The following is a 72089-nucleotide window of genomic DNA, read 5'->3' as shown; positions in this document are numbered from 1 at the left end:
TAGGTATTGGTGGACACAATTCCAGACCTAAACCTTTGCACATTTATGTGACTTTGATTAAGCACTTTCTGCTCTTTGGACCTTAGTTTTCTCATTCTGTGATCACTGAGACAACTTCTGTCTTTGGCTATCAATGTTTCTTTCTACTTTGGGAATCACTAAGGCTTTTTAAGTGGAATGATCCTGAACACAATGATTGGCAGTCTGGGGCAGATATAGTAATTTCAAGCACTTACTGCTTGTTAATTTTCAATGTTTCCATGTTGATCAGTTAGCTTCAGCTAATATAATATATATATATATATACATATCTCCATGGATATCTATAATATGATTTCATATATGAACTCCCTTAAATCCCTGACTCACGTGCCCTAATGCTTATTTGCTGCCTACATGCATCTATCAATGTATATCTCAATGCATATATATACATATACGTGTGTGTGTGTGTATGATTTAACTCATATGTGAAATTTAAGAAACAAAACAAGCAAGCAAAGGGGAAAAATAAGAGAAAAAGGCAGACAAATAAAGAAACAGAATCTTTCTTTTAATACTTATTTATTTTTGAAAGAGAGAGAGAGAGAGACAGAGAGAGCGTGAGTGGGGGAGGGGCAGAAAGAGAAGACACAGAATCTGAAGCAGGCTCCAGGCTCTGAGCCATCAGCAGAGAGCCTGATGTGGGGCTCGAACCCACAAACCCACAAATCTGATCATGACCTGAACCGAAGTTGGATGCTTAACTGATTGAACCACCTAGGCATCCCAAGAAACAGAGTCTTAATTATGAGAACAAACTGACAGTTACCAAAGGGGAGTAGGATGATGCATGGGTTAAATAGATAATAGGCATTAAGGAGGGCACTTGTCATGATGAGCAGAGGACGATGCATGGAAGTGCTTAAGTACTGTGCTGTGCACCTGAAACTTACATAACACTGTATGTTTACTTATTGGAATTAAAATAAAAACTTAAAAAATTGTCAAGAAAATAGTTTAGGGTTTTTGTAGCAATGCATTTTGTGCTTTTAATTGAGAACCATTTACAGAAAATTATATTCAACAATGAAGAAGTAGTCAAAATAAACTGCAGCACAGCTATTTTTAGTAGCTGAGTAGCTCAGTCGGTTGAGGTTCAGACTTCGGCTCAGGTTATGAGATCGCGGTCCGTGAGTTCAAGCCCTGCATTGGACTCTGTACTGACAGTTCACAGCCTGGAGTCTGCTTTGGATTCTGTGTCTCCCTCTCTCTCTGCCCCTCCCCCACTCATGCTCTGTCGCTGTCTCTCAAAAATAAATGTTAAAAATTTTTTAAACTTTATAAAAAAGGAAATAATTTATGAAACAAAAATAAAAGAATTTCTGAATTTAAAATTTTAAATGCTCATGGCAGGGAGCTTAGCAACTTAGAAAGAGAGTGAAAAAATCAGACAGATGCCAAGCAATGGTCGAAATGCACAGCAACAACAATATCTTTTCAATAAACATTGTTTCTCTTTATATATACATGTGAGGGTCATATACATGACCTGACCCTCACAGATATCCTATGAGTGAAACAAGACAGAAATTATTATGCTTATTTTACTGATAAGGAAACTGAGACTCGGATGCTCAGTGTGTTGTTTGAGCTTATATAGGGAGCTAGGAACATTTGTTTTGGTTTTGGTTTGGTTCCCTAACCAAAATCTTTGGCCTCTTGGCAGAAAAGACTGAAGTTATTTTTATTAAATAAAGAAATAATCAGCAATGTGAGACAAGGTGAGAAATTGTTCTTAGTATATGTTGGGTAAACATTGCCTATTTAAAATACAGAAGCAGGGTGTAGACTTAAGATGGCAGAGATGTAGTGAGACCTTAGGTTTGCCTCGTCGCTCAAACACAGCTGAGTGAACACCAAATCATTTTTGACACCCAAGAAATTGATCTGAGGAATGAGAGAGCAACTAGAGGTGAAAAAGAAGCCACATCATGGAAGGTAGTTGCTGCGGAGAGTAGATTTGGGGGAGAGAAGAACTACCCGAGGTTCAATGGGAAAGTAGCCCTGATTACAGAGAAAGAAGCCAGAGAGAGAGAGAGAAAGACTGAAAGTGCATGTGGGTATAGTGGGGAACAAGTTTAGGAATTCCCTGAGCTTGCACAGATGGGTTAACAAGGTTTAGGATGAAAGCATCCAAGATTAGGTAACTGAGGCAAAGTTCCCCCAGTATAGAACAAAGGCATCAAGGAACAGGAAGCCACAGGATGAAAACATCCAGATTAGGTAATCAAGGCTAGGTAATCATGGTGGAAGTGCCCCCTAATTTAGTACAATAGCAAAAAGCTGCTTTCACAGGAGGGAAGGATCAGAATAGGTAAATGGTAAAGAGTGTTATAGACTGAAGCAGGGCTAAATTGCCCAGAGTGGAGCTAATTATGAAAAAAAAAGGTACCTTGTTTATCTTGTGGTAGCATGCTCTGTCTTATCTGCTAGGCAAGGCAAGATAAACAGATGTGGGGCCTCTTGCCTAGCACCTGCCTTAAACAATCATCTGCCTAATGCTGGAATTTTGTTCTATATTAACTCAAGCCCCTAATACTGCATATCTTCGAAACCCATGTTCTCCCACACACATGAGTTAATGTTCACAGTTTCATGGTTTCTTTGTGTACATCCAATATACTTATAAGCCTTCTGATACTAATAAAAATGGAGTAAGGACCCTTATTTGGGACTCTTGTCTCCTGGTTATAAGCCTCTCTCAAATTTTAATGCTGTGTCTGCCTTCTTTCCAGACAAGAGAGAAGTTCAGACCCAGAATCTATGACAGGGTATTGCACAAAAAAAGTCTTCTCTGAAACCATTGACTGGGAAAGGGAGGGGGGACAAATAATACAAGCTTTTATAAACAGCAAAGTGCAGACTATGAAGTTTTGGAGGTCCATGCCATTGTCAAGGTTGCACGTGGCAGGCTTAGCAGTACTCCAGTGGGAAAGGAAAGTAGAGACACAGGAGTGGAGTGTGCAGCATGATTTGAGGATCCCCTGGGTTATCTGGGTAGAAGCATTTCCTGTGCTTGGAGTATATTTGGGAGAGGTGGCACACCCTCTCCAAGGGCTAAAGGCCTGGTGGGCACCACTGAGCTGCCCCATTAACTAACATAGAAACAAGGATGCTGACAAAGGGAAGGGAGCCTTGGCGCTGGTTTTCTGCTGTGCTTTACCATAAACTCTGAACTGCTGCATGGTCTTGCAACCAATTTCTAGGACAAGCTAACACTGGCCACATGACAGCAAGACACTCCCCCAGAAGACCAGAAGATCAGCATGGGTCTGCACTGTGCAATTCTCTAAAATTTGGAGTTCTGAAACCCAGCCATGAGCCAGAGATAAAACACAGGAGCGCTATTCCACCTGGCAGGAGTACACTCAATGCAGGTGGGGTGAATGCGGGAAACTGCACAAGAGAGATGATTGTTTGCTCTTCTATGAAGACTTCCTGAAGAGGGATACATGTAAGCTCCATGCTCCAGGGAAGAGAGAGCAGACACGGCCTTTTTCACGCAGCCCATTAGCACTGACCAATTTCAATAAACAAAACAGCGCCATCAAGTGGAGAAAAGAGCTAGTGACACCAAGCCCTAACTTTCTTTCTTTTCTTTTCTTTTCTTTTCTTTTCTTTTCTTTTCTTTTCTTTTCTTTTCTTTTCTTTTCTTTTCTTTTCTTTTCTTTTCTTTTTTCTTTTCTTTTCTTTTCTTTTTTCTTTTTTTGCAATCATAAGTTTTTTTTTTCTAATAGTTTCAGGGTGGTTTCAATATAACACCCAGTACTCATCCCCACAAGTGCCCTCCTACATGCCCATCATCCCCTCCCCCTTACCCCACCCCATATGCTCTCAGTTTGTTCTCTTCATTAACTTCTGAGCCCTATACGTGCATCTCCACGAGTGCAAAACTATCTGAAATCAGCCTTTCAGTTCTAGAGTAAATGTGACCTAGCTTCCATTGTTGTCCCCCACCTTAGGATACACGAAAGGCAACTTAAAATTTTTTTCTTTTTCTTTTTTTTTTCAAATAGTTCATTTTCAAGTTGGTTTCCTTATAACACCCAGTCCTCATCTCCACAAGTGCCAGTCTCCGTGCCCATCGCTCCCTCCCCACCCCCACATCCATCAGTCGTCAGTTTGTTCTCATCATTCAAGAGTCTCTCATGGTTTGTCTCTCTCCCTTTCCCCCATTACTTCCCCCCTTCTTCTCCCCCACGATCCTCCATTAAGTTCCTCCTAATCCTCCTATACGTGTAAACATATGGTATTTGTCCTTCTCTGCCTGACTTATTTTGCTCATCATAACACCCTCAAGTGCCATCCATGTTGCTACACATGGCCAGATTTCTTTTTTTCTCATTGCCATGTAGTATTCCATCGTATAGATAAACCACATCTTCTGGATCCATTCGTCCGTTGATGGACACTTAGGCTCTTTCCATGTTTTGGCTTTTGTGGAGAGTGCTGCTATGAACATTGGGGTCCATGTGCTCCTATGCATCAGCAGTCTTATATCCCTTGGGTAAATTCCTAGCAGTGCTATTGCAGGGTCCTAGGGGAGTTCTATTGTTAATTTTTTGAGGAACCTCCACACTGTTTTCCAGAGCGACTGCACCAGTTTAGATTCCCACCAACAGTGTAGGAGGGTGCCCATTTCTCCACATCCTCGCCAGCATCTAGCGTTCTCTGATTTGCTCATTTTTTAGTAAGATCTTAAAATAATAGTCTGAAGGGGCGCCTGGGTGTTTTAGTCAGTTAAGCATCCGACTTTCCCTTAGGTCATGATCTCACGGTTCCTGGGTTCGAGCCCCGCGTCAGGCTCTGTGCTGACTGCCAGCTCAGAGCCTGGAGCCTGTTTCAGTCTGTGACTCCCTCTCTCTCTGACCCTACCTGCTCACGCTGTCTCTCTCTCTCTCTCCTAGAAATAAATAAAACATTAAAAAAATAATAGTCTGAAAAGATTGAGAAAGGGTTAGTGTAAATATAAAGGAAGTGACATTTGTAGAAGAACAATAGGCAGGGTTGGGTGACTGATGAGGCAACAAGACTCAAGCTACTGAGAAACAATTAAAAAGAGATCATGAACTGCCATATTATCTCTTTATCAAGCTACATATTAACTTGGCCAAAACACAAGTTACAAAATTGTCTTGAATCCCAAATAAATAATTCTGAATGATAGCATAATAACAGCACAAAAACAAATGGCACATTCGAACCCAGGATCTCATGTTGGCAATGTTATGTTAAGGCATCATAGAAATAAATACATGCAGCGGGAAGATATGAAGACCTGCCTCTGCCATTAATATTTTCATATCAAACAAATGACTTGCCTCTCTGTTTTGCCACCTGAGAAATAAAATACCGTCTCATCAAAAGAAAAAAAATCATCTGGTATTGTAGGTCTCAAAGATGAAAGAAAGAAGGAAAGGCACTAATGTATGTGAATGTATACAAAAGAACCTCCTTCACCATGAAAAAAAATTTTGTAAAATACACGTCCTTTTCATTACTTTTTAATTTTTTTACCATTAGCTGAATATTTTGAGGCCTCAATCGATGTGAGATTAGGCAATAGGAGTGCCCTTCCCAACGACCAAGTAAACCTCTTTACATCTCTCTTTTAGTGGGCTGGGGATGTGTCTCAGAATGCTGATAAAAGGTGGAGAGACACGGAAATTTTGACCTTAGAAGCTGAACTTTGGAAAATAATGGATTGAATAACTGAGCAACAGTTCAAAGGTTTTGCAAATAGCACCAAGTGAGTGGCTAGGGAGAAAAGTCCCATTAGAGCTGCAAGAGCAGAACTGTCCCCAGCTCTTTGCATCAATCAGCTGCAGCACAGCTCTCTCCCTCTCTCCTTGTGGAATCTCATAAATTCATTACCCAGAAGCTTTGATTTGCCAGGCCAAACCAGACCACACAGCAATCTGCTGATCCCTAGCCCTGGCCCTGAATGGTTGGCTTGTATTACCTTTCCAGAAATCCCACATTCAACCACTATGGCTTTGGAAAGAAAAAGTGACTTTGGAAGAATTCTGAGTGGTATGGATAGTTGAAACCCAGAAGCAGCCAGAGAATCCAGAGCAGAATTGCAAATACTTAGGAGATAGGGGGTACTCTCTGTCCTTGCAGTGCTGACTCTCTGATGGACAAAGGACTTAGGGCTCTGCTAGGTTAGTGATGGTGCATTAAGCCTCCTTAAAGTTGAAAAAATGAGATTGGAGGGAAAGATCTTAACGGAGGTGTATGACTAGATAGGGATCCTGGAATAGGTCTCTGGAGGGCTGCATGAAGGCACTTGGCTCAGGGCTGTTGTGCTGTAAAGGTGCTGAGCTTGTTGTGCTTATCCAAAGTCTCCATTTCCAGATATGAAATTGGGATTTTATTTTTGCCCCAAACACCTCTAATAATTTATTTTATTCTGAAGATGTGTAGATGATGTGCTTCTGTTAGCAGAGTGAAGATCCTGCACCATCAGTTGAAAGAGCTGTGTGCCCGTGAGCATTTGTTAGTGGTTGTCAGAGCTTAGCTGAAGTGATGTTGAGATACAGAAGAATGAAAAGATGATTGGAAATGTCTCCAGAGATCTTGGCCACCCTTTAGATCTGGAGCAGACCTTTACTATTTTTAAGTAAAGGTTTGGAGTTATGAATCATGGGGGAAAGTAAAGGATATTCCAACATTATCTGTGGGTAAAATTTGGCTTGAAGGATAGCTATGGGGTGTCCTCTGGCTTTCTAGGGAATTTATGGTGTTTACAGGAGATACTGTATCTGCCTGTGGTAAACTTAATGTACATGACATACAGTGCAATGTTGCTGAACTGACCAGTGGGGAAACTAGGTGCTGGAAAGATGCTCATGCTCTAACTCTGACTGGGGCATATACAATGTAATGCTGCAAATTTCCATATTCAGTAGAGCTTTTAAAATGTTTTAAAACTGTCCAAGTGATAGTTGGAGTAAGGGAAAATTATGGTCCTTCCACTGCACATAAAGACATTTTGAAGAGCACAGGAGATAATATGGGGACTATCACACAAACTCAGAAATCTGAGGTACAGGATCCTTCCATACTCTTCAAAGTAAATTCAGAATGCATGTAGTGTTCTTCACCATTGGGGGAAATCTGGTGAATATGGCAGATGTGGTGTCCCCACACTTTCCAGGGAGTAATACAGTGTACAGGTGTAAAATCAAGTTCTTGGTCTTTCCAAGGGGGAAACTGAGCATTTTTGGAAGAAGTCTGTGGTGCTATCATACTATTGGAGAAAATTAGATATGCCAACATAGATTGACAGAACACCCACTCTACCTAGGAGGATTTTACTGCATCGGTGTCCATAAGAATGGTTTAGAGTGTTTGCACATTCCTTTGAGAAGATTCAGGATGTGGGGGAAATAAGGAATAAATTTGAGAAAATAAAAGACACATTAGAAGATTATTTTCTCCAGAAGTGAGATAGGAAAACTGAAGGACTCCATTAAAATTTGCCTTTTACTTTTTTTTTTTATTTCTGTTTTTGCTAGGACCTGGACCCCCCCGCCCCCCACTTTACACGTGCCTGATAGTACAAATAATGTATGTCTTTCTTGTAAGGGGAAAGGAGTTGATTTATTTCGTGTATTCCAGCACAATAGATAAAATCTACGGAAGGACAGGATGAACCCATCATGTGTGCATTCCAGACCATTAGTGCTAGATATCTTGATGCCAAGAACCCCTGAGCCCAAGGAATAAGTGACTTATGGAGGACACCTGGACTCTTGTCCTTATTTAAACTGGTTCGTGGATGCCTGAGAGGGCACATGCAAAGTACCTCAATAAAAACACCAGATCCCATGCAAATATGACTCTCTTTTTCCTTTCCTTTCTCCCAGACTCTATGTCTGTATCTATACTCTCTGTATATCTTCAGTAAACTCTGCTCTCACTTCCTCATGACTTGTGTTTGATTTCTATCCTGTATAAAGCCAAGAAATCTCTTGGCTGGTCCTGCAGGACCACCTCTGGGAATTTTGGCCTGTCCAGCCTGCATCAAAAGGATGGACACACACACACACACACACACACACACACACACACACACACACACAGAAGTGGAAAGAAGGAAGGAAGGAAGGAAGGAAGGAAGAGAGGGAGGAAAGAAGGGAGGAAGAAAAGAAGGAAGGGAAGCCAAACCTTAGGAGTTTCAAGAAATAAGACTCTGTTGTAAATTTTAAAGTAGGGGGTCGCCTGTTTTCCTGGCTTTTTAATTTCTTCTTTTCATTTTTTTTTCATTTTCTCCCTCTCCCTTTGCTTTCCTTTTTCGGGAGAAAATAGAAATCATGGTAAGTACTGACCACACAGTTTTTGCTAAAGTCCACACATATTCTTATGCTTCCATATTTGGTGTTTTGCATCACTGTAAATATAGCTATATGCAGATTTTCAAAGAGCCCCTTTTCCCAAACTGTCTATTTTCCCCTCCTTTCCAAATCTCTGCATCCCAAACTCTACTACCTGGAGGACTCCACAGTGTTAGCAGGCCTAGACAAGCTGCTAGTGTGAGAAAAATTAATCTGGAAACAGAGGGGCCTTAAAGAGGAGGGGACAGGAGATGAGGATGAAAGAAGGGGAGCCACAGGATATATTAATTGCCTGCTGGTTGTAAAACAATCTGTCATATTGACATTAGAGGTCAAGAAATGATGAATGCTGCCCTGCTGGCCACGAACACTACACGCATTCAAATGTTCCATCTGATCTGGCTCCCAAATTGCCTGCACTTTTGATAGGGGCAAAGGGAGTCCTGGTTGGCATTTGAAAAATAGGTTTGCCCTTCAACCTTTACGAGCCACCTCTGCTTTCCCTCTGAGTTTCAGACACTACCCTGCCTGCCCCTGCAACATCCTGATGACAACTCTTCCTAGAGGCTGAAGCTCAAGTCCTTGCAAAGCTCAGCCAAGGAGCACTGCCTGCCTCAAGAGTGAGCAAGCCATCTTGGCTGCAGCAGTCTGCTGCTTTGCTCAGCACTGGAGAGACAACCCCTAGAATGGGAATAGCCTATAGAAACAACCAGGCAGTGGCTGGGTGGCAAACCCCACATTGTAGATAAAATATTGTGTTTGGAACATTCAGTCCCTTGTTAGCATATGATATTCCTCTTCAGCAATTCACTCATGTTCCAAGATTTCATCAAGCACAAGGAAATCAACAAATCAACAGGCCTGCTTGCCTTCAATCTGGCAGTATCAGACACTTTGATAATTCTACTCCACAGTCCACTTGCCTTGGAGTGCCCCAGTACATAGAACAAATGCTACTCCAGCCCAGGGATGGGACACAATTAAGGGGAAAAGGGATATAAACCCATTTTAAGGACATATTCTTGAACTTGCCTTCTTTACAAGGCCTGAGGGGATTATTTGAGTAATGGGCCAACCTCCTTTTGCTTCCCTCCCCCAGGTCTGATTCTTGAGTAGATAGATAGTGGATATTTGGAAATATGTATCCTGTGAACCAATTTGCTTAGTACACTAATGTTGATAACAGTCACCGTGGACTGACACCAAGTAAGGCACTTTTGAATAAAAAGGCAGGGAATGGGTTGTGACAAGGCAGATTAGACACATCTTCAAACTCTTCAGGTTGGGACAGGTGTTGAGGATAAGGTTTGTTAAGAATCACACACAAACATCTCCCTACTTCTTCACTTCCTCTTTTTTCTGGAAACTATTTGGAGTTCCAGAATTTTTAGAGCCATAACATGTTTAATATGTTTTTTTTTCTAAGCTACTTTTAATCCAACTGTGTTCAAATTGGAGGTAAGCAGTAGTAAAAGTCCAAGTCAGTTATGTAAATCAAGCGGGAAAGATTCAATCATTGCTTACCTATACATAAAATACAGAGAAGAGTTTATATCAAGGAGGGTGTTATCTCAGGGGGACCTAAGATGGTGGCATAGTAAGAGGACCTTAGGCTGCTTCATCCCTTCATCCACTGAATACAGCTAGATAATGATCAAATCACTCTGAATACCCAAGAATTGATGTGAGGAGTGAGAGAACAAACTTCACAACTAGAGGGAGAGAGAGGCCACACTGAGGAATGTAGGAAGTACGGAGATATGGTTTGGGGGAGGAATGGATCACTAGTACTGTGGAGGGGAGGAAGCCATGGTCATCGGGAACGGCATAGAGAGAGAGGAGTGCACATGAATATGAATGAAGAAAACACTTCCCCAAAGCCATTGGCTTGGAAAAAGAGAGGGGCTTATTTTCATGAGTTTTTGCAACCAGTAGGGCTCAATGACTGGATTTTTAATGGTCCCCAGGCTTGGCTAGAATAGAGACCTAAAGATGCTGCCTTACACTTGGAAAGGATGCAGGCAAATGATCCTGGAGCAGATTGCACAATCTGAGGATTGCCCCAGGTACATAAAGGAAGACTGTTTGGAGCTCATGTTTAAGAAGTGGTATTATCACTCTGGGGACAGAAAGACAGTCAGAAGCCATTTCACTCCCCATAGTCAAAGAAACACCTGATGAAGGAGGCTGACCCAGACATTGGCTCTTTAATGTGCTTTGCTCCAAATCCCACTCTGCTACGCTCTGAAGCAACTGTCCTTTTGAATCAAAAACCTGCATCAATTCCACCACGGTGAGACTGTTTTCCAGAGAATTAGCATAGGTTCCAGTCACACCAGGTCCCTGATGTTTGGAATTTTAAAAGTCAGCATGTCTGGCTGGGATAGAGCCAGAGGTGCACTGCACTGTTCTAGGCAGAAAACTGACCCAGAGACAGTGCAAAAACAGTGAACTGGCAAATGCCTATGACATATGAGGGGAAATTATTTGTTCCTCTGAAAGTACTTCCTTGACAGCAAAAAGAATGGACTCCCCTCTATAGGGACTTCTATAGAAAGGTCCATGCCATTTTCCTCCCCTGCCCTTCAGGATCAAATATCAGTAAACAGTGCAGGGCCAACACTGATGGCTAACCCTGCTTATACCAAGACAAAATGCAAAGATGGAGGAATTCATCCCCCCAAAAGAACAAAGTAATGGCCAGAGATCTAATCAAAACAGATATAAGTAATATGACTGATCCAGAAGCTAAAGCAACAATCATAAGGGTAGTAGCCGGGCTTGAGAATACGATGGAAGACTTCAAGGAATTCCTCACCACAGAGATTAAAGAACTAAAAACCAATCAGACTGAAATTAAAAATTCAATAACTGAGATTTGAAACTGATAGGATGTAATGACCACAAGGATGGATGAAACAGAGGAACAAATAAATCACATAGAATATAGAATTATGGAAAATAATGAAGCTGAACAAACAAAAGAAAGGAAAAAATTGCGTCACTAAAGTAGACTAAGGGGACTCAGTGACTTCATGAAACATAATAACAGTTGTATCATAGGAGTTTCAGAGGAAGAGTGAGAAAAGGGGAAGAAGGCTTAGTAAGGAAATTGTAGCTGAAAATTTCCCTAGTCTGGGGAATGAAATAGACATCCAGATCCAGGAAGCAAAGACAATTCCCATCAACGTGAATTGCCAGGAGCCGCACCCGCCTCTCTGGATGGCAATCAGAGCAAGGAAGTGGCAATGTTTGCAGCTCCTGCCATGAGAAATGAAAACTGGTATATCCTTCTGCTACTATTGGCTCATGTGGGATATAAGCCTGCTGGTATTGACCAGGCCTCACAATATTCCATATCAGACCCATATTCTGTATACAGATACCTCATAAGGGAAAGCATATTCCTGCCTTTACAAAAGAGATTTTAGACGAAAGCTCTGTGGGGAAGATTGTTAAAAGGCTCTTCCTATGGGCCCTGCAGGTCCAAGACTTAGGGGGTTAAGAACACAAGAATTACAATTGAGCCTGACCCTGAGACCAAGGGCCTATTTTGGGGTGAAGGGCAGAACATACTTACTGCATGTATCTTTGCTAATTGGTGAAGCATAGCAGTCCCTTCCTCAAGGCCTACATTCCATAAACACCCTCTCTTACACTGGCAGCTGGGATGAAGATAGATAAGAGTAGCTAAAACATAACCCAGGGGCAAAAGACTGACCCATTCAGAGCCTCCATGATAGTTTCCACAAAGAAACCAATTCAGAAATATTCATCCTCTTGAGAGCCAGACAAAATACTTCTAGCTTATCTATATACAATTTGACCTATATGTTACCCTGTTTTTCACTAAGAACATTCTGTTATTTCCTTGGTCGGAATAATTCTGCAATTGATATCACAAAAGGCCTCCCATTGTAAGAAATTCCTTTCTATGACTTCATCTTGTTGCTGAACCTTTAATAAAGACACAAAAACCGACAGGACAGAGATGCCTTCCTGGTGATCAGAAAGAATCTCAGTGCTGTCTCACTGTCTCTCTCGTCAACGCCGTCCATCCTTCAGGGACCCCTGGACCTGCCGGAGCCGGCTCGGCCTCCAGCAAGTGGCGCCCGAAGAGGGACGCCTGTGTTTTTTGTAAGCACATTCCATATTACATCTATAGAGTCTCCTTTCCTTAGACTCTTTATGGCCCATAACTTCTCAAAAACAGTTCTTTGATTATCCACCAACTAACCCTACTTATCTTATGCAGGGGGGTCCGCGGCACCCTGCGGTGGAATCCTAACCATCCCGATTAATGCAATGAAAACAACATAGTTTAAAGAGATTACCTTCAGGTCCCTGTTCGGGCACCACTTGCTGGAGGCAAGACACATTTTTTCTTGTGAATAGAACTTTCAAAAACTACTCAGCAACTTTCAAACATGCATTGCCAGTATTATTAACTAAAGTAACCATATTGTACACTACATTTCCATTATTTTTTTACTTTGTAATTGGAAGTTTTTACCCTTTGGTCCTCTTCACATATTTCTCCCACTGCTACTCCCCACTTCTAGCACCACTAGTCTGTTCTTTGTGTCAATAAGCTTGGCTTTTTAGTTTGTTTATTAGTTTCTGTGTTTTTTTTTCAGATTCCACATATAAATGAGATTATATGATATTTTTTTCTCTATCTGACTTATTTCACATAGCCCAAAACTTTTTAGATCCATCTATGTTGTCACAAATTGCAAGATTTTATTCATTTTTATGGCTGAATAATACTACATTGCATACATATGCCACATTCTCTTTTTCCATTTATCTATTGATGGACAATTAAGGTTGTTTCCATATCATGGGTATTGTAAACTATGCTGTAATGTATTGAAATAAATATATTTTTTGAAGTTAGCATTTTATTTTCTTCAGATAAATACCATAAAGGGGAACTGCTAGAATGTATAGTAGTTTATTTTCAATGTTTTGAGAAACATTCATACTTTTTTTCCATAGAGGTGTATCAATTTATATCCCCAACAGTGAGCAAGTGTTCCCTATTCTCCACATTTTCACGAACACTTGCTATTTTTGGTCTTTATGACAGCGGCTATTACAGCAGGTGTGAGATAATATTTCAGTGTGGTTTTGATCAACATTTTCCTGATAATTAGGAATTTAGATATTTTTTCATGTACCTGTTGTTCACATGCATGTCATATTTGGAAAACAAAGTTTATTACAGATAACTGGACTGAAGGCAAATGTGGCTAAGCTACAACTGTAGGAAGCACATAATATTCATAGGAGACACCCCTAAAGCACTAAATTGTGGTGAACAGGGGACATTGCACTGTAGGGTACCACACGTCCTTTTCTCCATAAGGCCATTACTTTCCAAAATAGTAGATGTAGTTGACTTTCCAACACAAAGAAAGAGACGGAAATAGATGAAGTGAAGAGACAGGGGTATATTTTCAAAATAAAGGAATAGGACAAAATCACAGCAAGACAGCTAAATGAAATGGAGATAAATGATATGCATGATGCAGAATTTAAATTAATGGTCATGAAGATACTCACTGCACTGGAGAAAAGAGTGGAGAACGTCAATGAGAACCTCAACAAAGGAAAAAAAAAACATTAAAAAAAGAACCAATCAGAAATGAAGAAATCAATATCTAAAATTAAAAATATGCCAAAGGAAATAAATAGCAGACTAGAGGCAGTATAAGAATGAATAAACAATCTAAAGGACAGAGTAATGGAAAAACAATTAAGCTAACAAACTAATAAAAATTGAGAATAGAGGTGCTGCTCCTGGAGGCTAGACTTCAGAGTGGTGGCGCGCTCCCGGGGGGCTGGGGCCCCTGGAAGAGCCGCACAGACACCGGGCGTCCGCGCCCCTGGCTGGCTGGGACTCGAGAGGGAAGGCAAGGAACTAAAAACTGGGAAATTAGCCTGTGAGTTCGTGTTTCGGGTGACGAGCCATAGAGGGACCCGGTTTTCCCCACTCCAGCGGACTCCGGCTCAGAACACCCTGCGGGCAAGCCCCCGCCCCTGCGCGCCAGCCCGACCCAGAGAAGGAAGCAGCGATTCTGACTCCGCTCCCAGAGCTCGGCAGGGAGCCTGGAATTGCCTGAGGGCGTTGCCTGGGAAGCTGTGTCTAAGGCAACTTCAGTGGGGCGCGCGGACGGGGATTTGGAGATTGGAACTGCCCTGGGTTGAAGAGTGCAACCAACTTCGGCTGTGCCCCTGGTACGGGGAGTTTACACCCCCAAAAGAGTGAGGAGCAGCGCTTGCTTCGAGAAGGGACTGGAGCACCGTCACTCTCCTCCCCACAACCGCCGAGGCAGAGCTCCCGCCTGAGGCATTGGATCACGCCACGCCCATCCCTGCCTGAGAGGTGCTCTCCTCCCTTTTTTTTCTTTTCTTCCCTTTTTTTTTACTCTTTCTTTTTTTCGTCTCTTTTCTCTCTTTTTTCCCCAGAACACTGACCTGATTAACTCTGGTCGCCAGCTTGCTTAAACGTTCACGAGTCCATTGTGTAAATGTAAATTCTACACCTACTGACATTTTCAGCTATTTCTCTCAGGAGTAATTAGACTATATAGTTTCTCTGGATAATTCCAGCACCCTTCTCTCACCTATCCAACCATATTCTACCCTTTACCTCTTTGAAAAAAGCTTCTTATCCCTTCTGCCTGTTCATTCTATTTCCAATTGTGTCTCATCCCGGCCTGCTTTCTCTCCTTCTCCTAAACTAATTTTCCCCTTCCCCTCTCCCATGGTCCTCTGTTAAGTTTCTCCTGTTTCGCATATGTGTGAAAACATATGGTATCTGTCCTTCTCTGCCTGACTTATTCTCTCAGCATAACAGCTTCAAGTTACATCCATGTTGCTACACATGGCCAGATTTCAATCTTGCCCTCTTTTTTTTTTTTTTTTAACAGAACCAGGGCAAGACAAAATTGGATGCACTGCCTTGATTAATTCTGGTCACTGGCTTGCTTAAACAGTCACATTTAATCCATTCTCTAGATGTAAATTCTACACCTCCACTGCTACCTTTTTATCTCTTTCTCTCTGGAGTAATCAGAGTATACAGTTTCTCTGAGTAGCATTATCACCATTTCTTTCACCTCCTCCCCAAACATATTCCCCCCTTTCTCTCTCTGAATTAAGCATCTTAGTATTTCTCCCTGCTCATTCCATTTCCCATTTTGCTTCCTCCCCGCCCTGTCATTTTTCTCTTTGTATATGCTCTTCCACCAGCACAGCATACACCCAGCTCTATTTGTAGATGGGAATTCTGGTTCTATGCTTTAGACTGTCCTTTATCTACTGGGTTTTTTCTTTTTCCTTTCTTTTTTTTTCTTTTTTATGTATTCTTATTTTTATTATTCGTCTTCGCTCCTTCCTCTTTTTTTTTTTTTGTATGCGTCCCTTCTTTTTTTTTCTTTTTCTTTTTCCCTTACGGTTTGCATGTTCGTTGGATTTGTCTGTGTGTTCCTGTACCTTTGTTTCCTGTGTGTTTGTCTGTCTATTATTTTCCCCAGGGCTACCTCAAGAAACAAGCCAAAGTACACATGGTGGAGAGTCCCAAATACCACTACGAGTAGGGAAATAAAATAACCAAGGTCTCAACAAGAGAGACCAGAGACACCATTCAAAGAACACTTTCTGAAAGGACAGACCATGGGCAGTCAAAGAGCCTTCTGTGGTACAGCAGCACTCACAGGTACAGAGTGCATAACAAGCTTTTAAAACTCACAAGAGATAGAAAGCTAGCCAAAATGATGAAACAAAAGAGTTCATCTCTAAAGAAATTACAGGGAGAATTGACAGCTAAAGAATTGCTCAAAACAGATATAAGCAAAATAACTGAACAATAATCTAGAACAGTAGTCATAAAATCAATCCCTGGGCTTGAAAAAGGTACGGAAGACATCAGAGAAACTATTGCTACAAAGATTATGGAGCTTAAAAATAGTTGTGATTAATTTAATGTTGCGGACAAAATGACACAAAGACAAGACACACACAAAAGACAGACACAGACACAACTCCGGCCGGAGGAACAATTCTACGCAAGCCCCTCTTGCGGTTTATTTTATACAAACTGAAATTTACAAGATGCATTCCTTTACCAAATTAGGGCAAGTAGCCAAACACATTTCAAGGACGGGGGGAGCAAAGGGAGGAAGCGACCACAACATGTTTACTAAGAGTCCTGCTCACAATTCCAGCCTCCTCCTTATTTCTAAGGAGGGCATGTTCCCTCGTGTGCTAGCTGATCATTAACCTTGGATATTGTGTGCAGGCCCCTTGGCAGAACATCCTGTTTGAGGCATGATCTGCCCAGGCAGAGAGTCTCGTTTGCAAGCACATCTCCGCGTCCCTAACCACGCTTTCTTGTGATCACTGTCGGGCTCCCACATTTAAAAATGCTATAAATGAGACGCACAATAAAATGGAGGCATCCAATACACGGACTGAAGAGGTAGAAAGGGGAATAAGTAATTTAAAAGACACAATTATAGAAAAAGAGGAAGTTGAGAAAGAGAGAGATAAACTGATCAAGGAACACAAAAGGAGAGTTAGAGAGGTTAATGATACAATCAAATGGAACAATATCCATATCATAGAAATTCTAGAGGAGGAAGAAGAGAAAAAGGCGCAGCAGGAGTCCTTGAACAAATTATAGCAGAGAACTTCCCCAATCTGGGGAAGGAAACAGACATTAAAATTCAAGGAACAGAGAACTACCATCAGACATAACTTGAATCAATCTTCTGCACGACATATCTTAGTGAAACTGACAAAATATAAGGACAAAGAGATAATTCTGAAAGCAGCTAGGGAGAAAAGGGCCCTATCATAAAAAGGGAAACCTATCAGAGTAGTGACAGACCTATCTACTGACACTTGGCAGGTCAGAAAGTAATGGCAGGAAATCTTCAATGTGATGAACAGAAAAAACAGGCATCAAAAATCCTCTATCCAGCAAACCTGTTATTCAGAATAGAAGGAGAGATAAAAGTCTTTCCAAATAAGTAAAAATTGAAAGACTTCGTCACCATTAAACCAGCCCTACAAGAAATCTTGAGGGGGACTCTATGAGGGAAATATCACAAAGGACACAAGATACCAGAGATGCTACCAGAACCATGAATCCAAAAAAGGACACAATGAATCTAAACCCATATTTTTCAATAATAACACTGGATTTAAAGGGGCTGAAAGCACCAATGAAAAGACATAGGGTAACAAAATGGATAAAAAAGTAAAATCCATCTATTTGCTGTACAGGAAACATTTTAGAATGGAGGTCACCTTCAGATTGAAAGTAAGAGGATGGAGGGCACTTGTGGTGATGAGCACTGGGTGTAATATGGAAACAAATTTACAATAAACTTTTTTGAAAAAAGAAAGTAAGGGGATGGAGAAATATCTATCATGCAACTGGAAGTCCAAAGAAAGCTGAGTAGCTATACTTATATGAGACAAGCTGGACTTTTACGTAAATTTAACGTAAAGACAGTAACAAGGGATAAAGAAGAGTATTATATAATAATTAAAGTGTTTATCCATCAGGAAGAGCTACAAATGATAAATGTCTATGTACCAAATATGGACGCACCTAACTATATAAAACAATTAATCACAAACAGAAACAATCTTATGTATAAGAATGTGCTAATAGCAGGGGACTTTAATACTCCACTTACAGCAATGGAGAGATCAACCATACAGAAAATCACTAAAGAAATAATGGACTTGAATGACACAATGTACTAGATGGATCTAACAGATATTTTTAGAACTCAACATCCTGGGGCCAGGGAATTCATTTAATATTCCACTTACAGCAATAGATAGATCAACTAGACCGAAAATCACTAAAGAAGCAATGGACGTGAAAGACACATTGGGACTGATGGATCTGACAGATATTTTAGGAACTCTATATCCTGAGGCCATGGAATTCATTTTCTTCTCAAGCACGCATGGCACATTCTCCAACATAGATCACATACTGGGACATAAAGCAGCCCTCAATAAATATAAAAGAATTGAGATCACACCATGCACACTTTCAGATCACAATGCTATTAGACTCGAAATCAACCACAGGAAGAAGCCTGGAAAACTCCCAAAATTATGGAGGTTAAAGAACACCCTACTAAGGAATGAATGGGCCAATCAGGCAATTACAGAAGAAATTTTAAAAAAATATATAAGGAAACAAATGGAAATGAAAATATAACAATGCAAACTCTATGGATTGCAATTAAGGTAGTCCTAAGGAAATTACATGCGCTCCAGGACTATTTCAAGAAATTAGAAAAATCGCAAGTATAGAATATAACAGCGCACCCAAAGGAACTATAGGGAGAGCAACAAGAGCACCCCAAACCCAGTAGGAAGATGAGAAGTAATAAATATCAGGGTAGAAATAAACAATATAGAAACCAAAGAAACAGTTGAACAGATCAATGAAACCAAGAGATGGTTTTTGAGAAAATAAATTGACAAAACTCTAGCCAGGCTTCTCAAAAAGAAATGAGAGAACACTCAAATAGAAAATATCATGAATGGGGGCGCCTGGGTGGCTTAGTCGGTTAAGCGTCCTACTTTCGCTTAGGTCATGATCTCGCGGTAAGTGGGTTCAGGCCCCGCGTCGGGCTCTGTGCTGACTGCCAGCTCAGAGCCTGGAGCCTGTTTCAGTTTGTGACTCCCTCTCTCTCTGACCCTCCCCTGCTCACGCTGTCTGTCTCTCTCTCTCCTAGAAATAAATAAAACATTAAAAAAAAATAAAATATCATGAATGAAAATAGACTTAATAAAGACTCTAGAGAAAGTCGGGATAGAAGGAATCCACTTAAACATCATCAAAGCCATCTATGAGAAGCCTTCAGCTAACAGCATCCTCAACGGGGAAAAACTGACAGCTTTCCCCCTGAGATCAGGAACACGACAGGGATGTCCACTCTCACCACTGTTTTTTTAACAGAGTGCTGGAAGTTCTAGCATCAGCCATCAGACAACAAAAGGAAATAAAAGACATCAGAATTGGCAAAGAGGAAGTCAAACTTTCACTTTTCACAGACGGCATGATACTCTACATAGAAAACCCGACAGACTCCAACAGAAGCCTACTAGAACTGATCCAAGAATTCAGCCAAGTTGCAGGGTACAAAATCAAAGTACAGAAATCGATTGCATTTTTATACACCAATAATGAAGCAACAGAAAGAGAAATCAAGAAACGGATCCCATTCACAATTGCACAAAAAACCATAAAGTACCTAGGAATAAACCTAACCAAAAATATAAGAGATCTGTATGATGAAAACTATAGAAAACTTATGAAGGAAATTGAAGACACAAAGAAATGGAAAAACATTCCATGCTCATAGATTGGAAGAATAAATATAGTTAAGATGTCATTACTACCCAAAGCAATCTACACATTCAATGCAATCCCAATCAAAATTGCACCAGCATACTTCTCAAAACTAGAACAAACTATCCTAAAATGTGTATGGAACCACAAAAGACCCCGAATAGCCAAAGCTACTACAATTTTCAAGTGAACTTTATATGTGCTTTACACTATAAGTTGTGTGGAATTTTATCCTGACTTTATAGCCTCTCTAAGTCTACTTATATGCATGCACTGTGTTGTGCTTACTCAATAATACATGTTTATTTTTCTTTCCATATTGATGAATAGCCAAAGTAATATTGAAGAATAAAACCAAAATGGGAGGTATCACCATCCCAGACTTTAGCCTCTACTACAAAGCTGTCATCATCAAGACATTATGGTATTGTCACAAAAATAGACACATAGACCAATGGAACAGAATTGAGAACTCAGAAGTGGACCCAAAAGTATACAGCCAACTGATTTTTGACAAAGCAGGAAAGAATATCCAATGGAAAAAAGACAGTCTCTTTAACAGATGGTGCTGGGAGAACTGGACAGCAACATGCAGAAGAATGAAACTAGATCAATTTCTCACACCATACACAAAAATAAACTCAAAGTGGATAAAAGACCTGATGTGAGACAGGAAACCATCAAAACCCTAGAGGAGAAAGCAGGAAACAACCTCCTTGATCTCTACCGCAGCAATTTCTTACTTGACACATCCCCAAAGGCAAGGGAATCAAGAGCAAAAATGAATTATTGGGACCTCATCAAGATCAAAGCTTCTGCACGGCAAAGGAAACAATCCATAAAACTAATAGGCAACTGACGGAATGGGAAAAGAGAGTTGCAAATGACATATCAGATAAAGGGCTAGTATCCAAAATCTATAAGGATCTCACCAAACTCTACACCTGAAAAACAAACAACCCAGTGAAGAAATGGCCAGAAGACATGACCGGACACTTCTCCAAAGAGGAGATCCAGATGGCCAACAGACCCATGAAACGATGCTCAGCATCCCTCCTCATCAGGGAAATACAAATCAAAATCACACTGAGATACCACCTCCTGCTAGTGAGGGTGGCTAAAATGAGCAAATCAGAGGACTCTAGATGCTGGCAAGGATGTGGAGAAACGGGCACCCTCCTACACTTTTGGTGGGAATGTAAACTGGTGCAGCCTCTCCGGAAAGCAGTGTGGAGGTTCCTCAGAACTTTAACACTAGAACTCCCCTATGACTCAGCAATAGCACTGTTAGGAATTGACCCAAGGGATACACGAGTGCTAATATATAGGCGCACATGTACCCCAATGTTCATAGAAGCACTCTCAACAATAGACAAAACATGGGAAGAGCCGAAGTGTCCATCAACAGACGAATGGATCACAAAGATATGGTTTATCTATACAATGGAATACTACATGGCAATGAGAAAGAATGAAATCTGGCCATGTGTAGCAACATGGATGGACCTTGAGGGTGTTATGCTGAGGGAAATAAGTCAGGCAGAGAAGGACAGATACTGTATGTTTGCATGTATAGGAGGATTAGGAAGAATTTAACAGAGGACCATGGGGGAGAAGAAGGGAAAAAATAGTGGGGGAGAGGGAGGGAGGCAAACCATGAGAGACTCTTGAATGCTGAGAACAACCTGAGGGCTGAGGGGTGTGGCGGAGAGGGGAAGGTGGTGATGGGTATGGAGGAGGCTACTTGTGGGGATGTGCACTGGGTGTTATATGGAAACCAATTTTAAATAAACTATTTAAAAAAAGAAAAGAGAATATTTAAAAGGATTTTTAAATATATATTATATAACGGTATAAATACTATGTATGTAACACATTATATTATGTATATATTATTTATATTATACATCCCATATATGATGCATTATATACATCATATACATTATATTAGACCTTAATGTATTATAATGTATATAGAACCGTAGGTATACCTCATCCCATAAATACAACTAGATAATTATCAAATAACCATAAATACCACAGAAAACTGGCACAACAAACTCCACAACTAATTATAGTGAAGAGGCCACTTCAATGAATGTAAGATGAGTGGAAAGGCGTCTTGGAAGGGAAATGGATCATGGATAGTGTAGTGGGGAAGAAGCCGCAGTTTCAGAGAAGTATGGGAAGCAAAGAGGCATCCAGGGGAGAGTGTGGCGAAAACAAATTCTGATAGCAATGGCTTGGAAAGTGAGGGGCCAAAATTTTAAGTTCTTGCAACCACTGGGGTTTAAAGCCTGGAGTTTTGTATATTTTTATTTTATTAAATTGTAATGTTTATTTATTTTTGATGGAGAGAGAGGGTGAGCAGGGGAGATGCAGAGAGAGAGAGGTGGAGACACAGAATCTGAAGCAGGCTTCAGGCTCTGTGCAGACAGAGCTATGCTGACAGCCCAGAGCCTAATGCAAGGCTTGAATCCATGAACTGTGAGATCATGACTTGAGCCGAAGTCAGAGACTTAACTGACTGAGCTACCCAGGCGCCCCTAAAGCCTGGAGTTTTAAAGGTCATTTGGCTTGGCTCTGGGGAAGCTTGAAGGACATTGTTTCTTCTCTTGGAGAAAAGGCAGGAAAAACAGACCATGAACATTCAGCATGGAAACAGTGGTCTGAAGTGCACCTGGGGCACACAGTGGGGAAGATATTTGCTCATCTTGGACAGGTTTCAGAAAGGCAACATCCATAGAGAGACCTCTCTGGGAACAGAGGAACTGGCAAGCACCATTTCCTTCCCCTGCCCCTTATTATAAACATAGAGCCATCTCCAGGAACCAGCACAGCACTGACACTACCTAACTTCCTTACACCAAGCTTCACATGCTGGTGCTCTCAAAAGGCCCTTCCCATTCAAGCTTGCCTCAGTCTCAGCATGGCAGGCCCTATGTCCCAGAAGTCCAACCCCAACCTCTGCCAACACCATTTCTCCTAGACCAGGAGTTTTAAGGGACTTGGTTCCAGTGGTGGTAGTGACACATCTAATTTCACAAGCACACCAGAGCAAACGTAGTTAAACTTTGCTACACTCAGGCCAGAGACCAACACTGCACATACCAGGCAAAGGGAGCCTCTACAGACGACTGGCCTGAGGACAATATTGTGAGGACACCACAACATAGCATATACAGCACACATTGGAGACACTCCAAGAAGCATCAGGCCCTGAGGAAAAAGGAACACTAAACAATAGTGCACTAAAGGACCCTTTCTTCATAAAGCCATTACCTTCAAAAACAAGAGACATAGCTCACGTCCCTGACACAGAGAAACAGACATAGATACATAGATAAAATGAGAAGACAGAAATTTGTCCCAAATAAAACAATAGGACAAGGTTATGGTTGAAGATCTAAGTGAAACAGACATAAGTAATATATCTGGTGAAAATTTAAAGAAATGATTATAAGGCTACTCACTTGACTTGAGAAAAGAGAGGAGAACATCAGTGAGACCATTACCACAGAGATAAGGAATAACATAGCTAGCAGAGATAAAAGACTCAGTAAATGAAATGAGAAACATGCATGAACAGTAGGCTGGAAAAAGCAGAGGAACAGGGATGCCTGGGTGGCTCAGTTGGTAGGTGTCCGACTTCAGCTCAGGTCATGATCTCCTGGCTTGTGAGTTCGGTCCCGCAAAGGGCTCTGTGCTGAAGGCTCAGAGGGTGGAGCCTGCTTCGGATTCTGTGTCTTCCTCTCCCTCTGCCCCTCCCCCTACTCGTGCTCTGTCTCTCTTGCTCAAAAACTAAACTAAAAACTAAAAAAAAAAAAGACAGAGGAACAATGTAATGACCTAGAAAGACAGAATAATGGAAAGTAATTAAGTTGAGCAAAAGACAGAAAAAATAATTATGCAAAACAAGAATAGACTTAGTCACTCCATCAAATATAATAATATTTGTAATAAAAGAGACCCAGAAGAATAAGAGAGGAAAGAGAACAGGGAACTTATTTGAATGAATAATAGCTGAAATATTCCCTAATGTGGGGAATAAAACATATCCAAGTCCAGGAGGCACAGGGCACCCCCAACTAAATCAACAAAAGCAGATCCATACTGAGACAGAAACAAAAACAAAAACAAAACAAAACAAAAAAACACAAAAAACAAAAGACAAAACCAAAAACAAACAAACAAAAAAACTAAAGGAGTACAGTAAAGGCTGCAAAACCATCCTTGCAAGAAATATTAGACGGGACTCGGGGTGGAAAGGAAAGACCAAAATGACAGTATGAATGTAGGAAACACAAAAGTAATATAAATCAATATTTCTGTTAAAAATCAGTCAAGAAACTCACAAATTAAAGGATGTAAAATATGACAAAATTTACCTAGAACTTGGGTAGAAGAGGAGTAAAAATGGGTTCAAACTTAAAGGACCACTAACTTAATATAGAATGTTACATGCAGAAGAGATTATATACAAATCTACTGGTAAACATACATCAAAATTACACTAATAATATGAAAAGAGAAAGAGACTAGAATACCACCAAAGAAAATCTGCAACATACAAAAGAGAAAAAGATAAAAGAAAATCTTCAGAAACAATGAAAAAAACAAGTAATAAAATGGCAATACATATATATCTCTCAATAATTATTTGAATATAAATGGATTAAATAGTCCAATAAAAAAACATCGGGTAACAGTTTCGATAAAAACAAGACCCATCTTCATGCTGCTTAAACAGACACATTTTATTTTTTTTTATGTTTTTAATGTTTTATTTATTTCTAGGAGAGAGAGAGAGAGAGAGAGAGAGCGTGAGCAGGGGAGGATCAGAGAGAGAGGGAGTCACAGACTCTGAAACAGGCTCCAGGCTCTGAGCTGGCAGTCAGCACAGAGCCCGACGCGGGGCTCGAACCCACGAACCGCGAGATCATGACCTAAGCGAAAGTCGGATGCTTAACCGACTAAGCCACCCAGGTGCCCCATTAAACAGACACATTTTAGATCTAAAGACATTTGTACACTGAAAATGAGGGGATGAGCACCTGGATGACTCATTTGGTTGACTGTCAGACTCTTGCTTTTGGCCAGGTCATGTTCTCATGTTTCATGGTATCAAGCCCTGCATCAGACTCCGCACTGACAGCATACAGCCTGCTTAGGATTCTCTATCTCCCTCTCTCTCTCTCTGTCCCTCCCCAAGCCTGTTTGTCTGTCTGTCTCTCTCTCCCTCTCTCTGTTTTTCAAAATAAACAAACATTTAAAAAGAAGTTTTAAAAAGTGATGTAATAGAGAAATATTTATTTTGCAAATGGAAGTAAAAGGAAAGTCAGAATAGGAATACTGATACCAGGAAAAGAGACTTTAAAACAAACAAACAAACAAAAAAAACTGTAAAAAGAGACAAAGAGGAACACTACATGAAAAAAATAAAAGATAATCATGGGGCGCCTGGGTGACTCAGTTGGTTAAGTGTCTGACTTCAGCTCAGGTCATGATCTCACTGTTCGTGGCTTCAAGCCCCACATCAGGCTCTGTGCTGATTACTCAGATCCTGGAGCCTGCTTCAGATTCTTTGTCTCCCTTTCTTTCTCTGCTTCTCCCCTGCTCACGTTTTGTCTCTCTCTCTCAAAAATAAATAAACATTAAAAATTTCTTAAAAACGGGATAACCCATCAAGAAGATGTAACAAATATATATATTTATGCATCCAACAAGAGAGTACCCAAATAAGTATAACTGTTAATAATAAACATTAAGGAACTAATCAATACATTACTACTAGAGGACTTTAATATGCCACTAACATCAATAGACAGAACTTATAAACAGAATCTCAACAAGATAAAAATGGCTTTTTTCATTCGAAAAATTGGACCACATGGATTTAACAGACATATTTAAAACATTCCATCTTAAAACAGCACATTCTTTTTTTTAAATTTTTTAATGTTTTATTTATTTCTGAATGAGAGAGAAAGACAGCGTGAACAGGGGAGGGTCAGAGAGAGAGGGAGACATAGAATCCGAAGCAGGCTCTAGGCTCCGAGCTAGCCTCAAGCACAGAGCCTGACACAGGGCTCGAACCCACCAACCGTGAGATCATGACCTGAGCCAAAGTCGGACGCTTAACTGACTTAGCCACCCAGGCGCCCCTAAAACAACACATTCTTTTAAAAAAATTACGCATTCTTTTTAAGTGCATATGGAACATTATCCAGAATACATCACATATTAGTTCACTAAACAAGCATCAACAAATTAAAAAATATCAATATTCCATGCATCTTTTCTGACAACAATGCCTTGAAAGTAGAAGTCAACCTCAACTGAGAACAAACTGAGGGCTGAGGGGGGTGGAGAAGTTGGGTCGGGGGTTGATGGGCATGGAGGAAGGCACTTTTTGGGATGAACACTGGGTGTTATATGTAAACCAACTTGACAATAAACTATATAAGGAAAAAAAAAGAAGTCAACCTCAAGAAAAAAAAAAATCAAGAAAGACCACAATATTTGGAGGTTAAATTACATGCTACTAATGAATGTGTCAATCAAAAAAAAAGAAGAAATAAAAAGGTACATGGAAACAAATGAAAATGAAATCACAACAACCCATAGTTCCTGAGATGTAAGAAAAGCAATTCTAAGAGGGAAGTTTATTGCAATACAGGTATTCTTCAAGAAGAAAAAAAAAACAAACCCTCATTTAAGCATCCCAATCTTACACCTAAAGTAGCTAGAAAAAGAACAACAAACAAAACCCAAAATCAGCAGGAAGGAAATAATAGGAAATAATAAGGAATAAAGCAGACATTAGTTATATAGAAAATGAAAACACAATAGAACAGATCAATAAAACCAGGAGCTTTTCTTTAAAAAAAAAATAAAAATTGATTAACCATTATGCAGATGTATTAAGAAAAAGAGAAAGAATCCAAATAACTAAAATCACAAATAAGAGATAAGAAATAACAATATCAAAGAAATGTAAACAATTATGAGGTGATTATCACAAACAATATGCCAATAAATTGGAAAACCCAGAAGAAATGGATGAATTCCTAGAAATATATAACCTACCAAAACTGAAACAGAAAGAAATAGAAAATTGAAACATTCAAATTTACCAACCAAAAAAATTGATTTAAAGGTGCCTGGGAGGCTAAGTCAGTTGAGTGTCTGAATCTTGATTTCATCCCAGGTCATCGTCTCACAGTTCGTGGGATTGATCCCTGCATTAGGCTCTGCACTGATGATGCAGAGCCTGCTTGATATTATCTCTCTCTCTCCATCTATGCCCCTCCCTCATCCTCAAAAATAAGTAATAAACTTTAAAAACTTGATTAACTAATCAAAAAGTTCCAGAAAAACAGAGATCCACAAATAATAAACTTTAAAAAATTTATTACATAATCCAAAAACCAAAAATAAAAACAGAAAACAGATGTCCAAGACCAGGTGGTTTCATAGAAGTAGTGCACCAAACATTTCAAGAATAATTAATACTTATTCTCAAACGATTCCAAAAAACAGAAGAGGAAGAAAAACTTCCAAATTTATTCTCTGAGGCCACAATTACCCTGATACCAAAACCAGGTAAGCAAACCACAAAAAGAACTATAGACCAGTAACTCTGATTAACATGCATGCAAAAATCTTCAACAAAATACTACCAAACCTAATCCAACAATACACTTAAAGAAGTATTCCCCTGGGTTGCAAATATGGTTCAGTATTCACAAATCAGTCAGTGTGATACACCACATCAATAAGAGAAAGGATAAGAACCATATGATGATTTCAACAGATGCAGAAAAAGCATTTTACAAAGTACGATATCCATTCATGATAAAAAAAAAAACAACCCTCAACAAAGTAGGTTCAGAGTGAACAAACATCAACATAATAAAGGGCATGTATGATAAACCTACAGCTAACATAGTCCTCCATGGGGAAAAACTGAGAGCCATTTTCTATGGTCAAAGAATGAATTGTGGTCCATTCTCACCATTATTCAACATGGTACTAAATTCTTAGCTACAACAATCATACAACAAAAAGAAAAAGGAATCTGAATTGGAAAGGAAGAAGTAAAACTTTCACTTTTAAGACGACATGATACTCTATATAAAAAACTCAAAACACCAACAAAAAACTGCTAGAACTTATAAGTAAATTCAATAAACTGGCAGGATTAAAAAAAAACAATGTACTAATATCTGTTGCATTTCTATACACAAAAAAATGAAACAGCAGAAAAATATCTTAATAAAACAATCCCATTTACAATTGCACCCAAAATAGCAAGACACAAAGGAATAAACCTAACAAAAGTGATGGAAGATTTGTTCTCTGAAAACTATAAAACACTGATAAAATAAACTGAAGGCAACACAAAGATATGGATGGACATACCATGCTCATTGAATGAAAGAAAATATATTGTTAAAATGTCTACAAACCCAAAGTAATCTATACGTTTAATGCAATCCCCATGAAAATACCACCATTATTTTTTGCAAAGCTAGAACAAACATCCAAAAATTTGTATGGAAGCAATAAAGACTCTAAATAGCCAAATCAATCTTGAAAAAAAAATAAAGCTGAAGAAATCATAATTCTGGTGTTCAAGTTATATTACAAAGTAATAGTGATCAATAGAGTATGGTACTTGCACAAAAATAGTCATGTAGATAAATAGAACAGAATATAAAATACAGAAATAAACACATAACTATGTGATCAATTAATCTTCAACAAAGCAGGAAAGAATATCCAATAGAAAAAAGACCATCTATCCAACACGTGGTCTTGAGAAAACTGGACAGCAATACACAAAAGAATGAAATGAGACCACTTTCTTACACCATGCACAAAAATAAAATCAAAGTGGATTAAACACCTAAATGTGATACTTGAAACCATAAAAATCCTAGTAAAGAGGACAGGCAATAATTTCTTTGACATCAGCATTAGTAACATTTCCCAGGAGAGGTTCCCTGAAGCAAGGGTAACAATAGCAGAAACGAAATATTGGGTCTATATCAAAATCATAACTTCTGCACAACTGAAGAAAATAATCAACAAAACTAAAAAGCATCTTATGAAATGGGAGAAGTTACTTGCAAATGCCATATCTGATAAATGGTTAGTATCCAAAATCGAAAAAGAACTTATAAAACTCAACCCACCCCCCAAAAAAAAATACAATTAAAAACTGGGTGGAATACATGAGTAGACATTTCTCCAATGAGAACATACTGATGGCCAACAAAAACATGGAAATATGCTTATCATCACGTATCATCAAGGAATGCAAACAAAAGTACAATGAGATATCACGTCACACCTGTCAGAATAGCTAAAATTAAAAATCAAAAACAAAAACAAACAAACAAACAAACAAAAAACCAAACACAAGAAACACAGGCTTTGGCAATGATATAGAGAAATAGGAACAAAAATATTTATTTATTTATTTTTTAGAGGGAGCACAAGCAGGAGAGGGACAGAGAGAGGGAGACACAGAATCTGAAGCAGGCTCCAGGCTCCAAGCCATCAGCACAGAACCCCACAGGGGGCTTGAACTCATGAAACGTGAGATCATGACCTGAAGTGAAGTCAGATGCTTAACTGAGCCACCTCAAGCACCCCAATTAACTGGAATTTAAATAATATCTTAAGAGAGAAAAATACATTACTTTTTTGTTTTAGATAAATTTGGTTGCATTTGGATAACCCAGAAGTGGAATACTATATTATATGATTGCTATATTTATTTTATTTTTTGAGGAATGTAATATTACACAATATTTAACTAACTGGAATTTAAATCAAATCTTGGAAGAAGAAAAAAAGAATGTTATATAAGTTAAGTCATGAAATGTAAACACAAACTTTTTGGAGATTCATCAAAGTTGTATGCATCAATAATTTCTTCCATTTTCTTACTCAGCAGTATTTCACTGTGTGAATGTACCATACTTTATTTAACCATTAACCTATAGAAGGACATTTTGGTTGTTTTCAGTCGGAGTCTATTACAAATTAACCTGCTACAAAATTGATGAACAGGTTATTCTATAAACACAATATTTCATTTCTATGATATAAATGCTCAAAAGAGTGACTACTGTGTCATTTGGTAAGTGTATGTTAAGTAGTGTTCTGAGTTGTGTGTACCCTCGTCTGTTTTAACTGCGAGATCATTTTCCGGAGTGGCTATACCACTTTACATTCTTATGAGAATTATATGAATTATGATATTTATTTACATGCATGCAAATCGTTTGTGTTTTTACTATTTTAATTTTAGCTATGTTAATTAGGTGTGTAGGCTATCTCATTATGGTTTAATTTTAAATTTCCTAATGGCTAGGGACGCTTGGGTGGCTCAGTCGGTTAAACGTCCGACCTCACCTCAGGTCATGATCTCACAGTTTGTGGGTTCGAGCCCCACATTAACTTCTGTGCTGACATCTCACAGCCTGGAGCCTGCTTCAGATTCTGTTTCTCCCTCTCCCTCTGACCCTCCCTCCCTCATGCTCTGTCTCTCCCTCTCAAAAATAAATAAACATTAAATTTTTTAAATGAATAAATAAATTCCCTAATGGCTAATAAATGTGAGTATCTTTTTATGTGCTTATTTGCCATCTGTATATCCTCTTCAAAAAATGTCTGTTAATATATATTTTTTTAATTTTCTATTTGGATCATTTGATGTTTTTGTTTGTTTTATTGTTGAGTTCTGAGTTACTTATGCATTCTACATCTTAGTCCTTTGTCAAATGTATGGTTTGCAAATATTTTCTCCAGGTCTGTAGTTGGTCTTTTTGTCCTTTTCAGTGTTTTTGGTGGAGCAAGTTTTAAATTTTGATGAGGTCTAATTTATGAAAATTTCATTTTATGGTTGTACTTTTTGTGTCAAGTCTAACATTTTTTCTTAGCCCTAGATCTCAAATGTTTTCACCTGTTTTCTTTCTTTCCTTTGTTCTCCCCCCCTTCCTCCCTCTATTCCTTTGTTCGTTCATTCGTTCGTTCGTTCGTTCGTTCGTTCCTTCCTTCCTTCCTTCCTTCCAGTTGAATTGCTTTACACTTAAGTCTGTGATCCGTTTTGATTTATTTTTTCATAAGGTATAAGATTTAGTTCAAAATGGTTTTTTGGCCTATTAATGCTCCCGCAGCATTTGTTGAAATGGTTACCTTTAATCCATTGAATTGGTTTTTCACCTTTATCAAAAATCAGTTGGGCATATTTGTGTGTATCTATTTTCAGGTTCTCTAATCAATTCTATTGTTCTTCTGTTTGTGTATCCTTGTGCTAGTAATCCATTGTAACTTTAAAACAAGTATTTTAAGACAAATTAGAGTGATTCTTCCCACTTTACTTTCTCAAAATGAGTTTGCCTATATTAGGACCAGTATCTTTTCGTATACATTTTAGAATAAACTTCTCTATATCTGCGAAAGGGTCCTTATAGGATTTGGGTAGGAATTCCATTAAACCTATAGATCAATTTGAGAGAATTCTCATCTTTATTAGAATGAATCTTTCAATTCATGAATATGTTGTCTCTATTTATTTAGATCTTCTCTTATTTTTTTAATCAGGATTATATAGATTTCAGGATAAAATTCTATACATTTAATTTTACATTTAAGTATTTCTCCTTTTTGAGAGAAAGAGATTATAATGGTGGTGTGTATTTTTATTTCTGTTTTCCACATGATTACTGTTATCATATAGATTGTGATTGATTTTTGTTTATTGATCTTGTATACTGCAACCTTGCTGAACTCTTATTAGTTCTAGGAGGATTGTTGTTGTTGTTGTTGTTATGTATTGTTTGGATTGTTCTGTAGATTTTTTTGGGACTTTCTACCTACCCAATCATACCACCTGCAAATAAAATTATTTTTATTTTTATTCAATTTACATGCCTTTAATTTTTTATTCGTAGTGCAGGCACTATAACTGTAGTACTATGTTTCTTAGAGCACTGAGAGTACACACCCTTGCCTTGTTACCGATTGTAAGTGGGAAGCATTGTCTTTCATCTTTAATTCTGATGTCAGCAACTGGATTTGTGTAAATATTTATTATCAATTAGAGGAAATTTCCCTATATTCTAAATTTGTCGAGTTTTGACCATGAGAGAATGTTGGATTTTGTCAAATATTTTTTGTGTCATTGATATGATCATATACCTTTAATAAATAGAACATTTTCATTTTTTGTACATTGTGTATGTTTGCTGATGTTTTGTTGCATATATCTGCATCTATATTCATGAGATGCAAAGTCTTTAATTTTCTCTCCTGGGATGTTTATATCTGCTTTTGTTTAATATCAGCAAAAGTTGACCATGAAACTGGGGAGTTGGGGAGTGTTCCCTCCTCTTCTGTTTTTTTAACACATTATGTAAAATTAGTGTTAACTACTCTTTAAATATTTTTATTTTACTTCTAGTATACTTAAGATACTGTGTTATACTACTTTCAGGAATACAACATAATGATTCAACAATTCTATACATTACTCATTGTGCATTATAAGTATACTCTTAATCCCCTTCACCTATTTCACCCATTCCCTCACCATCTACCCTCTGATACGCTGTTTTCCAAACAAGTACCTCAGTTAAGTTTTTCTTTAACGAGAACATTTTTTACTTGAAGTGTTCTTCATAACACATGGTTCTAAACGATATATATAAAACATTTATTTCAAGAAAAATAGAATACACATTTTCTTCAATTATACACAGAAGAATCTCCTGGTTCAGTCACATAAAAAGGGACACAACAAATATTACAAACTTAAGAAGACTAAAACTCATACCAAGTATATTTTCTAACCACAAAAGTACAAAACTAAAGATCAATAATAAAGCTGGAAAATCTATAATGTAAATATCAAATATTTAATATTTAAATATTAAACAACACACTACTGCAGAAATAATGGACCAAATAAAAAATCAAATGGCAAATCAAAGTAAGGTTTAAAACATAGAGTCCCCTTTAGAATTTTCTGTGGGGCTGATTTAGTGGTGATGAATTCCTTCAATTTTTATTTGGGAAGACCTTATCTCTCCTTCTATTCTGAATGACAAGCTTGCTGGATAGAGGATTCTTGGCTGCATGTTTTTTTCTATTCGTCACATTGAAGATTTCCTGCCATTCCTTTCTGCCCTGCCAAGTTTCAGTAGAAAGATCTGCCACAACTCTGGTAGATCTCCCTTCATATGTTAGGGTCCTTTTATCCCTAACTGCTTTCAGAATTCTCTCTTTGGCCTAATATTTAGCCAGTTTCACTACGATATGTCGTGCAGAAGATCAATTCAAGTTACATCTGAGGGGAGTTCTCTATGCCTTTTGGATTCCAATGTCTGTTTCCTTCTCCAGATTGGGGAAGTTCTCAGCTATAATTTGTTCACATACCCCTTCAGCACCTTTCCCTCTCTCCTCCTCTAATGGAATTCCTATGATACGGATATTGTTCTGTTTGATTGTAGCACTCAATTCTTGAACTCTCCTTTTGTGCTCCTGGATGTTTATCTCTCTTTTCCCCGGCTTCCTATTTTTCTATAATTGTGTCTTCTAACTCACCTATTCTCCTCTCTGCCTCTTCAATCCATGCATTGGACGCCTCCATTTTATTGTGCATCTCATTTATAGCATTTTTTTAATACATCACAACTATTTTTAAGTTCCATAGTCTTTGTAGCAATAGTCTCTCTGATGTCTTCCATGCCTTTTTCAAGCCCAGTGATTAATTTTATTACTATTGTTCTAAATTCTTGTTCAGTTATTTTGCTTATATCTGTTTTGAGCAATTTTTTAGCTGTCACTTCTGCCTGGAATTTCGTCAGAGGAGAGTTCTTCCATTTTGTCATTTTGGCTAGCTTTCTCTTTCTTGTCAGTTTTAAAAGCTTGTTATGCGCTCTGCACCTGCGAGTACTGTTATCTTAAAGGAGGCTTATTGACTGTCCAGGGCCTGTCCATTCAGGTAGTGTTCTTTTAATGGTGTCTCTTGGTCTCTCTCGTTGATACTTTGGTTATTTAATTTCCCTACTTGTAGTGTTATTTGGGACTCTTCACCCTGTGTACTTTGACTTGTTTCTTGAGGTAACCCTGGAAAGGAAAACAGACAGACACACAGGGAACAAAAGCAGGCACACACACAAACAAATCAAACAAACTAGCAAACTGAAAAGAAAAAAAGAAAAATAGAAAACAAAAACAAAACAAAACAAAAACAGCAAAAGACAAAGGACAGTCTAAAAGCGTAAAACCAGAAATCCCATCTACAAATAAAGAGTAGTGTGCTGATGGAGGAGCATATACAAAGAGAGAAATAACAGGAGGGAGAAAGAGAAGTTGAACATTGACTAAAAGGCTTAATTCAGATAAAGGGAAAGGAGAATACAGTGAGAGGTAAGGAGAATAGAAAAGAAAATTTAAATAAAGAAGAAGAAGGGGAAAAATGAAGATAATGTTACCTAGAGAAACTATATAGTCTGATTATTTCAGAGAGAGAGATAGGATGGAGCTAGAACATGCATCAAGTGAATGGATTATACATGCCTGTTTAAGCGAACCTATAACCAGAAAACCGGGTCCAGAGGAGGGGAGAGATAAGGAGGTGATAAGGGATAATGTGTGAATAGCAAGAATTGATCTAGAATCAATCACAGCAATGTGTTAGCGTTGATCTTGGGAGAAGGGCTGCTTCCATATTCCATATGCAGCCTCCAGTAACCAAGCAACTATGTAATGCAGACGGGCATGGTTTGGTGTAGTCAGGTCTCTCCTCCACTCTGTGTCTCTCAGGCCCTGCCTCAGTGGTTGTGGGGAGAAAGATGTTGTCCCCCTGTCTCCTCTCGACCCAGGTGTTGCAAAGTACTCTTTTGGGATCATCTCACTATACCACGGACACAGTCAAGGTGGGCCATGTTTTATGTCCGCTCCCAACCTCCTTTCCAGATCTTACTTGGTTGCAATAAATAATACCATCTGGAGTGTAATCCTGCAAGACAGGGGGCTTCCTACCAGGGGATGGGGGATCGAGTATGGGGCCGGCTCCTCTTGAATCCGACTGCGACTGTGATCCCCTTGCTCCCGGCCCGAAGAAATCTCTGCAGCTAGAGGTGGGATTTCTCTCCGAAAGCCCTGCAGCTAGAGATGGGAAGATACAATTCCTCTCTATCCAGGCTGCACTTTTCCCCTCCTTTCCAGGGACCATTCTGAGATTCCTCAGCCACTTTTTTTTTTTTTTTTTTTTTAGTTTTTTTTTTCTCTCCGCAGGCAGGGCTCCCTGCCCTCCATGCTCAGTGACCTGGCCACTTTTTGTCTTCCAGAGGTTGCAATCACGCACCTATGAGGCTGTCTTTTTAGTGGACTCAGGTCTCTTTTCCTCCCAGCCTCTTGCGGTTCAAAGATTTTTCTTCAGCCCTTCTTTGCTTGAAAGATGCAGGCGGGAGATAGCGAACTCCCTACTTCTCAGCCATCTTGTCATGTCTCTCCAGCAGCAAGCTTCAAAACAGAAGAAAAGAGGAAAAAATATATACCAATAACTATGGGAAGAAACAAAAGTGGATGTTAGAGTGAAATTTATGCTATGAATGCTACGATTAGGGGGAAAAAAGTTCAGGAGCACCTGAGTGCTCAGTCAGTTAAGCTTAGCTCAGGTCATGATCTCAAAGTTTGTGGGTTTGAGCCCCACATTGGGTTCTGTGCTGACAGCTCAGAGCATGGAGTCTGCTTCTGATCCTGTGTCTCCCTCTCTCACTCTGCCCCTCCCCTGTTTGTTTTCTCTCCCTCTATCTTAAAAACAAACAAATAAATAAACAAATAAATAATAAAACAAGTAAATAAATAAATAAGCTTAAAAAAGAAAAAAAATAAACAAATTTCTATTACGCTATAAAGAATTGAAGTAGAAATTTAGTTGAAATTTAGTAGAGAAATGAACTAACAAAGAAAAATCATAAATGAATAAAATAGAGCCAGAACAAACAATAACATAACATTGAATGTAATGACCAGTTTAAAAAAATTAGCAATGTTTTCATTGTATTAACTAAGAAAGAAAAGAGAATACTCAAACAACAAATGACAGAGTAATCAATACAACAGCTAGCCAGAGAAATATGTAGTGTGATAACAGTTTACTATAAATAATTATATACTAACAAATCAGATAACTTATAAAGAAACCCAGACAATTATTAGACACATGAGTTACCAAAATAGAATCATCAATATTGAATCCAAGAAATAAGAAAACTTCTTAGACCAATAAACAAGAATGAAAGTTGAATTAGGAATCAAAAATCTCGCATGACAAGAAAGCCCAAGACCATATGGTTTCATTGTTCAATTCTGCCAAATATTTTTTAAAAATGCTCTCAAATTTATGTTGAAAAGTCTCCAACTAGCCTTATGGGTTTCTTCTTGTAAGTTAAGGACTTTTTTTGTCTTGCTCCTTTTAAGATTTTTTGTTACTATATTTTGTAAATTTAACTAAATATATCTTGGTGTTGGCCTGCCTTGTTGATTTCAGTGAGAATTCTCTGTGCCTCCTAGATTTGGATTTCTATTTCCTTCCCCAGATTAAGGAATTTTCTGTTCTTATGTCTTGATATTAATTTTCTGCCCCTTTTCTCACTCTTTCTGGGATTCCTATAATAGCAATGTTATTAAGTTTGATGGAGTTACTGAGTTCCCCATGTCTATTTTCTTGTTACATAATCTCCTTTCTTTTGCTCCAATTCATTAGTTTCTATTGTTTTGTCTTCTAGGTCACTAATTCGTTCCTCTGCTTTTTTCCAGCCTGTTGGCTATTTTAAGTCTGATTCCAGTCTCATTTATTACATTCTTCAATTCTAGTTGATAATTTTAACTCTTTTATCTCTGTTGTAAGGGTCTCAGTGATGTCTTGTATTCTTTTCTTAAGTCCAGTGAGTATCCTTATGATTATTGCTTTAAATACTCCATCAGGCATGGTACTTATATGTTTCACTTAGATCTCTGGCCCTGGCCTTATCTTGTTCTTTAATTTGAGATAGATTCTTATGTCTTGGCATTTTGTGTAGGTCTCTGCCTTCTTCTGTGTGTTAGAAAATCCACTTATGTCTCCCCCTCCTGAAAGTAATGACCTTATGAAGAAGAGGCTATGAAGTGCCCAGGGCTTGGTATTAAAGGGAGTAGCTCTGGTGTGTGCTTCATGTATTCTCCTTTTGTGTTTTGGTTGTTCTTTCCTTCAAACCAGTCATCCTCAGAGGATCTTTTTGCCTCTGTTTGGTCCCTGGCCTGCATGTGGCGAGTTTTAACTAAGTGTCCTCTGGTCTGTTTGTGAAATGAGATCTGACATGAAATCCATCAGAACTGAGGCACTGTATAACTCTTGGGTTGGGAGACATGGTGTGGGCAGGGGTTTGTGCTGGTCTTCGGTGGAAGGGACTCACTGCATTGGGACTGAGGCAAGCTTGACTGAGGTCAGTCCTGTCAGAGCACAGGGGTTGGATTTGGTGTAAGCAAGTTAGGCATCCAGTGTCCAAGCTGAGCTGCTTCCCTCAGTGTTTATGTTGAAGGATAGGGGAGGGAAATGGCATCCACCAACTCCTTTATTCCCAGAAAGATGTCACAGTGAATGTTGCCTTTCAGGGACACATCTCTTCAGATTGCTGTTTCTATGGTGTCTGCCCCCTGGATTGTTTGCCTCTATTATCTCCAAGAGTAGTGCAGTGCCTTCTGGGCTCAATCCTAGCCAAGCCCACTGACTCTTATAACTCCAGGCCTTAAGAAGCCCCACTGTTTGCAAAAAGTCAGGAAATTCAGCCCCTCTTATTTTCCAAGACAATGGCTTTGGGGAAATGTTCACCTTGTGCATTCCACTGTGTTCTCTCTCTCTCTTTCTCTCTTATTATCTGCAACCACAGATCCCTACTCTCTGCAAAAGTCATTATCTGTTTCTCCCTTAAACCATTTCTCCATACTTCTTACCTTATTCAGTGTGAATTCTTCTCTCCCCTTAGTTGTGGAGTTTGTTCTGGCAGTCTCCATGCTCATTTCTGAGGATGATTTGAAAGTTATCTCGTTGTGTTTATGGGAGATAATCCTAGGGTCCTCCTACTCTGCTGCTATCTTGTGTGTGTGTGTGTGTGTGTGTGTGTGTGCATGCACTCACACGTGCGTGTTTCTATGCCTACTCTTTAAATATTCCAATAGATTTCTTGAGTGAAAACCAAAGGAGCTTGGAGATTATTTTCCAGGAATTTTGTAATAATAAATTAAATGTCTTTAATGGTTATATCACTTTTGAAGTTTCCAATTTTCCTTGTTTGATTTAAGATAGATTGGAATTTTTGAGTAACTTATCCACTATTTCCAAGTTGTCAAATTTATGACCATAAGGTGGTTTTTATTATTGTATTATTTCTTTATTATCCTCTAAATAGGTACAAGATTTGGAGAGATAGCACTGGTTTTGTTCCTTTTGTGAGTGGTATGTTTCTTCCTCTTTTTTTTTTTTAATCTTTATAAGTTTTGGTGGGAATCAATTTAATAATATTTTTAAAGAATAACCTCTTGTTTCAATAATTTTCTCTACTTTTCAATCTAACTTGACTATATTATTTTTATTATTTACTTAGTTCTGCTTGCTTTGCTTTTTTACTTTACTCTTGTTTATGAAGTTACCGGAGATAGGAATTTAAATCATTCAGTTCAAATCTTCCTTCTTTTCTAATGTAAGCATTAAATGTTATAAATTTCTTTCTCAGCACATTTTTACCTATGCATCACATATTTTGATGTATTGTATTTTCATTTTCATTCTGCTCTATCCAGTTTTTGAAAATTGCTGAGGGGCTCCCAAATGTTTAGAAATTTTCTGTTGCTTTTCTGTTTTATTTTTATCAATTTAGGTATAATTCAAATAACATATTAGTTTCAGATGTACAACAAAAGTGTATATTTGCATAATTGCAAAATGATCACTATAGTGACATCTATTTCCATACAGAGTCACAAATTTTAATTTTTTATTTTTATATTTTAGTGTAGTTTATATTTGAGTTTATTCAATAAAAGATAAAATACTAAAACTAAGTTTAAGTTAATATTTCAAGTTATGATAAATATTACCTTCCCCTATTCATGTAAGGCAGTCATTAGCTCTACAGATATTCATTAATATCAGAAAGTGACTTCACTCCTATGTGGAATTTAAGAAACAAAGCAAACAAGCAAATGGGGGTAAAAGTGACAGAGAGGCAAACCAAGAAACATCTTCTCAACTATAGAGAACAAACTAAAGGATATCAGAGGGGAGGTGTGTGGGGAAATGAGTTACATAAGTGATGGAGATTAAGAAGCTCACTTGTAGATAGCAGAGAAGTAGGGGGCTCTGTACATTTTGCCTGCACCCATCTCTCAAACAGAGAGGCCTGAAGTCGTAGGACAGAGCCACAGGAGTTTGGGAAGAGAAAGAGACAGAGTACACTGGCAAGGAAACCTCATAAGTGCGTGAGTGCAAACTGGGAAAGATAAAAATGGAACAGGACCCAGAGACACGGAGAGAGGGGACGGAACCGGCTTGCGTGCAACTGCAGTGAGTGATTAACCTGTGAGTGGTGGTGAGCTGCCTCGAGTCCAGGGGAAAGGAAAGAGAAGCTGAGATTGCTCATAGAACCATCCCTGGAGAAGAGGGAGGAAAAAAAAAAAAACTTGGCTTGGAAAGACACTGTTTTTTAGCTCTGGCTGGGGTGCTGACTTAAAACTAAGTTCCCAGGTCCCAGAAGGTGCCAGGAAAAACTGAAATGCCTCGCGCCTGGCACCATCCATGATGGCAGCAGCCCAGTGAACCAGCAGCAACGCCTACGGAGGCGGTCCCAGTGCCCAGCGAAGCTGCGTTGGTGCCTGCAACAGTGGCCTACTGAAGCGGCGGTGGCTGTGGTGACCTGGTGAAGCGGTGCTGGCGCCCGGTGAAGCAGCAGTGGCACGTGCAACAGCAACCCCCTGAAGTAACCGCGAGGCGGACTCTGCGGACCCGAAGTTGCTACCTTTCCCAAACGCACTCGGGTTGTATCACTGCTTGACCCCGGTGATCTGAGAGGCTGTGACACTTCCCCTGTTGTGCCCGAATCGCGAGTCCCCAGAGACCTCCAACGAGCCAACACCAATGCAAGTACATAAGGGTCTTTATTACAAGCTCCAGCAGGGGCTCACCCATCTACTGGCGCAGAGGCAGCAAGGTGAAGCCCCAAACAATAGCGAGCAGGGTTTTTATGGGGTAAGGGACAGGGGGTTACAGTGCACACATTGTACGTATAGCATCATCACATAAGCACCAATCATAATTGTACAGCTCCAACGGTAACAGTTTTTACCATTCAGTATCTGTGAGGCATCTGTTACTTTTGGCAGAACTCAATCATGACCTTTGAGAATCCTTTGAAAATGGCCAATTATAAGGAGAGCTCAAGGGCCTACGTGGGGTTTAGGCAAACAGTGAGTGATTGGCTAGTTTGTACAGAGGAACTACCTGCAGTTCCCAGCCCTGACTCAGACAACAGGAATGTTACACATTTCTTTTGATTGGCTGATCCGAGGGTGGTTTCAGCTGAAGCTTTTCTTGGAACTGGGCTACATGCAGCCCGAGGTTACTCTTAATGGAGGACTTAATTTCAGGCTCCTCACCCCCACCCCCTACTCAACCCCTGGCAATAGGGAAACAGCGATCAGTGCAGCAGGACGATTCAGGGCGGTATAACAAAGCCCTCGGACTGGGACCTGGAAACGAGGCAGAGCATGGGGCAGAAAACTCAGCCCACCTTGGCTACATCCTCAGCACAGGGAGATCGGACCCAAAGAAGTGATTTGCAGCGCTTGGTTGAGAAGGGACTGGGGAGACACCATTCTTCTTCCCACAGACACCAAGGAGGGGCCTCAGGGAGGCCAGTGGACACAGTGGAGATAGGACCTGCCGACACCAAACCACGCCCATTCCCTACAGATAACTGTTTTGTTGTTGTTGTAGGTGTTTTTACCTGACCCTGGATTTGCGTGTTTCTTGATTTTGTCTGTGCATTTGGGTACCTGTGTTCCCTCTGTGGTTGTCTGTTCTCTTTCTCCAGGGCTGCCTCAAGAAATAAGCCAAACTACACATGGTGGAGAGTCCCAAATACCACTACCAGGAGGGGAACAAAAGAACCAAACGCTCCACAAGAGAAACCAAGAGACACCACCCAAAGAACACTTTCTGAACAGATAGGCCCTGAACAGTTAAAAGAGCCCTCTCTAATACACCAGAACTCGCAAGGGCCGAGTGGACAAGTTTTTAAAAGTAACAAGAGATAGAAAGCTAACCAAAATGATGAAACGGAAGAACCTTCCTCCAAAGAAACTCCAGGAAGAAATGACAGCTAGAGAACTGCTCAAAACAGATATAAGCAGCATAACTGAACAAGAATTTAGGAGAATAATCATAAAATTAATCACCAGCTTCAAAAAAGCATGGAGGACATCAGAGAAACGATGGCTACAAACACTATGGAGCTTAAAAATAGTTATGGTGAATTTAAAAATGCAATAAATGAGATACATAATAAACTGGAGGGGTCCAATGCATGGAGTGAAGAGGCAGAAAGGAGAAGAAGTGATTTAGAAGACGCTATTATAGAAAAAGAAGAAACTGAGGAAAAGAGAGATAAACTGAACCAGGAACATGAAAGAAGAGTTCGAGACATCAGCGATTCAATCAAATGGAACAATATACGTATCCTAGGAATTTCAGAAGAAGAAGAGAGGAAAAGGTGCTGAAGGAGTCCTGGAACAAATTACAGCAGAGAACTTCCCCAACCCGGGGAGGGATGTAGAAGTTGAAATTCAAGAGGCACAGAGAACTCCCCTCAGATGTAACTTGAATTGATCATCTGCATGACATATCATAGTGAAACTGGCAAAATAGAAGGACAAAGAGAGAATGTGGAAAGCAGCTAAGGAGAAAAGGGCCCTAACATACAAAGGGAAATCGATCAGAGTGGTGACAGACCTATCTAATGAAGCTTGGCAGGCCAGAAAGGAATTGCAGGAGATCTTAAATGTGATGAACAGAAAAAATAGGCAGCGAAAATCCTCTATCTAGCAAGACTGTTATTCAGAATAGAAGGAGAGATAAAAGTCTTTCCAAATAAAAAAAAATTGAAAGAATTTGTCACCACTAGGCAAGCCCTACAAGAAATACTGAGGGGGACTCTTTGAGTGAAGTGTTACAAGGAACACAAGATACTACAGACACCACCAAAAGCATGATCCCACAAAGGACACAATGACTCTAAACCCACACATTTCAATAATAACACTGAATGTAAATGGGCTGAATGCTCCAATCAAAAGATATAGGGTAGCGGAATGGATAAAAAAACAAAATCCATCTATTTGCTGTCTACAAGAAACCCATTTTAGATGGGAAGATAACTTCAGATTAAAAGTATGGGGATAAAGAAATATATATCATGCTATGGGAAGTCAGAAGAAAGCTGTAGTAGCTATACTTATATCAGACAAACTGGACTTTAAACTAAAGACAATAACAAGGGATGAAGAAGGGCATTATATAATAATTACAGGGTCTATCCATCAGGAAGAACTAACAAGTATAAATCTCTACACACCGAATATGGGAGCACCTAAATATTTAAACAATTCATCACAAACAGAAACCATCTTAAACATAAGAATGTGCTAATAGCAGGGGACTTTAATACTCAGCTTACACCAATGAATAGATCAACCAGACAGAAAATCACTAAAGGAACAATGGACTTGAATGACATATTGGACCAGAAGGATCTGACAGATATATTTAGAACTCTACACCCTGAGGCCAGGGAATTCACATTCTTCTCAAGTGCGCATGGCACATTCTCCAAGATAGATCACATATTGGGACATAAAGCAGCCCTCAATAAATATAAAAAAATTGAGATCATATCATGCACACTTCAGATCATAATGCTTTGAAACTTGAAATCAATCACAGGAAGAAGTATGTAAAACCTTCAAAAACATGGAGGTTAAAGAACACCCTTCTAAAGAATGAATGGGTCAATCAGGCAATTAGAGAAGAAATTTCAAAATATATGGAAACAAATGAAAATAAAAATACAACAATCCAAAGTCTATGGGATACGGCAAAGGGAGTCCTAAGAGGAAAGTACATTGCACTCCAGGCTTATTTCAAGAAATTAGAAGCAGCGCAATTGCAAAATCTAACAGCTCACCTAAAGGAACTAGAGGCAGAGCAACAAGAGCACCCCAAACCCAGTAGGAAAAATAGAAATAGTAAAAATCAGAGCACAAATAAACACCATAGAGACCAAAGAAACAATTTAACAGATCAATGAAACCAAGAGTTGGTTTTTTGAAGAAGTATACGAATTGACAAACCTCCAGACAGGCTTCTCGAAAAGAAAAGAAAAGAGAGAGCACTCAAATAGACAAAATCATGAAAGAAAATGGACTGATTACAACCAACCCTTCAGAAATACAAGTTATTATCAGGGAATACTATGAAAAATTATATGCCAACAAATTGGACAACTTAGAAGAAATGGACAAATTCCTAAACACACACTCACTACCAAAATTCACATGGGAAGAGATAGAAAATCTGAACAGACTCGTAACTAGTGAGGAAATACAAATCAAAATCACACTGAGATACCAACTCATGCTGGTCAGAGTGGCTAAAATGAACAAATAAGGAGACTCTAGATGCTACCGAGGATGTGGAGAAACGGGCACTCTCCTAGCCTGTTTGTGGGAATGGAAACTGGTACAGCCTCTCTGGAAAACTGTGGAGGTTCCTCAAAAAATTAACAATAGAACTCCCCTATGACCCAGTAATAGCACTGCTAGGAATTTACCCAAGGTATATAGGAGTGCTCATACGTATGAGCATATGGACCCCAGCACTCTCAACAATAGCCAAAACATGGAAAGAGCCTAAGATTCATCAACGGACGAATCGATCAAGAAGATGTGGTTTATCAGGGCGCCTGGGTGGCTTAGTCGGTTAAGCGTCCGACTTTCGCTTAGGTCATGATCTCGCGGTTCGTGGGTTCGAGCCCCGCGTCGGGCTCTGTGCTGACTGCCAGCTCGGAGCCTGGAGCCTGTTTCAGTCTGTGACTCCCTCTCTCTCTGACCCTCCCCTGCTCACGTTCTCTCTCTCTCTCTCTCCTAGAAATAAATAAAAAATATTAAAAAAATATTTAAAAAAAAAAGAAGATGTGGTTTATCTATACAATGGAATACTACATGGCAATGAGAAAGAATGAAATCTGGCCATGTGTAGCAGCGTGAATGGAACTTGAGGGTGTTACGCTGAGCGAAATAAATCAGGCAGAGAAGGACAAATATCATATGTTTGCACGTATAGGAGGATTAGGAGGAACTTGACGAAAGAACAAGGGGGAGAAGAAGGGCGGAAATGGTGGGGGAAAGGGAGAGAGGCAAACCATGAGAGACTCTTGAATGCTGACAAAAACTGAGGACTGATGGATGTGGGGGGAGAGGGGTGATGGGCATGGAGGAGGACACTTGTGGGGATGAGCACTGAGTGTTATGTGGAAACTAATTTGACAATAAACTATTTGTAAAAAAAAAAAAAAGTAAATTGCCTTTTAGTATTAAAGTAGATTATAATATGTTCACAGGATAGAAAGATTCGGATAGCACAAGTAGTTATAGTTTTTAACAGGCTTCTCTTTACATTTTCAAAGTAACTAAAGAATTTCAACTATTGGTGATAGCAACAACTGGTCCAATAATGTCAGGATTATCAACAGAGGAGAATGAAGGGAGTTGTGCAAAATCAAAGAAGCATTTTTTAAATGCTTTGTCTTATTCCAGTGTACACAACAAGAGACAATACTTCTGTAAGAATACAGATGCTGGAGTAGAAAAAGAAAAAAAATCTTATTAAAAGCAGATTGTAATTTTGTAGATAGAATTAATAACCAACTGAACAGCGCCATTTCTATTTTAGCCAAAAACAAATGCTAACCATATGAAGTAAATTATTTTTCCTTCAAAACATGTGTGAGCACACACATTCAAAAGAACAACAATTTTTTTAAAAAAGCCCACAAACTTAAAAAGACAAACATATCTTAAAAGAATATAAATTGAGGAAGAGAAAAAGATACAAAGTATATAAATATTATGTTACTGTCTGGCAACTGCTGAAAAACATTGTTAAAGGAAGAGGAGAAAAGAACTCTGTAGCCAAAAATATAGCAATACGATTAATAAAATAAATGGGATGAAATTAAGACCAGCAAATTTTGGGCTGATTATGAAGGGGAAACATCATTTTAATGATTATTGAAGCAGTCTTCCCAAAGGGGAGCAAAGGCACAGAAACTGCCTGGATGATGTTCAAAGGGAAAAGTGAGATAATGCATGTGAAAGTGCTCTGGAAACTGGTTTGTGCTACACAGGTGAGGGTTGCTATAATTATTGTTACCATCCCACCTAGGGGATGTAGAAAAGGGAACTGGAGAGAAAGCACAGGCCAGACAAACACTTAGCCAATATCCAAAACCCCTACTTTGCTCCACTGTGGTCTTAGACAAAGTGAGTCACTTATTAATGTACAAACTACAGACACCATGAAATTATGATATCATCAAAAATTAGTCATCCCACCAGGAGGGCTAGGAGTAAATATGTGTTGACTTCCCAAGGGCAATATGCTTTTGGCTGAGTTGTCCCAACTGGGAATTGGATTCATGGTATGATTTTTTGCAGGGCTGAGATCTGGATAAAACTCAGTCAAGGGTATTAATTTCTGATTTCTATTAAGGTCTTTTGATCTTGCGTCACATTCTCTCCACCCTGTCTAATTTATCAAGCAAAATGGAATAACTATATCTCTCCGAAGGTGGCAGTGAGAAGAGTGCCTTATCTCCCAAAACAATCTAAATTCAATCAATCACACTATCCTTTCCTCATAGGCCAAAGAATGAAAAACCCTAAAGAAGCAGACATACAACATGATGAGCATTTGAAAGAATAGCTCAGAACCACTTATCTTTCTAACAGAAATGGGAGAACCAGTCCATAAAATGAAGCCTGTCTTTATAGGATGTGAGATATTGACACCAAAAATTTTTTTTTGCCTTTTTTTGGATGCCCAATAAAAAGAAGAAACATATAAGAGTTGGCAGGGTAGTGGAAGAAAGGTGAAACATGTAACAAGAAACCTATGATTTCATATATAAACACACATTCTGTAAGACAATTTATTAATACTACAATCTTAGAGTTATAAGGAAGTTTAAAACTCTTCTTACACCCAACTACCTGTTGCCAAAAAAAGAAATACGATCTAAGTCTATTTGATTATTTTTTGACAGAAACAGGCACCTCATGGGGTGCCTGGATGGGTCAGTAGGTTAAGTGTGTGACTCTTGATTTCAGCTGAGGTCATGATCTCACAGTCGGTGAGACTGAGCCCCAAGCAGGCTGTCAGCATGGAGTCTGCTTAGGATTTTCTCTCTCTTTCTCTCACTGCCTCCTCTGCTTGCACTCTCTCCTCTCCCTCTCAAAATAAAGGAATAAATAAACTTAAAAAAAAAAAACACAGAAACAGGCACCTCAGTATTCACATAACAGCATACTCCATCATTATTATTTTTTCCTCTTTGGCAGCTGATTAAAACTTTAAACCACTCAGATAATTGAAAAACATATTGTCATAGAATCCCAAAAGGATTCTTCAAGGCAACCTAACCCCATTGTTTGATAATCTACATGGAGAGACTGAGATCCAGAGAAGGGATAAGATTTTCCCAAATCACATAGTTGGCCAGTGGCAGAGAGAGGACTAGAATCCAAGTATCCAAATTTAGGGCCCAGTGGCTTGTTTATTTCCCATAATTAAAAAAATGGGGGTGGGCCCAGTTTTAAGACTAATTATTCAGTGAGTATATTATAAAGGTTCTAGATTCTTTTCCCCTCACCCCCACAGAATTATCTTGGCTCATTTTACTCTCAACAGGAAAAAGTTTAAAGGGTAGACTGGGTCAGTAAGATATGGCCCATGGAAAGGAAGTGGTCCTTTTGGCTTACTCACCATGGTGACTAACAATCTCCTATAAGTAAAAACATCTTAGTTTTTGATTCCACCATGTATGTTATATGACAATTCCTTTATTTTTAACAATGTCATGATATCTTTTGGGATACTTAACAGATATTACTGTTTTCACCCTGAGAAAGGAAGGATGGATTTATGTTCATTCAAAAAGCATCTGAGAAGGGCCTTATATAAAGGTCCTTCTGTTAGTGCATGGTGGCAAGAGGAAAAACCAGAGGTGAATAAAGTATCTTTTCTACTTTAAAATAAAATCATAGTCTTATGAGGAACATAGAAAACATATACAGTTAACTCTAACCCAAGACAAACTATAGTCATTCTCATATCTCCCATGAACACAGAATGATACCTTCCATTTTGCAGACTGGTGGTGAAGCTCACTCACATCCCTCCTGTTATATACCCAGTGGGAGAATTGACAGTTTCTAGTTTCCAGAAAGGAAGGAGAGAAAATTTGCTTCCACTTCGATATTTAGTGTCAGCTATGAGCAATGGCTCCAAAATGTGCCTCACTCTTTGCAGAAGGCATTCAAGTACAGCAGGTCAAGAAGACATTTAAAGGAAGGTTATACAGCTTGGCTTGTGTTCCCAGGTAGAGGCATTGCTTACCTTCCCTCTGGCACCATGGGCTTTTTCTCCCTTAAAAAGCTTCTGTAAATGAGGTCCCTCAAAGAAAGAATAACTATGTAAGGCAATTAGATGATCCATTCTCCTCCAGTCTCTTTAGTGTCAAAGTTGGCCCAATTGCCCAGCCTATACCTTAAACAGAAACAGCTATGGAAAATGAAAGAAGAAGAAGAAGAAGAAGAAGAAGAAGAAGAAGAAGAAGAAGAACAACAACAACAACAACAACAACAACAACAACAACAACACTAGCCACTAACTTGGAGTAAGACAAATTTAACTTCCGGTTACGGCTCAGACACTTAGTAACTAAATAACTTCTAGCAAGTTTTATTTTCTTTGGGCCTGTTTGGCCACGTCCACATTTAAGGGAAGAAGACCTACACCTTTCTTAGTAGGGGTGAGGAGTCAATGGGATGATGGATTTGAAAGTATATGGCATATAGTGGGAACATAAGAAATAATAAATTACAAGGAAATGTGTCATATCCACCCATATTGTTCCTTATGTAGTGTTACTACTTTCAAGGTACCACCATCATGCCAGTTTATATAGCTTAAAATTTCAGAGTCCTATTTGACTTGAAAACAAGTTATGTGAGATATGATGAGCTCTGGGCTGTTTGACCTGGGGTCAGAAGACAAGAGGATCTGGTCTCCAGCCTTCAGATCTATAAAACCTATCATTGAAGAGAATAAACAAACAGCTCCAAGTGGCTCCAGGGAGAATGACTAGGATCTCTGAGTTAAAAAGTATAGGGACAATTAGTTCAGCTTAACAAAAGGAAGAGCTTTTGAAGAGCTTTCCATGAAGGAAATGGACTCTCTCATAGATCACTAAGTACATTCCCTCTGGAAGTGTTTAGGCAGAAACGAACAAGGATGTTTTAAGGCAAAGTCACTTGTGGTGAAAGGAAATTATGATTCATGAAAACCTACTATATGTCAGATACTGTGCCAGTACTTTATAGGGATTACCTCCTTTAATAATCCCAATAAAACTATGATGTAAGTAATATTTTTCCTGTTTTTCAGAGTAGAAAACTGAGCCTCAGAGAAGTTCATCATTTCTCACTGAGCTTACAGCTGGTATTGTAACTGGGTGGAAAGAACAACTCTTTGTACTTCAGTCTTTGTATAGAAAAAAAAATCATGCTCCTCACACATATTTATTTTTCTTTTTTTTTAAGTTTTATGTCTTTATTTTATTTTGAGAGACAGAGACAGAGAACAAGCAGAGAAGGGGCAGAGAGAGGGAGACACAGAATCTGAAGCAGTCTCCAGGCTCTGAGCTGTCAGCACAGAGCCCAACGTGGGGCTACAACCCACAGACTGTGAGATCATGACCTTAGCCAAAGTTGGACGTGCAACTGAATGAGCCACCCAGGCGCCCCATCCCCAAACATATTTCTAAATGGTCTATAGAAATACAATTCTTACTAGGAATAATGGATAAGTAATATATTTGGGATCACAGACAGCAGATAAGTAACAGATTCAGGACTTGAACCTGGCTGTCTAAATCAGAAAGTGAATACACTTTCTACTGCACCATCAAAGAAGCGGACGGAAGTGGAATGTATAACCTTTTAAAGTTTAAGCCAGTCCTAAGAGATTTTGCTTCTTTTCATTCCTCCTTTTTCAATCTCATATAATTTATCAACTTTTAATTGTGTAGATATAACTTTGTGATGTCTTATTAAATTTATTGCCTCCTTTCTATTCCCAAAGTCACCACCTCAGCTCCAAAGGTTCATTTCCCTCTTTACATCCGATTTATTCACCTTTCATGCTTTCCTATCCCAATCCAGCTGACGCATATTTACCAGATTATTCTTCTTGTAATGTAAATTTGACTTTTTTCTTTAGCTCAGACATTTTAAATGACTTTCCACTCTTTGTCAAATCAAACGAAAAGTGTACCATCCAAAAGTTTTCCACAGTTTACCACCAGTCTACCATAGCTAACTTAACTTCCAGTTTTCCCTAATTGTACTCTAAAAGCCAGTTCAGCCAATGTTCTTTTCACATGCTCTGATCTTCCCTGTCTCCAAACAGTTTTTCCTGTTGTTTTTCCTGCTTTGATTTCTTTATCTCCTATCTCCACCTGTTGAAATCCTATCTGTGCTTTGTGGTCCATCTCAAATAATAATAATAATAATAGTTAACATTGAGTGACTATTTTGGTCCACTGTGCTTAGTGTGTACAAATATTTTACATGGATTACCTAATTTAATCCTCACATAAACTTCATGAAGTAAGCTCTATTATTATCTCCATTTTAGCCTAGAGTAAACCAGAGTTCTGAAAAGGGGAAGTAATTCTAATTGTCCAATGTCACACAAGTTAATAAATGGTGGGGATGGGATTTGAACTCAAGTAGTCTGTCTCTGGAAATCTAAAAGGTGTGACAATATCAAAAATGTCTTTCTGATTATCCCTGGTTCAACTTGGTGTGATTTTTACTTTGACAACCTCAAAACATTTTGACTAATCCTTTAAAGCCTATATTGTGTCATATTTATATGTTCTTATCCTCATGATGAAACTGTCAGGTCCCAGTGCATCTTAGTCATCTGTCTTGCACAGTATTGACAAATATAGGTGCTCAGTGAGCCTGCTACATTGAATTGAAAGTATATTTAGGTAAAGGAGAGGAAGACACTGCACATACTCATTTGCCTTAGCCACCTTACATGACAGTACACTGGCCAACACTGCCAACACGCATCCAAACCAAACTTTGCAATCTCTGCTTCCTGAGGTTTCTGGGGGGTTTCATCTTGTCCCCTAGTTCTCACAGTTGCTTTAGCCCCAGCCGGTGTTTAGGGTAAGGCAGAATCAAAATATCATTGCCTTTGGCTCAGTTCCCAGGAGTGAGGGATCAAGTAAAACCCAGTAGGGTGGATGAAGGGGCAGACTGAAAGCCCCTAAATAGAGCCTGAGTGCTCTTTACACAAGCCCTGACTTGCCCAAGGACCATGAGGGTGAGCTGGCAGTTCAACTTCCCTCGGGATGTTTCACATGTCTAATTAGCCCCTCCCTTTCCTCTTCTATGCTCCCAGCTTTCTTTAACTTAGCTCTAAATCCCAGGTGTTCAGGGTGTTTGGGCATGTCCAGGCATGTTTTCAGAGGTCCTATGGGTCCAGTAAAATCCTACACAGGGGATCACTGGCCATGCAAAGCCATTGGGGTATTAACCCAGGTACTTGGCACTTTAGATAGTATTCTCTGAATACAGATGGATGGGCAGACAGACCATCAGAATGCCTTCTCAGACATTCTAATTTGTAGCCTTTTGGTGAGGTCACCCTATCCTGATTCTGAGCTTCCACCCCTATGTCCCACAGGTCTGAGCTGCCTTGCCATGCCAGGGAGTGTTCCCTCACTTACCCTGTAAATGTATGGATGGATGGATCTTGCACCAACAACAGAATTCTTGAACAATCATACCTCAGCACAAGCCAGACATATCTCCAAGCCCCCACCCCACAGCCCACAGCCTACATACCACATTAACAGTAGATGAAATCGGTTGCAAGCACTCAGGCAAATTTCACATCCATGTGTAGCAAGAACAGCCTAAATCTATTCTCATTTTCTTTTATGCTATGCCTACTTCTCAGCCCCCCTGAGGCTTCCAAAGCTGCAGCTAGACGATTTGAGTATCTAGGCGTGGCTATGCAAAGAAGTCCCACCCCTGAGAGGGCACTGCTGCTGGAAGGCAGAGAAGGGGAGATAAAAAAAAAAAAAAAAAAGACTAAGCCACTCCTATGGAAAGAATCCAGAAGCTCCAGGGACTGTTGGAGACACAGAGAGTTAGGTTTTCCCTAGTCTATGGGAACAGAGAGGGTCAAGTGGTCACAGACCTGTGCAGAGTTCCTTTCTTATAATTATCATACAGTATGATGCAGCTCACCTCCTAGAAGTTATGTACCTGAATGTTAGCAGGCCTTGAATTTGATACGGAAAGTTAATGATAGAAAAGTAATGATTTTCAGACACAAGGTAAAGCCATTTCCCAGCTCTGGCCCTCCCTTTTCTTATACTCCTTTGTTCAGAAGGATAGGTAGAATTGGGACAGGAGGAAAGGAGATATAAAACAGGGAAAAACACTCAAAATCAAGGAGAATTCAATTGTGGAACGACCTGCTCTGGGCCCCTGAGTCTCTATACAAAGAAGGGATTGAACTAGAGAAACTCTAAGGTGTTTTGTTTTTTTTTTTTCCCAGCAATGACACTGTGGGGGTTTAGAAGTTTATAATCTCAGAGGCAGCAGTAGAGAAGTACTGGAATGTTACTAGTTCCTGACCTTGAAGAACTTGCAGAAGAATAGGAGAGATAAGACAGACTGGACACAGACAGAGAATAGCACACAATACAGAATGAGGGGATAAACTATGAGGTACAGGCTAGAAAGGTAGCAAGGAAGCAGAGAAAAGGGAAAAATAAAAGAAGAAATATTGCCAGGGAAGGGAAATGCTCTTCAATACATTGAGAGGGCCTAAAAACTGTGGAGGAGCAAATTGCATTATGTGTAAAGGGAAAGATGCTTAAGTCAAGGCATGGGGGAGGGTCCAAGCAATGTGCCATGTTCAGACTCTGAGGGGCCCCACATGGTGTGGGCTAAAGCTGTATGCTAGGAGTTCATGGTAGGGTCTCAGTACATAGGCTGCAATGCTTTCAGTGAAAAAAAGAAAAAAAGGGCTGAATAGGCTGAGAGGTGACTTGAATACATCCTGAGTGAATTCCAAATATGGTCCCTGGTTACAGCTGGGACAAGAATGTGGCCTTTGAGACTGCCACTAGGCGCTCAGACCTATGAGGAAGGAAAACTGAATTAGAATCTTAGGTCTTCCTCTCCTAGCTGTGTGACCTTGGAAAAATTACTTAACTCCCCCATGGTTCAGTATCCTCATCTGTAAAATGGGAACAATAGTCACCCTTCCTTCATAGATTGTTTCAAGGATTGAATGAATTAATATATGTAATAGCACCTGGCACATGGGGAATGCTATATAAGTAGCTGCAATCATTATTTCCTTTGGTCTACAGTCATTACACAATAGATAAAATGCAAGTTTAGGAAGGTACCTGGAAGGAATGCAGACTCTAGAATCCCTCACTTCCTCCAAGTAACCGCTCATATTTCACCTTATAAGAGAGGAATTTCCTAAATACTGATTCTAATATAGATTAATTGAATTACCAAGGCCTTTTGGAATTTTTCTCAAGCAAGACATCAAAGGCCTGAAGTGGGATGTAAGGGTCAATAGAATTAAGGCTCTCAGCTCAGACCTCTATGGGGGAGTCATTCTGGTTCCCATACCTGAGCAGAAGTGAGGTTGAGTGAGCTCATATTCTTGGGGGATATCCTTCTCTTTAAATGGGCAGGAGTCACTTCATAAACCCAAACCAACTACTCTCAGGTAAACAGTTTCTCTGATTACACTTTACTGCTGGGATCAGACTGAACTGACAGCAGAACAGACAGGGCCAGCCTCTCCCTGCCTATCTTTGGGGCCAAAGATGCTTTTATGGGATCCAATGAGAGATTCGGGGCTCCATGATGTACTCTCAGCTCTCTTTCAGAGATTACCTAGGATCACTTAGGGGAATACTAGCCTTGGCAATATTGGCAGAAACAGAGACTTAAGGCACCAAGGCATACTGAGGCATATGGGCAGTCCCTCTGGAATCCCACATCTATAGCGATGTATATACCTGAATACCAAAATTAGCTCCTGATGCCCTTTCATCAGCTTATGTGATATGTGTAGATAACCATGGCCATCGATGTCTGAGGCAATGTCATATACAACAGTCTTGGATCTTCTGAATTACAAAGGTGGGGTATAAGAAAGAGCTACTTCTAACCCTGGGGTTTTTCAAAGTTCAGTTGGGTCCTAGTTTAATTCAACAGTCTTTTCTCTCTTCCTTAATCATCTGTCTTTCTATTTGTTCAAGATGGCTATTTCAAACTTACTCCTCTTATTCAAGTACCCAACACTACTATATCCTACCCAAAACCCCTAGTAGATAAGACTTCATCTCCAATTTCACTGAGACCAAAACATGGCACCATGCTAGAACCCTCTACACAACCTGTGATCCCTCTACCTTCAAGCTTCTCCTTGTGTTTTATATCAGAGTTCCCTTTTTTTTTTAACGTTTATTTATTTTTGAGATAGAGAGACAGAGAACAAGCTTGGGAGGGACAGAGAGAGATGGAGACACAGAATCTGAAACAGGCTCCGGGCTCTGAGCTGTCAGCACAAAGCCCGATGTGGGGCTCCAACCCACAGACCGCAGGTCATGACCTGAGCCGAAGTCGGACGCTTAACTGACTGAGCCACCCAGGTGCCCCCAGAGTTCCTTTTTGTTCCAGACTAATCTCTCTATGTATGCCCACTTTATCTACTCTGCTTTTATTTATCTGGTATCTCTTCTTCCGGATCATTCCCTTAAACTCTGTCTTTCCATTTTAAGCCAAGATTCTGGAAAGGATTTTCGATAGTCATTGCTTCCAAATATTTACTTCTAGTTCTTAATTTCTAAACTCACTACATTCTCATTTCTTCAGGATCGCCCACGAATCTCTTACTGTCAAATCCATGGTTTATTCCTGTTGTCTTCTTAGTTGAATTCTCTGAAACATCCATAATTATGTTTTTTTATTCTTTACTGTCTTCACTTTCATGGAAACCATGACTCCTGGTTTCATTCTTTTCTTTATAACTTTTCCCAGGCTCTCCTTCTCCATCTGTCCCTCAAATGCTGAGGTTTTCCAGAGTCCATCCCAAACACACATTGACCTTCTTTCTTGACTATAAGTTATTTCAGTGGAACCTATGTAGAAGAGACCTTACCTGCCATCTCTCTAATTCTCACACACAAAACCTAACCTAAAACGTACTAAGGGTTTGATATATCTTTGTTGAATAAATGAGTGAATAAATAGCTGAGTGGAGGAGAATGTTCACCTTTGAATTAATCCTTCTTCAATGAGCTCCTTGACCCCAGGTGAGGCACCATACAAAGAAGATAGCAAAAAGAACATTTATGCCTATACCGAAAATAATAACAGCCAACACTTGATCAGCACTTGGATTAACTCTGTATTTCAGACCCTGTGCTTAGTGTTTTACATGTGATATCTCATTTAGTCTTTTCAATAACCATATGAAATAAATACCATATCTTTTTTATTTTATAAATGAAGAAATTGAGTCTTGGAAATGAGAGGTAACTTGTCTATGTGGCCACAACTAGCGACAACTGACTCAGCTCTCAAGAATAGTTCATGTCTTGGGGCGCCTGGGTGGCTTAGTCAGTTAAGCATCCGACTTTCTCTTAGGTCATGATCTCGCGGTTTGTGGGTTCGAGCCCCGCGTCGGGCTCTGTGCTGACTGCCAGCTCAGATCCTGGAGCCTGTTTCAGAGTCTCTGACTCCCTCTCTCTCTGACCCTTCCCTGCTCATGCTGTCTCTCTCTCTCTCTCTCCTAGAAATAAATAAAACATTAAAATTTTTTTAAAAAAAGAATAGTTCATGTCTTAAGTATTTACTATTACCCTGAAAAGTAGAGTATTTTCTTTCCAATCAGATTTTTGCCATCTTCTCTGGACTGCTATTCTAAACCATTAACTGTTTTTGTTGTTGTTGTTTGTTTGTTTGTTTTTTAAGTCCTTACTTGGGCAACTAATTCCCAGTGTAGAAAATGGACTCCTGTTCTATTCATCAAGAAAACCGATTCTGGGGTGCCTGGGTGGCTCGGTTGATTAAGCGTCAGACTTTAGCTCAGGTCCTGATGTCATGGTTAGTGAGTTCGAGCCCCGTGTCGGGTTCTGTGCTGACAGCTAACTCAGAGCCTGAAGCCTGCTTCGGATTCCCTGTCTCCCTCCCTTTCTACCCCTCCCCTTTTCACACTGTGTCTCTCTCTCTTAAAAATAAGTAAACATTTATTAAAAATAAAAAAAGAAAACAGATTCTGTTAAGCATGAAGTCCTTCTACCCCCCTCTCCCCACTTATGCCCATATGGCTCTCTCTTTCTTCAGCCACTCTGGCTTTTCCTCTGGAAGGAGAGGAAAAGAGCATGAGCATCCTCCCCATCGGCTGCTTCTATGGACCACACTTCATTTTTTTAACCCCTGTCTCATTGATATCTTTATTATTCACCTTTTTTCTTGTGTCCAGCCCCTCTATCCACAAACATATTGGAATTCCACTCACAGCAAAATAAAATAAAACCTTCTTACATATTGCCTCTTCCTCAAATAACAGCTTCCTCTCTCTTTCTCTGTCAAATTTCTGGCTACAGTAACCTCCACTCACTGTTTCCATGTTTTCCCTTTCTTTTAGATTCCCAGTCTAAGTCTGGCTCATAGCTCTATTTTCTCTCACTCATTTTTAAAATTTATTTGCAGTTTTTTCCCCCCAAGCTGGGAACTGTTTTCTTTGGGAAACACTATTTCTTTTTCTGGAAAACATCACTGTCTCCTGGTTTCCCTCTGTGTATCTAAACCCTCATTCTCAGATTGTGTTCCTGGACATTCTCTCTTATCTCACTCCATGAGATTAGTGAGACTGGGGCCCTCATGCCACTTTATACATATGATTTTAATTGTTCAAAGAACAGCCTTTGGAAGTAGGTATTATTTTCCTCATTTTAGACATGTGGAAACTTAGGACCAGAGAAGTTAAGTGAATTGCCCAAGGTCACACAGCAAATACAAGCTTAACCCAGTATTATATTCAGAACCTAACTCTAAGCAGGTCACATCATGCTGCCTTGCTCCAGTGAGTATAGCAGTAGAGTGGCTTTGGATTTTGAATTGGGATCCTGGATCTATTACTTACTAATTTATGTGGTACATGATGTAAGTAAGTACTTTAACACCTCAAAGTCTCAGTTCCCCCATCTATAAAATATGAAAAGAAACAAGGTGGCTGGGAAGATTAAAGTGGATATTTGCAGACTTACTGATTCAGTTCCAGATACAGAAACTTAATAATTGAGATTTATTAGAATGATGGTGATAATGATGACTATAGTTATTAATCTTTTGTCCCACAACTAATTTTCCTACCCTGTGTCTAATTTTATTAGTCTAATTTTTGTTACTAGTTTATATTTTCGTTTGTTTTTGCTTGACTCAAACCTCTTTTGAGAGAATGTAATTTTGACTGATGCAAATAGACAATCCCATATGTCTTTTTTACAACTACCTTGGCAAACCTAGGTTTGGAAGCCCAGCACACACAATGACCAGAAGGCTGTGCAACTCTGACTCTTCTACACATGTATTTGTTGATAATATTATTTTAAAGTAATGGGTAGCATAGCCCTTTAGAGTTCTATACACATGTGCGTATCTTATCCAATCTTTATAAAAACAGAAAGACAGTATTACTATTATGCCAATTTACTAATTGGAATGGGTAGAAATGCAATATCTTGAATGTGTACTACATGCAGACACTGTGATTGGCAATTTATATTTTATCTCAAAAACACTAGAAAACTTCCATGATCTGGGAATTATTAGCTTCATTTGTAAAATGGAAAAATTTACTAATATTATACTCTGTGTTAACAAACTGGAATTTAAATACAAAGTTTTAAAAAATAAAAAATGGATATAAAGACATTAAGTGACATCCAAATGAGTACAACATTGCTAAGTAGAGGTGTTGAGGTCTGAATCCAAAGTTTCTAAGTCCAACCTCAAAGCTCTTTTCACTGCGCCATGCTACTTCTTACCTACAGCCAGCCATGTGGGGATAAAAACAAACAAACAAAAACGCAAAAAAAAACTAACAACGAGAATGCAAAAAAGGTTGACATAGTTCACCCTAAAATACAACTTATAGGACAAGGGCCATAGGACTTTCCAGCAGCATTTTTGCACAATGCTAGGGTTGTTTAGCTTGCTTTAATTCCCCCTGCCCAAAATATCTGAAGCATGATATTCTTGGACAAAAAATAAATAAAGGAAGGAAGGAAGGGTAAAAGTTATTGTGTTTTTTTTTTTTTATTTCTAGGAGAGAGAGACAGCGTGAACAGGGGAGGGTCAGAGAGAGAGAGAGAGACACAGACTGTGAAACAGGCTCCAGGCTCTGAGCTGGCAGTCAGCACAGAGCCCGACGCGGGGCTCGAACCCACATACCGCGAGATCATGACCTAAGCGAAAGTCGGACGCTCAACCGACTAAGCCACCCAGGCGCCCCTAAAAGTTATTGTTTTGAGTGGCAACTAAGGGATATATAATCATATAAGAGATTCATAATCATATGAGACTTATCTAGTGTTGATAGTGTAGGTTCTAAGATTCTTATTCCTCTTAGTGTTGGTAAGACATTCAGACACTCATTGCACTTCCATCCCACTATCACTGTGTTTGGTTGAGAAGATTCAGGAAGACTTGGTCACTTTCTGCCAATATTTGAAGTGCTGCCATAGGATATAAGGAACAGATGAGATTTATTTACTTTAAGGGAGTCAGATGAAGACCTATGGTTAAAATGTACAAGCAGACAGATTTAGGGTCAGTGTAAGTAATGATTTTTTAATAATCACTATGAAGGGTTAAGTTAGTCTCCAAGTCTCTGGATAACAGTTTCTTCTTCCATTTATCTTCACTAATATAATGTTGCCAACCTGGAATCAGGCAGCCAGGGTCATTCTCCTCTGTGTCTGCCTCCAGCCTGTCTGGATTCAGAGTGATTCCTCCAGGGGAGAGTTTAGACCTAAGATTTCCCTCAAACCATCTCTCAAGCCCTTTCTTCAGGAGGACTTTGCAGCCCTTGGCTGTGTTACCCTTCAGTAAGTTGCAAATTGACCCCTCCTGGGAAAGCTCAAGACTAACCAGGCAGGCTGAGGTTCTCACAGTCTGATCTGGAGCAATTCTAATGGATGACCTAAGGATGAAGTTGATTCAGGCTTAGGTGTAGAAGCTAAGGAGTTACAACTTAGCCTCAGGGAGCTGGCCTTTTCAGAAATTCCATAGAAACCAATCAGCACCTAGGAGTGAGGTGAAGGCAGTCTTAGGGCTTGGAGTTAGAGATGGGGATAGGGCAGAAAGGAGAGATGGCCAGAAAAAAAATGCCCAGTCTTCTTGGATTTCCAGCTAATCTTGAGTACTCAATATTACTGCCAAGGTACAATCAAGCCCTGTTCTAAATGTCTTAACTAATTTAATTTTCACAACAGCCTTATGAGAGAGTTACTGTGATTATCATCCTTATTTTTCAAATGAGGAACCAAGATACAGAGAAACCAGTGAACTTGTTCATAATCAGACAGCCAGAAAACATCAATGGATTCAAGAACTCTAATTCAGGTTTTTAACCAGTAAAATAATCACCTGGAAACTTGTTTGAAATGCAAATTATCTAGTACCACCCCAGACATAATGAATCAGAAATTTCCAGGTGTAGGCCCAGAGATCTGTGGAAATTTTTGTTTTGTCTTTTTTTTTTTTTTTTTTTGTCTTGGGAAGATAATTTTATTTATACATTTATCTTTTGTCAGGAGGCCATTTGTGAAGGGTTGGGAGAGAATCACTGAGGTGATTTCCAGACTTCAGGACATTGCATGGACTGTGACCTCCCTCTCTTAGCATAGCAATGCACAAAGCCTCACCCCTGCCAGGGCTGAGGGCCATGAACTACTTTTCAGAGTTCACACTTCGCAGTTGGTGGCAAGTCCCACTGATTCAGCCAGCAAATGCTCCAGGGCTTATACTAGGTGTGGGCCAGCCACCAACTGGGCTCAGTCTCCTGGACAGTCACTGGGTGTGTGCAGGGGCACAGCTCTCCAGCCTCCACTGGTGCTCCAAGTGTTCCCTGGGACAGGCTGACAGCCCCCACAGTGAGTCTTATCCCAAAGGTGCTACCAGCGCACCTCAGCCATCCCCTGCCTGCAAAACCATCCACAAAGCCTTGCAGGGACTCAGCAGCAGGAATGCGGTCCCCTCTAGGCCCTGAAATCCTTGTTTTAACAATCTGTTTGGGGTAATTCTGATGCCCATTCACGTTTGAATACCACTGTTCTAAAGCACTACATGAAATATCTTCTCTTATTCCCAAAAGTTTTCCCCATCTTTCCTGCACAGCGATTCTAAACCTATACCTTTTCTCTAAAGTCATTACTTTGGCATCTAGTTATCAGTACAGGAAAATGGAACCCTCTTCTTATCATCCAGAAAAAAAAGATTCTATTAGGTGTTAAGTCCTTCCACCTATTTCCCTTAGCCTGTAAGTTTCTCTCTCTCTCCACCCATCTTGGCCTTTCCTCTTAGTGGAGAAGGAGAGAGCCTGAGCCCCTACCTTATCCTTTGATCCCTTTGGACCATGCTTTTTCATTTTATTTATGTATTTATATACTTAAATTCACGTTGGTTAACATACAGTGTTACAGTTAACATACAGTTTTGGCTTCAGTAGTAGAACCTAGTGATTCATCAGTTACATGCAACACCTAGTGCTCATTCCAAGAATTTCCCTCCTTAATGCCTCTCACCGGTTTAGCCTGTCCCCCTCCCCTCCCCTCCCCTCCAGTAACCCTCAGTTTGTTTTCTGTATTTAAGAGTCTCTTATGGTTTGACCCCCTCTTTGTTTTTTTTTAAACAAATTTTTTAATGTTTATTTATTTTTGAGAGACAGAGAGACAATATGAGCAGGGGAGGTGCAGAGAGAGAGGGAGACACAGAATCTGAACCAGGCTCCAGGCTCTGAGCTGTCAGCACAAAGCCTGATGCAGGGTTCTTACTCCCAAACTGTGAGATTATGACCTGAGCCTAAGTCAGACGCTTAACTGACTGAGCCACCCAGGCACCCCTCTCCTTTTCTGTTTTTATCTTATCTTTTTTCCCTCCCCCTACGTTCATCTGTTGTGTTTCTTAAATTCCACATGTGAGTGAAATTATATGAGATTTGTCTTTCTATTACTGACTTATTTTGCTTAGCATGATACACTCTAATTCCATCCAGAAATTATATTATATATATATATATATATATATATATATATATAATATCTCCTTTTATCCACTAATCATTCTATAAATATTTGGGCTCTTTCCATAATTTGCTATTATTGATAGCGCTGCTATAAACATAAGGTGCATGTGCCCCTTCTAATCAGCACTTTTGTATCCTTGAATAAATACCTGAAAATTATGGGTCATAAGATAGTTTTAATTTTGGAGGGAATTGTTGATCAGAGTGGCTGCACCAATTTGTATTCCCACCAACAGCAGAAAAGTGTTCCCCTTTCTCTGCAAGAATGCAGAGAACAACAACGTCTGTTGTTTCCTGAGTTATTAATTTTAGACATTCTGATAGGTGTGAGTTAATCATCAAAGCAGTATGGTACTGGCACAAAAACAGACACATAAATCAATGGAACACGATGAAGAACCGAGAAAGGGACCCACAAATGTATGGCCAACTAATCTTCAACAAAGCAAGAAAAAATATCCAATATCAAAAAGACTGTCTCTTCTGCAAATGCTATTGGGAAACCTGGACAGCAACATGCATAAGAATGAACCTGGACTACTTTCTTACACCATACACAAAAATAAATTTAAAATGGATGAAGACCTAAATGTGAGACAGGAAACCATCAAAATCATAGTGGAGAACACGGACAGTAACCACTTTGACCTTGACCACAGCAACTTCTTACTAGACATGTCTCCAGAATCAAGGTAAACAAGAGTAAAAATGAACTATTGGGACCTCATCAAGATAAAATCAACAAAACTAAAAGGCAATCAATGAAATGGGAGAAGATATTTGCAAATGACCTACCAGATAAAAAGGTTAGTATTGAAAATCTGTAAAGAACTTATCAAACTCAACACCCGAAAAATAAATAATCCAGTTAAGAAATGGGCAAAGACATGAATAGACACTTTCCCAAAGAAGACATCCATATGGCTAACAGATACACGAAAAGATTCTCAACATCACTCAGCATCAGGAAAATGCAAATTAAAACCACAGTGAGAGACCATTCTTTACTTTTAATCCCTCTCTTGCTGTACCTTTATACTCACCTTTCCTCGGGTCCAGCTCCTCACTATCCACAACATATTCTTCCCACCAAAGTGGGAACCCTTACCTCTACTTTTATTTTTTCTTCAATTACTGTGTCTCTGGGTTTATTTCAAGAGACTTTAAGAGTCTCTAGCAAGGGGCGCCTGGGTGGCTTAGTTGGTTGGGAGTCCGACTTTCGCTTGGGTCATGATCTCGCGGTTCGTGGGTTCGAGCCCCGCGTCGGGCTCTGTGCTGACTGCCAGCTCGGAGCCTGGAGCCTGTTTCAGTCTGTGACTCCCTCTCTCTCTGGCCCTCCCCTGCTCACGCTGTCTCTCTCTCTCTCCTAGAAATGAATAAAAACAAAACAAACAAACAAAAAACAAACAAACAAACAAAAAAAGAGTCTCTAGCAATAACACTATGCACACTTCCACCCACCCACTTCTTTCCACTTCCTTCTGGCAACCTACTTTCTCTCACCCTAGCCCTCTACCTATGGAAAAACAACCTCATTAAGCTCAGGATTTCCCTGACACCCACCTAGAATCCACCCTTCAACTCGAAAACACCACTAGTTCTCATATTGTCCCTGCTGGGGAGACTCTATTCTCACCTGGCATAATACATAGTGCATATAAAACATTGATACAGTAGTAGTTAATTAAGGTTTATAGGTGGGAGTAGCAGCTAAGCAAGGTTGGAAAAGGATGAACTGGGGTTGAACCTTCTACATTAAGAAACTAATCAGCAGAGGAACCTCCTAATGACTCATAGGTGAACCTTTTGAATTCAGAAGGCATCAGTATCCAATCAACATTATCCAGAGAGGCAAAGAAAACCAACAGAGAGAACCACAAGTATGAGCATTTAAAAGATGTTTGTCCTTATTTCCCTGCTCCTTCTCCCTTCAAGACCAGAGAGGTTAGTTGAGTCTTCAAAAGGGTTGAAAAGGAAAGTAGAGAAAGTACCTTCAGAACTTTACCCTCATCCTCTCCGAACACGCCCTCACACACCCCAAGTGCACAGTTCTGGAGAGGGAGGAAGAGAAGGAAAATAGCATTCTGGATCATCTTCACAATTCGGGTCCCTCAAGCTGAGGATATTTAGATGAAATCATTGTGGATTATCCAAATGGGCCCTAAATCCATTGGCAAGTATCTTTATGAGAGGCATACAAAGGAGAGACATACAGAGAGAAGGAGACAGCCCTGTAAAGGTGGAAACAGAGATCAGAGTTATGCAGCCACAAACCAAGGAACACCCACAGCCACCAGATAAAAGATTTTTCCCTAGAGCTTTCAGAGAGTGCAGCCTTGTTTACACTCTGATTTCAAACATCTGATCTCCAGAACTATGAAAAAATGAATATCTGCTGTTTTAAGCCACCATTTTTTTTGTAATTTGTTATGATAGCCCTAGAAAACTAATACGCTGCCTCACTTTCTTTTTAAATCTTCCTTTATTAAAGCATATCACATAAACATAAATTTAAAAAAAAAAAACACCACCACCACTCCAGAAGTTCCCCTTATGCCCTGTTCTAGTCACTATACACCCCCAAGTAGCCACTACTTAGGACTTCTAACGGCACAGATTAGATTTCGCTGTTTTTGTGATTTATATGAATGGACGCATACAATTTATCTTCATTTGTTTCTGGCTTCCTATGCTTGTGCAGAGGTTTCATTTGAGTTGCTGTAGTGTATTCCTTGTATGGAATGTATTTCTTTATTTTCTCCATCTAACTATTGCTGTGTATATGGGGAGTTTCCAGGATTGAATATTACAAACAGTGTTGTTATGAACATCCTTGAACAGGTCTCTTGATGAGCTTATTTACCAATTTCTGTTGATTATACACCTAAGAATAGGTTATGGCTATGTTCAGTTTTATCAGATACTATGCAACAGATTTTCCAATTGTTTGTACCAATCTACACTCCCGCTGATAGTGTATAAGAACTTGAGCTGCTCCATGTCTTTACCAAAACTTGGTATTTTCCATCTTTTTTATTTTAGTCATTCTGGTGATTGATGTCATTTCAATTTGTATTTTGCTGATGACTAATGAAATTAGGCACTTCTTCATGTGCTTATTGGGAATTTGGATATATATATATTTTTTAAATGTCTTCAAGTCTTTTGTTTATTTTTCTAACAGATTGTCTTTTTTATTAATTTGTAGACATTCTTCATATATTCTAGATATGAGACTTTTGTCAGATATGTTGCTTATATTTGTTTCCAACTGTGGGAGTTGACAGGACTTTTTTTCTTATTTAGATACAGAGAGATTATGTAAGCTGGGGAAAGAGGCAGAGGAGGAGACAGAGAGGGGGAGAGAGGCAAAGGGAGAGAAAGAGAGAATCTTAAGCAGACTATATGCCAAGTGCAGAGACCGAGGCCAGATTCAATCCCATGACCTTGGGATCATGAGCTGAGCCAAAATCAAAAGCCAGATGCTCAACTGACTGAGTGACTCACGCACCCTGACATGACATCTTTTAATGAACAGAAGTTAGTAATTTTAATTTAGTTCATGTTATTGAACTTCACGTTTTTGGATAAAGTTTCTGTTGTCCTGTTTTAGAAATCATTGCATACTCTAAGGTCACAGAAATGTTAATCTATGTATATTTTTTTAATCTAAAGGCTTTATTGTTTAGCCTTAACCTTTAATTTTATTATACACTTGAAGGTGATTCCCAAGTATGTTTTCATAGGGGTCTGGGTTTACATTTTCACCAATATGTCAATAGAACTGACACAGAACCATTTATTGAAGAGACCATTATTTCTTCACTACTCTGCAGTGTTAAACTTCATTATAAACCAGTTGTCTGTATATGTGTAGGTATACTTAGGAACTATCTATTCTGCTTCTTTGTTCAATTTGTTTATTCTTGTGCCAGTGCAAAACTGTCTTATTTACTATAGCTTTATGATACATCATGATATTTGTAATATATATCTTCTGGCCAAGATTGCCTTAGCTATTCATAGCCGTTGAGATTTTATGTGGAGTTGTGTTAAATCAATACATTCTGCGAAGAATTGAAATATTTAAAATGTTGAGTCTTCCACTTCATTACCATGTTACACATATCTCTTCATTTAGGCCTCCTTTAATTTCTTTCAATATTGTTTTGTTGTTTCCAGTAGTCTTAATTTTTTTCATAATTTTTGTTCCTAGGTATTTGGTAATTTTGATGCTAATGTAAATTATATCTTTTTAAAATTTCAATTTCTATATATAACTAGTATATAGAAACATAATTTTTGCATGCTGACCTTGCACCCACTGAACTTACTAAATTTATTTATTAATTATAATAGTTTTTATATTCTTTTGGACTTAATACATACACAAATATGTCATCTGAGAACAATAACAGTTTTATATCTTTTTTCTAATCCTTACTATTTTTATTTTTCCTTATTCTATTGCAAGGTCCAGAAGTTCAATATAATTTTGAATCAAAATGGTGATAGCTGGAATTCCATACTTATTCCTGATTTCAGAAGGAAAGCCTTAGTCATTAACTACTAATGGTGATTTTTTTGTAGGTTTATATATATTCTCTATCATATTAAAGAAGTTTCCTTCTGAGTCGGAGGCAAGATGGCAGAGAGAAGGGAACTCCACATTTGGCCTGCACCCATCTCTCAAACAGAGAAGGCCTGAAGTCGTAGGATACTGAGCCACAGGAGTTTGGGAAGAGAAAGATACAGAGTAAATTGGGAAGGAAACCTCATAAGTGTGAGTGTGAACTGGGGAAGATAAAAGTGGGACGGGACCCAGAAATACGGAGTGAGGGGAGGGAACCCGGCTTGCATGCAACTGCAGTGAGTGATTAACCTGCGAGTGGTGGTGAGCTGCACGGAGTCCAGAAGAAAGAAAAAAAAAAAAAGCTGAGATTGCTCATAGAACCATCCCTGGAGAAGAGGGAAAAAAAAAAAAAACTGCTTGGAAAGACAGTGTTTTTTTTAGCTCTGGCTGGGGTGCTGACTTTAAACTAGGTGCCCTGGTAACAGAAAGCACCAGGAAAAACTGAACTGCCACGTGCCCAGCACCATCCATGGCATCAGCTGCCCGGTGAACCAGCAGCAATGCCTGCGGAGGCGGTCCTGGGCCTGGTAAAGCATCAGCGGTGCGCACAACAGAGGCCCGCTGAAGCGGCAGCAGCTGCGACCCTGTGCAGCAGTCCCAGCGCCCGGTGAAGCGCCGGTGGCACGTGGCAAAAGCGACCTGGTGAAGTGGTGCTGGCGCCCGGTTAAGCAGCAGCGGTGCGTGCAACAGCGGCCCACTGAAGTGGCAGCTGCGCGCTGCAGTGACGCAGACTCTGTGGACCTGAAGTTGCTACATTCCCCAAATGCAATAGGGTTTTATCGCTGCTTGACCCCAGTGGATCTGATGCTGCGACACATCCCCCACCCACCACTCAAACCCCAGCAACAGGGAAGCAGCAACCAGCTGGGACTGCACAAGGCGGTATAACAAAGCCCGCGGATGGGGACTTGGAAACAAAGCAGAGCGTGGGGCATAGAACTCAGCCCACCTTGGCTACATCCTCAGCACAGGGAGATCAGACCGAAGAAGTGATTTGTAATGCTTGGTTGAGAAAGGACTGGGACGACGCCATTCGTCTCCCCACAACCACCAAGGAGGGGCATCAGGGAGGCCAGCAGACACAGTGGAGACAAGACCAGCCTACACAAAACCACGCCCATCCCCTCCAGAAAGCTGTTTTGTTGTTGTTGTAGCTGGTTTTATCTGAGTCTGGGTTTGCGTGTTTATTGGTGTTGTCTGTGTGTTTGTGTACTTCTGTTCCCTCTGTGGTAGTCTGTTTTCATTCTCCAGGGCTGCCACAAGAAACAGGCCAAACTACACATGGTGGAGGCCAAACACTCCACAAGAGAAACCAAGAGACACCATCCAAATAACACTTCCTGAACAGACATGCCCTGAACAGTCAAAAGAGCTCTCTCTAACACAGCAGAACTCACAGGGGCCATATGGACAACAAGCTTTGAAAAGTAACAAGAGCCTAAGTGTCCATCAACGGACGAATGGATTAAGAAGATGTGGTTTATCTATACCATGGAATACTACATGGCAATGAGAAACAATGAAATCTGCCCATGTGTAGCAACATGGATGGACCTTGAGGGTGTTATGCTGAGTGAAATAAGTCAGGCAGAGAAGGACAAATATCATATGTTTGCATGTATAGGAGTATTAGGAGGAGCTTAACTGAGGAACAAGGGGGAGAAGAAGGGGGAAAATGGTGGTGGAAAGGGAGAGAGGCACACCATGAGAGACTCTTGAAGGCTGACAAAAACTGAGAACTGATGGATGTAGGGGGGAGGGGGGAGGGGCATGGAGGAAAGCACTCGTGGGGATGAGCATGGGTGTTATGTGGAAACTAATTTGACAATAAACTATTTGAAAAATTTTTTTAAAAAAGTAACATGAGATAGAAAACTAACCAAAATGATGAAATGGAAGAACTCTCCTCCAAAGAAACTCCAGGAAAAAATGACAGGTAGAGAACTGCTCAAAACACATATAAGCAACATAATTGAACAAGAATTTAGAAGAATAATCATAAAATTAATGGCCGGGCTTCTAAAAAGCATGGAGGACATCAGAGAAACGATGGCTACAAACACTATGGAGCTTTAAAATAGTTATGGTGAATTAAAAAATGTGATAAATGAGATACATAATAAACTGGAGGGGTCCAATGCAAGGAGAGAAGAGGCAGAAAGGAGAGGAAGTGATTTAGAAGACACAATTATAGAAAAAGAAGAAACTGAGAAAAAGAGAGATAAACTGAACCAGGAACATGAAAGAAGAGTTCGAGAGATCAGCGATTCAATCAAATGGAACAATTTCCGTATCCTAGGAATTTCAGAAGAGGAAGAGAGAGGGAAAAGTGCTGACGGAGTCCTGGAACAAATTATAGCAGAGAACTTCCCAACCAAGAGAGGTTGAAATTCAAGAGGCACAGAGAACTCCCCTCAGATGTAACTTGAATCAATCATCTGCACGATATATCATAGTGAACTGGCAAAACATAAGGACAGAGAGAATTTTGAAAGCCGCTACGGAGAAAAGGGCCCTAACATACAAATGGAAACCGATCAGATTGGTGACAGACCTAACTACTGTAACTTGGCAGCCCAGAAAGGAATGGCAGTAGATCTTCAATGTGAAGAACAGAAAAAATATGCAGCCAAGAATCCTTTATCCAGCAAGCCTGTTATTCAGAATAGAAGGAGAGATAAAAAGTCTTTCCAAATAAACAACAATTGAAAGAATTTGTCACCACTAGGCCAGCCCTACAAGAAATACTGAGGGGGATGCTCTGAGGGAACTGTTGCAAGGAACGCAAGATACGAGAGACAACATCACAACCATGAATCTCACAAAGGACACAGCGACTCTAAACCCACATATTTCAATAATAACATTGAATGTAAATGGGCTGAATGCTCCAATCAAAAGACATAGGATAGCAGAATGGATAAAAAAACAAAATCCATCTATTTTCTGTCTACAAGAAACTCATTTTAGACTGGAAGATACCTTCAGATTGAAAGTAACGGGATGGAGAAATATATATCATGTTACAGTAAGTCAAAAGAAAGCTGGAGTAGCTATACTTATATCAGACAAATTGGACTTTAAACAAAATAACAAGGGGTAATGAAGGGCATTATATAATAATTATAGGGTCTATCCATCAGGAAGAACTAACAATCATTAATGTCTACGCTCTGAATATGGGAGCACCAAAATATTTAAAACAATTAATCACAAACAGAAACAATATTATAGATCACAAACAGAAACAATATTATAGATAAGAATGTGCTAATAGTAGGGGACTTTAATACTCTGCTTACAGCAATGGATAATTGAACCAGACAGAAGATCAGTAAAGAAACAATGGACTTGAATGACATTGGACCAGATGGATCTGACAGATATATTTTGAACTCTACATCCTGAGGCCATGAAATTTACTTTCTTCTCAAGTGCGCATGGGATATTATCCAAGATAGATCCCATACTGGGACATAAAGCAGCCCTCCATAAATATACAAGAATTGAGATCACACCATGCACACTTTCAGATCATAATGCTTTGAAACTTGAAATCAATCACATGAAAAAGTCTGGAAAACCTCCAAAAACATGGAGGTTAAAGAACACCCTACTAAAGAATGAATGGGCCAATCAGCCAAATAGAGAAGAAATTAAAAAATATATGGAAACAAAGGAAAATGAAAATAAAAGAATCCAAAATCTATGGGATGTGACGAAGGCAGTCCTAAGAAGAAAGTACATTGCACTCCAGGCCTATTTCAAGAAATTAAAAAACCAAAAGTCCGAAATCTAACAGCTCCTCTAAAGGAACTAGAGGCAGAGAAACAAGAGCACCCCAAACCCAGGAGAAGAAGAGAAATAGTATAAATCAGAGCAGAAATAAACAACATACAGTCCAAAGACACAATTGAACAGATCAATGAAACCAAGAGTTGGTTTTTTGAAAAGATAAAGAATTTGACAAACCTCTAGCCAGGCTTCTCAAAATTCAAAGAGACAGCACCCAAATAGACAAAATCATGAATTAAAATGGACTTATTACAACCAACTTCTGAGAAATACAAGCAATTATCAGGGAATATTATGAAAAATTATTTGCCAACAAATTGGACAACTTAAAAGAAATGGACAAATTCCTAAACACACACTCACTACCAAAATTCACACCGGAAGAGACAGAAAATCTGAACAGATCCAAAACAGGTGAAAAAATTGAATCAGTTATCAAAAATCTCTCAACAAATAAGAGCCCTGGACCTGATGGCTTCCCTGGGGAATTCTACCAGACATTTAAAACAGAATTAATACCCATTCTTCTCAAGCTATTCCAAAACATATAAATCGAAGGAAAACTTCTGGACTCATTTTATGAAGCCAACATCATTCTGATTCCCAAGCCAGACAGAGATCCAGCAAAAATAGAGAACTACAGGCCAATATCCTTGATGAATACGGATGCAAAAATCCTCAACAAGATCTTTGCAAATTGAATCCAACAGCACATAAAAAGAATCATCCACCAAGATCCAGTGAGATTCATTCCTGGGTTACAGGGCTGGTTCAATATTTGCAAATCAATCAATGTGATACATCATATCAACAAAAGAAAAGATAAAAACCATATGATCCTTTCGATAGATGCAGAAAAAGCATTTGACATAATACAGCATCCCCTCTTAATAAAGACCCTCGAGAAAGTCGGGATAGAAGGAACCTACATAAACATCACAAAAGCCATCTATGAGAAGCCCTCAGCTAATATCATCTCCATGGGGAAAAACTGAGAGCTTTCCCCCTGAGATCAAGAACACGATAGGGATGTCCACTCTCACCACTGTTGTTTAACATAGTGCTGGAAGTCCTAGCATCAGCCATCAGACAACAAAAGGAAATCAAAGGCATCAAAATTTGTAAAGAAGAAGTCAAACTTTCACTTTTCGCAGACGACACGATACTCTACATAGAAAACCCGCCAGACTCCACCAAAAGATTAATAGAACTGATCCATGAATTCAGCAAAGATGCATGGTACAAAATCAACGTACAGAAATCGGTTGCATTTTTTATACTCCAACTATGAAGGGACAGAAAGAGAAATCAAGAAAATGATCCCATTCAGAATTGCACAAAAAACATAGAGTACCTAGGAATAAACCTAACCAAAGACATAGGAGATCTGTATGATGAAAACTATAGAAAACTTATGAAGGAAATTGAAGAATACACAGAGCAATGGAAAAACATTCCATGCTCATGGATTGGAAGAATAAACATAGTTAAAATGGCATTACTACCCAAAGCAATCTACACATTCAATGCAATCCCAATCAAAATTGCACCAGCATACTTCTGAAAAGTAGAACAAACTATCCTAAAATTTGTATGGAACCACAAAAGACCCTGAATAGCCAAACTAATATTAAAAAGAAAACCAAAAACGGAGGTATCACCATCCAAGACTTTAGCCTCTACTACAAAGCTGTCATCATCAAGACAATATGGTATTGGCACAAAAACAGACACATAGACCAATGGAATAGAATTGAGAACTCAGAAGTGGGCGCAAAAGTATACAGCCAGCTAATCTTTGACAAGGCAGGAAAGAGTATCCAATGGACTAAAGACAACCTCTATAACAGATTATGTTGGGAGAACTGGACAGCAACATGCATAAAAGTAAAACTAGATCATTTTCTCACACCATACACAAAAAAAACTCAAAATGGATAAAGGATCTGAACCTGAGACAGGACACCATCAAAACCCTAGAGGAGAAAGCAGGAAACAACCTCCTTGACCTCCACCGCAGCAATTTCTTACTTGACACATCCCCAAAAGCAAAAGAATAAAGAGCAAAAATAAACTGTTGGGACCTCATCAAGATTAAAAGCTTCTGCAAAGCAAAGGAAACAATCCATAAAACTAATAGGCAACTGACGGAATGGGAAAAGACAGTTGCAAATGACATATCAGATAAAGGGTTAATATCCAGAATCTATAAGGAACTGACCAAACTCCACACCTGAAAAACAAACAACCCAGTTAAGAAATGGGCAGAAAATATGAACAGACACTTCTCCAAAGAGGACATCCAGATGGCCAACAGACACATGAAACGATGGTCAGCATCCCTCCTCATCAGGGAAATACTTATCAAAACCACACTGAGATACCACCTCACGCCAGTCAGAGTGGCTAAAATGAGCAAATCAGAGGACTCTAGATGCTGGCGAGGATGTGGAGAAACGGGCACCCTCCTACACTGTTGGTGGGAATGTAAACTGGTACAGCCCCTCTGTAAAACAGTGTAGAGGTGCGTCAAAAAATTAACAGTAGAACTCCCCTATGACCCAGCAATAGCACCGCTAGGAATTTACCCAAAGGATACAGAAATGCTGATGCATAGGAGCACATGTACCCCAATGTTCATAGCAGCACTCTCCACAATAGCTGAAACATGGAAAGAGCCTATGTGTCCATCAACGGACTAATGGATTAAAAAGATGTGGTTTATCTCTACGATGGAATACTATGTGGCAATGAGAAACAATGAAATCTGGCCATGTGTAGCAACATGGATGGACCTTGAGGGTGTTATGCTGAGTAAAATAAATCAGGCAGAGAAGGACAAATACCATATGTTTGCACGTACAGGAGGATTAGGAGGAACTTAACTGAGGACAAGGGGGAGAAGAAGGGGGGAAATAGTGGGGTAGAGGAAGAGAGGCAAACCATGAAAGACTCTTGAATACTGAGAACAAACTGAAGACTGATGGGTGTGGGGAGGTAGGGGGGAGTTGGGCATGGAGGAGGGCACTTGTGGGGATGAGCACTGGGTGTTATATG

Source organism: Hyaena hyaena, unplaced genomic scaffold (assembly GCF_003009895.1).
Source record: "Hyaena hyaena isolate Hyena2069 unplaced genomic scaffold, ASM300989v1 scaffold_1349, whole genome shotgun sequence".
NCBI lineage: Eukaryota > Metazoa > Chordata > Mammalia > Carnivora > Hyaenidae > Hyaena > Hyaena hyaena.
The sequence above is the reverse complement of the archived record's forward strand: the minus strand, read 5'-3'. Positions refer to the sequence as shown.